This window comes from Cupressus sempervirens, chromosome 5 (genome assembly GCF_028749045.1).
Source record: "Cupressus sempervirens isolate cs-2001-9-10 chromosome 5, ASM2874904v1, whole genome shotgun sequence".
NCBI lineage: Eukaryota > Viridiplantae > Streptophyta > Pinopsida > Cupressales > Cupressaceae > Cupressus > Cupressus sempervirens.
In genome coordinates this window covers 829,930,744-830,002,832 of record NC_143122.1, presented here as the reverse complement: position 1 = coordinate 830,002,832, position 72,089 = coordinate 829,930,744, and positions in this window count along the sequence as shown.

Below are 72,089 nucleotides of genomic sequence, written 5' to 3'. Positions count from 1 at the left end.
TCCAAATGGCATGCTTAGGTTGGTTGGAAGTTTTGAATGTTATAAAAGATTTTTATTTTATGGAAGTTGTAGATCAAAAGTAGATCAATATCTCTTGCTTTCCCACTTTTCAAAGGTTCATGAGAAATAATTAAAGTGGGAAATCAAGGTGATGAAACATGTCCTAATGGGCCCATCACATTCTACAATGCATTTTTCTCCCATTCATCAAATTCTCTAGGAAATGAAATAGTTCCACCTATTTGCCATGATGTACATAAGTAGAAGGTGGACCTGCATCATAAAGAACACAAGAGAGTTAAGATCCTTAATCATAGTTGTTAGATCTTAAAGATCAATGCCTCTTGCATGGTCACATGTTCACTAGTGATTAAAGGTAACCAAGAGTTAGCATGACAAAGAAGCAAAAGCCAGTGATCACATTTGCATAGGTAGTTGAAGTCAATCTTGGGTTAAGTTAGCAAATGAGAAAGAGCATATATTTGCAACATCAAAAGATGTTAGATAAACTCCATTTTTCAAGTTGTGAAGGTGCAAGAAACAAGGTAGCAGTTAAGGTAAAAATTTATGGCATGGTCATAGGTGGTTAGAAGTAACCAAGAGTTAAGGTTACAAAGGAGTGAAAGAATGCTTTCATGACTTCACAGTGTTAAATGATGAGTTAGAGAGTAAAGTTATGATTATTTGAAAATTTAATAATTAAACTCAAAATGGTCATTGAAGCATCACATATGTTAATACTAACTTCCAAATCCAAGTTTCAAATATATGAAAGTGATCTGGGTGATTAAGTGTGAAGTTGCCACAACATTATGAGTGAAACAAAGGTTAAATATTAGACTACAACAAAGTTGCAAGGTAGTAATTTGATGGTGATCACATGATCACTAGTTGTTTCTGGTTTGAATTTTTCTGAGTTGCAAGGGTCCGTAGAGCATAAAATGATAGTTAAAGCTAATGATTACAACATTGCAAGGTGTTAACTCTATCTCTTAAAGAAGGTTGTGAACGTGTCAGAGACAATAGTAGTTTAGTCAAATAGTGATCACATGGTTGCAAGTGGTTAGAAGTAACCCAGAGCATTCAAATATTGAACATTTACATGATTCACAAGTTAAAAGGAATCTAGAGTTAAGGCTATGAAACTATAAAGAGTACATAATAGTTAAGGTCTTAGGCTATCGCATCATTGCATCAGATAAAAATATCCTATGAATGATAGTTGCAAAAAAGTGACAAGGGAAAAATAAGAGGATTATTATGTTTTAATCATGATCATTGATTTGAGATCAATGATAAGAATTTAAACCCATAGTAACTGTTGAGATATGAAATACAAGTTTTCATGCTAAGATGATTGTTATAGAACAGACAGGAATATGAATCATTTTTAAGGTTTCTAATCATTTCTTCTTTCTTTCTCTAATGCATTGGATTGCAAACGATGATTGTTGGATTTTTGAGCAATTCAAGTTCTTTGTTAATGTAATTGATGAATTTTTAACCAGACAAGAACCTTAAGAGGGGGCCTATATATGTAATTTTCTAAGTGAATAGAAAGAATTGGCAATTTTTTCCAACTTATCCCCTTGCATTTCTAGATGTTGAATGAGAATCGAAGATTTAGATGGAATGAAGGATTTGTATGATGTTTTTAGTTAGGTAATATGATGTTCTAATTCCATTTAGGAACAACATGCCTAGGTTCCTTTCATTATCTCCATGAGCTAAGATAACCTTGAATTTTAGACTATTTTCTATGGGATAGTAGGAAAAATGCATTTGGAGATGTTAATTCCTTGTCAAATTCCATTTTGGTAAAGTGTAATTAGTTAAGGTATATTCCATTTCATCTTTCATATACATCTCTATTCTCTCCCTAGATTACATTTTAGTAGGACTAATTTGCATTTAGACTAGAGTAGGACTAGTATTAGAAGGGCTTTAAGGTAACTTGTGATATCCATTCCACTAGGTGTTATAGGTTGCCCAAATCTATTTCTGCTTAGGGTGTTTATAGTTATGAGCATCCTCATTTATCCTCTTTTTCTTTTAGGTTAAGAGCATGCCCCCATCCCAATGATCTATTAAAGACACAATTCATTGAATATCTTGCATATAAGGGAGTTGTACCTTATAATTTAAAGGGTAGTGATATAACACATACAATAACCCATTTATTGGTCACATGCTTTTGTTTCCTCACATTTTGGGCATCTACAGTCAAGGTAAAGCCAAGTTAGAAAGAGGGACAAACTATTAACCGACAAAGTGATGAGGGAATATTTCCTAAATATTTGTTGAAAAGAAAATCACATGGATGTTTCAATCATATATTGAAGACTATAGTTGAGAGTGCTAATGTGAGAAGTGATGGATAATTTAAAATTCAAAAATAGATACTTGATTATAATTCTACTGAGGAAACTAATCAAAGAACTAACAAGAAGAATGTTAAGAAGGAATTATTTTGTGAAACTAAAACTCATTTGTAGATTGAATTATAAAGAGAACAACCTAGATCAAAACCTAGAGTAGAAATTAGAATTTAACAAGTGACACCTAATAGAAATATGGCAAAGAACCACCCTATTTAGAAGATTATTGGGAGTAAGGACAAAGGAGTTATGACAAGGAAAAAATTACATGAAGAACATATTACAATATATGCTCCACCAATATAACTGGGGGGGGGGGGGGGTGTGTGTGTGTGTGGGGGGGGGGGGGGGGGGGGGGTTTGAATGGGTTATCTAATTAATATCACAATTTTCAACCTTATTAAACTTTAACCATATGATCAATATAATCAGAAACCACAACAAGATACTCATGCACAATAATACTAGATATGTTAACTAGGGGAAACCTTGATCAAAGAAAAAACTCCAGTGGGGATGGTACCCACAAGATGATGTACTAATTTAAATATTCCTTGTTAGAGGATGGACCCTAGTAGGAGTCTATAAAAATATTCACTACATATCAGTCCCTATTAGTAGACTTTAAATCCTTGTTAGGAGATTCCAACACTGTTAGGACTTGTAGAAGACAGATGGACCCACTATCCAAAGATCTTGATGGGCAAGACCAATGAACCCACTATCTAAATCATCTCACTATTATTCCTTGAAAAATAATAGAAATGAATAGTATTGTTCCTTACTCTTTCTCTTTCTTTTAAATCAAACTTATGCTCCTTCTAAACTTGTAACTAGATCATAACTCTTGCATCTAATAATCCCTTGGATCACTTACTCACACTCACCAAAAACTTTGCTCCTTTTCACACTTCACATTCAATATAAAATGATTACTTCTACATTAAAAACAAGGAATACATCTTTCCTTTATACCATATCTTCAAAATAATTTCTTGAGTTGGCCTTGAGGCTTTCCTAATTAATTATATTTAAGATAATTAATTAACTCATAATTACAATAGCATTGTTGGCTCCTATTCTATACGACTTCTCACACATGAAACACTAGTGCTTGTACATTTTTCTATGTCATCATTGGACTATTTTCTATCATTATTTGACCATGCATCTCCAAATTATATCTTTGTTAGATGATATAATAAAAATATCAAAAATTGCTTCTTAGGTACTCTGTCTTTGTACTACTCTCTATAAATTAGGCATATCTTTTGTACATTTTTTACTCACACACTACAAATTTAACCTTAACATTAGGACACCATATAGAAGATGTCCATGAACATGCATCACTAGAAAATCAAAACATTGTACATAAAATTAAGACCTTTGTCTTCTACTCTATCAGTCTTTACATATGTACTTCTATGTTGTCATCAATGAAAAACATAGTCATGAATGCAACATGGCAATCATGCTAACAATCTCTCCAAGTGTTCTATCAATTCTTAGGATACTCCCCCAAAGGAATACCATCATAATTCATTCTAAAAATCACCCCCTTGGGCATTGATGACAACATAGATGAAAAACATCTAGGTTCCAAAAATACCAAACAATACCATGTTGTTGCTGCTGCTATTCTTATCTTTTCAAGTCCTTTTCATCTATCACATCTAAAAACCTCTAGAACACTACTACATCTTCATGAATCTTTCTAAATCTCCCTAATAGAGATGTGCAACTATCTCTCCCTCATTCAACTAGAGGATTTTTTTCATGTACTCTCTCCCTCATTGACATTAATGACAAAGGCCTCATTATGTCAATTTACTGCTTCAATTTATAACCAACTTGAGTGTCCCAAGACACTATTCAATACCAAATAGAAAGAGTCCTCAATAACTCTACTCATCATATATACTCCCCCATATGGGAAGCATTAGCATTCAATCTAGTCTAACAATGGTTTTGTGTGCCACTAGATTGATACACTCTCAACATCATCCACTTAGAAGTAGGTAGGGGCATAACCCCAAGCATGCCTCTTAAGTATTAAAATGTATCTTTGGGTAAGGGCTTTAGAAATATATTTTCAATCTGATCTTTAGTACTCACATATTTCAATGTAATCTATTTTTCTACTACCATATCTCTCAAGACATGATACTTAATAGATATATGCTTAGTCCTAGAATGCATCATAAGATTCTTCGACATACTTACTATACTTGTGTTACCAAAATATATGATAATAAGTTCTGTAAAATCAATCCTAATATCTTTTAGAATATATTTCATCTACATAACTTGATTATAATTATTTTTTGTTGCTATGTACTCTACCTCAACTATACTTTGTGAAAGATAATCTTGTTTCTTGCTTATCCAAGAAACCAATCTTCCTCCAAGAAAACATGCTTTACTATTAGTTCTTTTTCTATGATCCATATTGCCCTCTCAATCTACATCAATATATGCACATGGAGTAAAATTGCTTTATCTATCATACCATATTCCATAATTAGATGTTCCTTTGAAATATCTAAATATCCTCTTTATAGCTACATAATGATACTCATGAGGATCAACTTGAAATCTAGCTATAATTATTTTCTCTATCTAGTTTGGTGTTAGTCAGATACTACAAACTTCCAATCATGGATTTGTACTTCTTCTACTCAATTGTAGGTGTCGCATCCTTGCTAGATAAATTGTGACTAGTTATTATAGGTGTACCAATAGGCTTACAACTTTTCAATCCATATCTCTTAAAAAAAAATTTCAAGTACTTAGCTTGTGAAACAAAAATTCCATCACTATTTTACACAATTAGAAACCCTAAGAAAAAATTCATTTCTCCTATCATGCTCATCTCAAACTCATTCGTCATTTCTTCAAAAAACTAATACTTGCTTCATCATTACCTCCAAATATTATGTCATCAACAAATATTACTATTATCAACAAACCATTCTCAATTTCTCTTAAATACAAGTTACTATCTATCATACCTTTGACAAATCTAAATTTTGTTAAATACTTATCCAACCATGCATACTAGGTTCTATGTTCTTTCTTTAGTCCATATAGTGATTTCTTTAGTTTGCATAACATATATTTGTCTTCTATCAGAGGGAAACCTTTAGGCTTCTCAATGTATACCTCTTCTTCAAGTTCTCCATTCAAGAAGGTTGACTTAACATCCATCTGATATACTTTGAACTTATTATTCGCTACATAAGCCAAGAATATTCTTACTTCTTCAATTCTAGCTACAGAGGCATATATCTCATCATAGTATGTTCCTAATTTCTATGAATATCCTTTGCACACAAGTATAGCCTTTTTTCTTACCACTTTTTCCCACTCATTCATCTTGTTTTTGAGTACCCATTTGGTTCCTATAACATTCTTGTCTTTAGGTCTAGGAACTAATTCCCAAGTTTCAATCTTCACAATCTAATCTAGTTCTTTCTTCATTGCTTGAATCCAATGATCATATTTACATGCTTCATTTGTACTCTTAAGTTCAACTTGAGAAATCAAACATAATTCCTCATTAACTTTGTTTCTTTTCATCACACATTTGTCTTTGCCTCAAATTATATACTCTGGAGGGTGATTCTTTATCATGTTTCTATTATAGGTAGTAGTTTCTATCTCAATTCTTATCTCATCTCTTGGTTTAGATATTTATTCTCCTCTTTTCTCAACAATTTTTACATCATTTTGTGGATCATTTTTAGTCTCAAAGAAAACTTCTACATTATTGTTGGATACAATTGATTAATTATGTGTTGTCTTTGATGTTACACAAATGTTATAATCATTATTAGTTAGTATATGATGAACTCACTTAGGCAGTGAAGATAGTTCTTAGTGTCTATTGAGCATTCCTATATTTGCCTAGTTCAGAAGGCAGTGTCTACCGAGTTCACTCAAGTGCTGAAGGAAAAGTTGCAGAAAGTGAGTGTTAACTAAGCTCACTTTGGTAATGAAGGAAAGTTGGATGGAACCAATGCTAACTGAGCTCACTCAGTTGCCAAATGATTTTTGTAATATTGTAGTATTAACCAAGCATCTAATGGTTAACATTTAAGGAAATCACCTTAGAATTAGTTTCTACCTAGTAGGGTTGGCCAGCAAAGATTTTCCTATTTTATTGTATTGAGTTTAATTGATCTATCTATTGATTCCAACTGACTAAGGTGATAAATATTGATTATTGTAAGTTGTATTTGAGCTGACTTGACAAATGGAAAGTATAAGTATAAGGTTAGGTTATGACTTCAAAGTGTGCAAGCAAGTGTGCAAGTGTAAGTACAAGAGAATGTGTGAATTATGGTGATGTGATTGAAGATCTATTGGTAAGAAGAAGAAGTGAATTTGAAGGATAAGAAAAATATCCTTGTGGTGTAAAAAATCATATTTTATTAGGAAGGATCAAGTACAAGATAGAATAGAGATTTTAAATTAGTAATTAAGTTGCATTCAAATCAAGTCATTTCATTGTTACTCTCTAACCATTGTAGCAGTGATCAAATCTCTTAATGGAGTCAGCTTAACAACTATTTTCAAATCCTCTAATAAGGTGGAAATTCCATTGAATTATTCTCAAGACCTCTGACCAAGCCACTCCTAATAGGGTGATTAAATCCTTTAACAGGGTCACACCTAATAGTGTGGTTTGTAACCTTTAATAGGGTTGGCTCCTAATAGGGATCACTTTAGAAAAGTGAAAATTAGTAAATAGTTGCTATTAGTGGTTTTTCTCAAATTGGGTTTCCACGTTAAATCCTAGCGTCAAATGTGTTCATGCTATTTTCTTTATGTGTTTGAAACTAAGTTAAAGATATGGTAATCATAGATAACATCTAATGTTTTTTATGTTAATATTTTACCAAGCTAATCTAATTACTACCGAGTTACAACACTTTATGTGTTTATCAAGCTTCAATAGTATTTAGTTATTTTTTTGCATTTAGTATTGGCATCAAAAGGGATCTACTATTTATTTTTTTAGTAATTGATTCATCCCTCCCCTCTTGGTTACTCTTATATTTCTAAAAATTGGTATTAGAGCTTTTGGTGCTTGTAGAGAAGGTTTCAAGGACCTAAGCTAAAGATTAGGATGTCTTACAAAAGATAGATTCTCAAGCTAATTAGAGATAATTTTACAGCATGGCAAGGACTTATGAGATTGCATATAGCTACCATTAGTAATTTAGGTTGAAAATATCTTGATGTTGAATATAAGACTCCCACTAGAACATTATCAATTGAAGATATTGGTGAAAAGAAGAATCATAATATCATGATGATTGATATTGCATCTTCTCTTAGTTATGTTGAATTTGATGAGGTAAAAGATTTCAAAACTACTTTTGCAATGTGAAACAAATTAAAAGATATCTATGGAGGAGATGAAAATGTAGGAAGAGCTAAAGTAGAAAGCTTTAGAGAACAATTTGATCAAATGAGAATGAGAGAAGATGAAAACATTGAAAAATATGTGGAAAGAATCAAGGTCAGTGTAAGTGTAATCAAAGCATCTAGAGGAGACATCAAGGAGGAAACTATTGTAAGTAAAGTGCTCAGAACTCTTCTTCCCATTTATGCAATTAGAGTATCTACTATTTGAGAAATGAAATGTGATCCAACTAATAAGATAGGGGTAGATGCTTTGGTTGGAAGATTAATAGCTTTTGAGTTAGACAATTATGATAACTATGTTCCTACTTCAAAGAATATTGAATCTGCATTTAAAGCTAAACTCTCACTCAAAGAAAAAGGTAAAAAGTCAAAATCTAGTCAATCAAGAAGTGAAGAAGATGGATCATCAAAAGAGTTTAGATAGTGATCTTGAAGTTGTTGAATCCCTCTTTGCAAGGAAGTATTCCAAAGGAAGAGGGAAGTACAAAGGTAAAGTTCCTCTGGTCTAGTTTTCTTGTGAAGAAATTGGTCACATTGCTGCTGTAGAACAAGATTTAGTATGCAAAGAACATTAACAATAAAGTAAACATTCAAAAAATAAAACTAAATTCACATATATGTTTAGACAAAAAAAGGAAAATAAGAAGTGGAAAACCTCAAAGGAGAAAACACTCCATGCTTTTCTTGATTTTGTAGATGCGTCCTTTGATGTGGATGTATGCTCAAAGTTTCTTCAATGGTGGAGATGGGTAATGGCAATTAGTAGCTTTGTGAGCTCTCAATTTGGCATTATAAGGGTAAGATTGATGACTTTGGTTCTCAAAATAGCATGGTAACTTTAGCTCAAAGATTGTTGTTGAAATGGCTTGGGATGGGATTCAATTTATAGGCTAAGGGCTTGAGGGATGGAGGGCTAAGATGAAAGGAGAGATGAAGGCTTAAGGAGGACTAGGATGCACTCAAAGGAGAGCACATGGATTGTGCTTGTTTAGCACCAATGGGAAGGTGACACTTGTCACAAGGAGGATGAGTGTGAGAGGGTAGGGTAAAGGGTTGGTTAAAGGCATGATGAGTGGGGTTGAGTATGTAAGAGAGATGTAAGAGGAATGAGTGTGGAAGAGGGAAGAGTGTGGAAGATGGATGTAAGAGTCATGAGTGGGCTTGTAAGAGTCTTTTATGTTTTGTAAGAGCACTAATGACTTGGTGGTTGGGATTTTTGAGGGGATACTTTGGTTTGGTTTAGGAAAGTCTTAAACTTGTTTAGGGAATGTGACAAAATTAGGGGGTGGATTAGGCTTGGGTTTAGGATTAGATTAAGGATGTTAGAGATGTGCAAGTGGATGGCATTAATGAGGGTGGGTGAGTTAGTGGCTAAGCTAGGTTAGCATGGGTGGATGGGGTGGATTAGGCTAAATGAAGGATTAGGGATAAGTTAGGGATTTTTAAATTTGAGGATTTTATTTATCAAATAGATTAATTTAATAAATGGGAATTTTTGAAATTAGATAGAAGAATAGGATTTAATTGATAAATGATAGATTTTTTGATTTATCAATTAGGACTATAGATGATTAATTAAATTAATCAGCTAGGGGATGGCAAAGGATTAATTAAATAGGAATTTAATTAATGATGCCTTTAGAGATGGCTAAATTAGATTACCAAAGCAGTATAATCAAATTTAGGTGTCTACATTTGCTAGGTGTCCAAAGAAGGAAATAAAGGATGAAAAGAAAAGAAACAAGCATAAAGGCAAGAAGGACTCCAAGAACTACAAGAACTTCAAGGAAAAAGGTAAGAAATCTTGTTTCATAGCTAAACATTTTGATAACAGTGAAGATGAAATGGTTTATATTGTTGTGAAAGATGAATCCGATGATGAAGGAAATAAGATGGCACTTATCTCTCATGTTAGAAAAAATGATATATGGATTATTGACAGTGGCTGCTCACATCATATGACTAATGACAAAATAAAATTTGAGCATATAGAATATTATGATGGAGGTAGTGTAAGATTTGAAAACAATAAACCTTGTAACATAAAAGGATAGGGATGTATCTTGTTAACTAAAGAACTTGTGTGTGATAATTCTTATTGGGTTGAAGAACTAAAGAAAAATCTACTAAGTGTGGCATGGCTGAATAACATTGGATTCAATTTAAAATTCATGAATGGACAGGCCAAACTGCTGGATGGGAAAGGAAATTTGGTTGGTTCTAGCAAGTAAACAAAAGATAATCTATTTTATCTTGATCTTAGTGATTGTTCATGTTTTATTGCTCAAGTAGAAGAAAGTTGGTTATGGCACAAAAGACTATGTCATGTGAACTTTGATAATCTAGTTAAGATAAGCAAACATAAAAAAGTAAGAGGTATTCCTAGTTTGAAGAAGCCTGATATGGGTCTATGCAAGAATTGCCAAATTGGTAAGATGGGAAAGACAAGCTTCAAAAGCAAAGACTATCAGTCAAAAGAAGTCTTGGAAATTGTTCATACAAACTTATGTGAATCTATTGGAATATAAAGTTATAGTGGAGAAAAATTTTTCATTCTCTTTATTGATAACTACTCTAGAATGATGATAATAATGTATCTAAAAGAAAAATTAGAAGCCTTTCAAAAATTCAAGTGGTATAAAAGAAACTAGAAAGAAGTTGAAATGCCTAAGATCAGACAGAAGTGGTGAATTCATTTCTCATGAATTCAATAATTTTTGCATTGAAAGAAGAATCAAAAGACAAGTATTTGCTCCTAGTACACCATACTAGAATGGTAAAGTAGAAAGAAGAAATATCTCTATCATGGATTGTGCAAGAACCCTGATGATTGAAAAGAATGTCGCTCTCAAACATAGGAAGAAAGCTATCAGCACTACAATTCATACCTTGAATAGAGTACAATTGAAGAAAGATTCAAACAAGACACCTTATCAGCTATGGTATGGCTACAAATCTAATGTAAGTTACTTGAAGGTATTTAACAACAAATGTTACATATTGAAAGAATCTAAAAAAGGAAAAATTGATGTAAAAGGTGATGAAGACATATTTCTACAATACTCCTACAAAAGCATAGCATACAAAAGTTTGAATTTATCTAGTCACAAAATTATAGAAAGTGCACATGTCAGAATTGATGAATATGCAAAAAAGAGTGAAGAAGAAAGCAACAAGGAACCTTAAGACTAGAAATGATTTATCTACTATGAACCTGATACCCTTCCTAATCTATCTAAATGAAAAGTTGCTTCAACTCCAAAGTCCCCAAAAACTCTAATAGCTACTGAATCATAGACAATGCAACCCGTACCACAAGGACCTGAGTCACAAACAAAGGCTACCAAGCTAATTCAAATTGACCCTGATGGACCTGAGTCACAAATAGAAGGACCCAAGCTTGAAACTGAAATTTGAGATGAAAATGATGGAACTCATTCAAAGACCAAGGAGCCTATATTAGCAAGATATGTCAGAAGACCTCATGCACCTAATCAAATCATTGGAGATAAATTAGATCGAACAATGATAAGAAGAAAATTAAAACATAGATCTTTACTTCCTAAATTCAAACCTAGAAATGTTAAAGATGCTCTAGAAAATGAAAGTTGGATTGAAGCAATGAATGAAGAGATAGAATAGATAGAGAAGAACAAAACTTGGACTCTTGTTCCTATACCCAAGGATAAAAATGTAATTGGTACAAAATAGGTATTTAGGAATAAGTTAAATGAAGATGGAAAGGTATTAAGAAATAAAGCAAGATTGGTATGCAAAGGTTACTCTCAAGAAGAAGGTATTGACTATGGTGAAATTTTTTCTCCTATAGTAAGACTTGAAGGTGTTAGAACTTTACTAGCATATGCAATACATAGAGAATTTAAAGTATATCAAATGGATGTTAAATCTGCATTCTTGAATGGAATCCTTGATGAGGAAGTTTACATTAAGCAACTAAAAGGTTTCATAGATCCTAGCAAAGGAGACATGGTTTGAAAAATGCACAAACCTTTATATGGTCTCAAGCAAGCTCCCAGAGCTTGGTATGAAAGACTCCATAATTACTTGGTACATATTGGTTTTCAAAGGACTAATGATAGCAGTAGTTTGTATATCAAGGAAGGACCAAATAAGAAGATTTGTTAGAAAAAATATTTTTTGATGATACTTTATTTATAGGAAATGATGATTTATGCAAAGCATTCTTAGAAGAAATGAGCAAAGAATTTGATATGTCCATGTTTGGTGAAATAAAATTCTTTGTTGGATTGCAAATACAACAAAACAAGAATGGTATCTACATTACTCAATCTAAGTATATCAAGGAGATACTAAAGAAATTTGGAATAGAAGATTCAAGACTAGTTGGAACACCTATGTCTACTAGAAATAAGCTTTCCAAAAATGATGATTCCAAAGAAGTAGATAAGACTACTTACAGATCAATGATTGGAAAATTGTAGTATGTAGTTCACACAAGACCTAATATTGCTCTAACAATTGGAATAGTGGCAAGATTCTCACAAAATCCTAAAGAAAATCACATGATGACAACCAAAAGAGTCGTGAGGTATCAGAAAGGTACTAAAGACTATAGTTTATGGTATAAGCTTGGAGGCAATTTGGACTTAAAATTTTTTACTAATGATAATTAGCTAAGAAGTCTTGATGATAGAAAAAGCACTAGTGGTTGAGCATTCTTTCTTGGTAAAAGACTAGTATCTTGGACAAGAAAGAAGAAAAATTGTACTTCTTAATCCATAGCAAAGGCAAAATATGTAGTAGCAGTAGTCAATTGCTCTAACATTGTTTAGTTCAAACAAAAATTAGAAGGAATGAAGGTAGAAATCAAAGATCCAGTTGGTATATATTGTGATAACACCAGTGCAATCAACATATCAAAGAATACATTAATGCATTTCAAAACAAAGAGTATTGCTCTAAAATATCACTTCTTAAGAGAATTGGTGCAAGATAAAGAAGTCAGATTGGAATATGTGAATATAAGGGAATAGATTGTAGATATATTCACCAAGCCATTACCTAAGGATGCATTTCTATATCTAAGAGGTAAGCTAGGGGTCATTCCCCAATCTGAAATTCACTAAATGAAGTTTAGTAAATGCATCAACCAAAACCTATTGAAGATCAATTGGTCTAGAATCAGCAAGGGCATACTGTAGATGAATCAGTACTTAAGGTACATTAGAATTTATAGATTATTTTCTTTGGTATGTGTTTTCAAAGAGGGAGAAGTTTACTATCATATCTCTGAGAAATTTTTAGAACTAGAATAAAGTTAGAAACTAGAGAGAGAGAAGTCCTCTAAAAGATGAAGTATGCTAAAAGAGGGAGAATATTCTAAATGAAGTTGGTAATAGCTATTATAGATAGAATTTAGTAAAAAGGAAGATCTCATACTAATACAAGGAGTTCCCAAATTCTAAATTTCATTGTGCTATGACATGTTTTTTTGCCATCAATGCCAAAGAGGGAATTGTTGGATATAATTGATTAATCATGTGTTGTCTTTTATGTTACACAAATTTCATAATCATTATTAGTTAGTATATGTCAAGATCACTTGGGTAGTGAAGACAGTTCTTAGTGTCTACTGAGTGTTCCTATGTTTGCCTAGTTTAGAAGGTAGTGTCTATTGAGTTCACTCGAGTGTCGAAGGAAAAGTTTTAGGAAGTGAGTGTTAACCAAGCTCACATGAGTAATGAAGGAAATTTTGATGGAACCAATGCTAATCGAGCTCACTTGGTTGCCAAAGGATTTTCATATGATTATAGTGTCAACCAAGCACCTAATGGTTAAGAAAGGAAATTGCTTTAGAATTAGTTTCTACCAAGAAGGGTCAGCTAGCAAAGGATTTTCCTATTTTGTTGTATTGAGCTTAATTGATCTATCTATTGATTCTAGCCAACTAAGGTGATAAATATTTATTATTATAAGTTTTATTTGAGCTAACTTGATAAATGAAAGTATAAGTATAAGGTTAGGTTGTGACTTCAAAGTGTGCAAGCAAGTGCGCAAGTGTAAGTTCAAGAGAATGTGTGAATTATGGTGATGTGATTGAAAATCTATTGGTAAGAAAAAGAAGAAAATTTAAAGGATAGGTAGAATATCCTTATGGTACAAAAAATTCATATTTGATTAGGAAGGATCAAGTACAAGCCAGAACAAAGATCTTAAATTAGAAATTAAGTTGCATTCAAATCAAGTCATTTCATTATACCTCTCTAACCATTGTAGTAGTGATCTAAATCTCTTAACAAAATTTGCTTTAAAACTATTTGCAAATCCTCTAACCAATTCCATTGAATTGTTCTCAAGACCTCTATACAAGCCACTCATAATAGGATGGTTAAATCCTTTAACAGAGTCACACCTAACAGTGTGTTTTGTAACCTTTAACAAGGTTGGCTCCTAACAAGGCTCACTTCATAATAGTGAAAATCAGTAACTAGGTACTATCTCAAATGTGTTCATGTTATTTTCTTTATGTCTTTACAACTAAGTTAAAGTAATGGTAATCACAGATAACATCTAATGGTTTTATATTAATATTTTACTGAGCTAATCTAGTTACTACCGAGTTACAACACTATGTGTGTTTACCAAGCTTCAACAGTATTTAGTTATTTGTTTGCATTTTGTATTGACATCAAAAGGGATCTAGGATTTTTTTTTTAGTAACTGATTCACCCCTTGCCTCTCAATTACTCCTCTTATATTTCTAACACATTATGTCTAAAAATTCTAGTATTATCTTCTTCTTCATTAGAACTGTAATCTAAAATCTTTTCCTTAGTTCCAAACTTTTCATCAATCTTTACATTTGTGCATTCAACTATTGTCTTAGTTATTTGATTAAAACATTTGTATGCCTTTATTTTTAATGAATAGACAAGAAATATATATTCATTGCTTCTTAGATCAAACTTACCAATATCATCATGTCTTTTAATGTAACTCTTACTTCCTAATATTCTAAACTAATGAATTGATGGTGAATGACCAATCCATAATTCACAAGGGGTCTTTCTCATACCTTTTCTGATTTGGACTTTGTTCATAGTGTGCACTACTATATTGACTTCTTCTATTCAAAAATTTTTGGATTCATCATTCTCAAATAGCATTTCTCTTGTTGCATCTGAAACTAATATTTTTTTTTTCTTTCTACAATCCCATTCTTCTTAGGAGTCTTGGGTGAAGATTATTGTCTCTTAATTTCATTTTCTTCACAAAATATGTTAAACTCTCTAGAGGTGAACTCTCCTCCTCTATGTGATCTCAAAAAAATTATCTTAACACCAGATTCATTCTCAACTCTATTCTTAACTATCTTAAACTTCTCAAATGATTCAAACTTCTCTTTAAGAAATGATATCTTCATCAATATAGTGAAATCATCAAATAAAATCATGAAATACCTTTCACCATAGAATCCTCTTGTTTTGGTAGAACCACTCAAATCTGTGTGAACAATTTCCACCTTTTTTGTCATAGTGAACTTCCTGCTAGGAAATAATACCATCTTTTGCTTAGCCAAATTACATTCTTTGTAAACAACATTAGTAGGCTTTATTATCTCAGGTAAGTCTCTAACTAAAAAAAAACTACTAACTTTCATAATATTATCAAATTTTATATGACAAAATCTCCTATGCCATAACCAATTATTATCCACTTTTGCAACCAAAAATATCATTTTACTGAGATTTAACTAAAATATACTACCTTTGGACCTAGTTCTAGTTCTAATCATCTTACCATCTTTATCCTTGATAGTGCAAGTCTTTTCTATGAATTATAATTGATAATCTTTGTCCAAAAATTTTCCAAGACTCAAAAAATTATTATTTAATCCATCAAAAACATTAACATCATCAATGTTAGTCTTTCCATCTAAAGTAATGGATCATATTCCTATAATGTGATAGGCTACATTGTTACCAACTCTAACAATACCTCCATCATAGTTCCTAAATTTAACAAACTTATTCATATCACCAGGCATGTGATGTAAATATCCACTATTTATTATCCAATCAGATTTCTTTTCAAATTGAGCAACTAGCAGCTTTTCTTCTCTATTTTCTTTATCAAGATCATCTTCCTTAATAACTACCAATCCTAATTCATCATCAGTTTCACTCTAACCTTTTTAATTAGATTTCTCTTTTTCATTAGCATATAGACAATTCCTAGGTCTTTTAGGATTAAACTTACCCTTATACTTTTTCTCTCTTTTTAGGATATTTAGATGTATAATAACCAAACTCATTACAAGTCCAAAATTTGAAGATATTCTTACCATCTTTTTCTCTTCTCACAAGAAGGGCTATACATTCTTCAATCTTCTTATCTTCATTAGATTTGATTTTACTAACACTAGAAAAACATCCATGAGTACATGCACTTCTAGATAGACTTGGCCAAACATTTAAGGCACTAAAGGTTGTCTCCACTCTTTTCAAATCTCTAGATTTTCTTAGACCTACTTTTTCTACTTCTAATCTTCCAATATTCATTTAAGTCCTACTCTTTTCAAATCACCAAATTGTCTCAGACTTGGCCAAACATTTAAGGCACTCCTTAGTAAAGGGTATTAGTAGTTCAATCATCTAAGCTACTTGCTTGAACAATGGTGTCAAAGTCTTCAAGATCTTCCACAAAACCTCGACTTCTTCCTTGATTCCACCATATGACTTGATTCTTACAACAATCTCTGATATCCTACCAATATAGCTTCTTACACATTCATCTTCTATAACCATAGGATCTTGAAATGCACATATCCAATCCTACAATCTTACCCTTTTTGTATGTATATCACCTTCAAAATTAGATTCTAATGTTATCCAAATCTTATGAGATGTTTGAAGTGACTTTACTTGACTATATTCATTCTTTAGAAGAGTTGATAGTAAAGCTTCTCTAGCTCTCATGTTACACATTAATAGATCTATCTCTTCTTCACTACATTCTTCAATCTTCTCTTCTTTTACAATTCCTTATTCACTTTTTTTCAAAATCCAATAACCTAGACCCATATATAATAGATGAGTCTTCATCTTCTCCTTCCAACTATCATAGTTCGTCCTATCAAATCTAGAACTATCCTTTCTATAAAGATTCATTGTTGATCCCCCAAAGCTATTAATATTTTCCTTCAAGGACTTGATGCTCTTATACCAACTATTAGAATATATAGTCCATGACTATAAATGAGAGGGGGCTTGAATCAATTATCCAAATAATATAACAATTATCAACCTTATTAAATTTTAACCATATGAGAAATATAATCAAAAACCACAACAAGATACTCATGCATAATACCACCAGATATGTTAACTAGGGAAAACCTTGATCAGAGGGAAAGTATTGGTGGGGATGGTACCCACAAGATGATGTACTAATATTAATATTCCTTGTTAGAGGATGGACCCTATTAGGAGTCTATAAAAACATCCAATACATATCAATCCCTGTTAGGAGACTTTGAATCCTTGTTAGGAGATTTCAACCCTATTAGGAGTTACTTCAACCTTATTAGGAGTTGTAGAAGACAAATGGACCCACTATCCAAAGAGCTTAAGGGGCAAGACTAATGGACCCACTATTGAAAAGATAATTGTATTATTCCTTGTAGAATAATAGAAATGAATAGTACTACTCCTTTCTCTATGTCTATCCAATCAATCACACTTCTTCTCCTTCTAATCTTGTAACCAAATCACAAATATTTCATCCAATAATCCCTTGGATCTCTTACTTGCATTCACCAAACACTCTTCTCCTTTTCACATTTTGTATTCAATACAGAATTATTACTTCTAGATTACAAACAAGAAAAACATCTTTCCTTTATATTGTATCTTCAAAATAATTCCTTTAGTTGGCCCTAAGGCTTTTCCAACTAATTATAATAAGATAATTAATTAATTCATAATTACAATAGCACTATTGACTCATAGTCTATACAACTTCTCACACATGCAACACTAGGACTTGTGCATTCACTGATGTCATCATGAGATTGTCTTATGGCACAAGCTAACTATGCATCTCCATATTATATCTTTTTTAGATGATATAATAAAAACATCATAAACCACTTCTTAGGTACTCTATCTCTATACTACTCTCTGTAAATCAGCCATATCTTTCATACAGCTTCAACTTAGGTATTGTGAATTGACCTTAACATCAGGACACTATATAGGAAATGTCCATGAATGCGCATTAGTAGACAATGAAAATATTGTATGTACAACTATGATATCTTTATGTTACTCTTTCACTCTTTAGAGACTTATTGCTATTTTGTCATCAATGAAAAACATAGTCATGAATACAACATGTCAATCATGCCAACAATCTTCCCAAGTGTTCTAGCAATTCTTAAGATACTCTCCCAAAGGAATACCATCAGAATTCATGCTAACAGTGTTAGAAATAGGGATTACTAAGAGGAGGGATGAATCAGTAATCTACAAACTTTAGCCACCAACTCAAAATTATTACTTACTTTAAACCATGCATAACAAAGCAATAAAGCAATTCTAAACAATAATAGTAACAATGCATAAAGATAACTCATAACACCATATTTTTTTAACTATGAATACCCTGTCCAAGGGAGAATCTTGGTGGAGATGATACCCACTAGATAATATACTAATATATAAGTTCTTTGTTTGAGGATGGACCCTGTTTGGATTCAATGAGAAAGTTCAATATAAAGAGTCCCTATTAGGAGACTTTGAATCCCTATTAGGAGATTCCAATCCTATTAGGAGTTGTGGTATAATGCATGCAAGAAGAGCCCACTACCCAAACATGCAATTTCAACTACAAGTAGAGCTCACTACTCAAACAAGTAATTTACTATTATCTTCTTCCTTGACTAATGCCTAATCTTTAGCTCAATCTTGGATCACCAAATAGATCTTATAAAACTTTGCATGTATTACTTTCACAAAAGTTCACTCATAACAATTCATAATTCACATGTACACAATCTTACAAGATAACACAATTCTTATTCCAAAATGTCCTTCGCATAAATACCATGCCTTCACACAAATTGTTGTTGGGTCAACTAAGACCATAATTCACTTTTCCAAGTTAGAGTAAACATCCAGAATATCAGACCTAATTGGACAAGTAATTATTTTGTAAACAAAACAATTCTTTCCTTCAATTCCATTGACCCACTTCATCAAAACACAAATATCTATGTTTTGTATAGTCTGTACTAACTTTTGAAGTTATACACATCATCACCAACATGTATACTATCTCCATATAACTTCACTAGTCATAAAATAATACACTATTGTAAACTAAACTCTATACTTAGACAATTTTCTAATTACCAAACACTAATTATTTTTATTTTTGAGGTTTCTTGTGAACATGCACATCATGTGTTGCCATAAATAACAATAATTACATATCACTATTAGCAAACTGTCAACAATCTCCCCCTTTGGCATTGATGGGAACAAAATAGGGAAAATTAGCTAACTGATAAAAACTTAACAACATATAAACATTACACCTATTACAACTTGTTCAACTTTACATATGCTTCCCCTTAAAATATACTTTACAACATTATCTTCTCTATACCTGATTTACTATTTTCACATTGTATCTCTCCCCTTTTGACATGTATACAATTTTCACATGTATCTCTCCCCCTTTGATATCAATCACAAAGGTCAAAATGTTAATATTCTATCCAAAAATTGTCAAAAATGTTGTTCTTCCTTATACTAATATGATCTTCATACAATCATCAAAATTAGCCTTCAAACTATCCATACCTTTGGTCCATGTTTCCTTGGTAGACCAGCTAAGGTAAGAATTGCACATAAACCATATGATGAAATCTCAAATACATTAATATCTAAATACAAAAAGTTGGAATATATGTCCTTGGCCTTGACACATTCCTCTAGTTGCTTCTCAACAAAGGATAATTTTAGAGCAATAGATTCTCTAAAATCAAATGTCCTCTTCAAAATTTGTTCTTTCTGAAGTTCTAGTTTCATGATGTCATTATGAATACTGGCAACTTGACTTTCAAAATTATCTACTTTACAAGGTGGATGTTGGATCTGGTTGGATAAAGCATCTAGCTCACTCATCTTTAACTCTATCTATTAATGTCTTTAGTTAGCTTGTATGATAGGGTACACTTGACACATAGATTTTTTCCCTTCCTACTAGCATTTTAGGAGTTCTTTCATGCAATTATCAAGATTACCTAAATCATTCTTGATATTTTGACAGATGGTGCTAAACAAGTTAGCATCATGGGAAATTTGAGCCTTTTCCTCTATGACATTTAATAGATTTGTAACTCTTCATTAAAATATTTCAGCACTATAGGTGCTCTCTATTTAGGATCTAGTTTTGTATGCTAAATAGTCAATGTATTGTGCAATTTGTTTGTCACTTCCATTAATTTTTTCTATAAACTCTTTACTTTCCTATTTTTCTCAACTAGCTTGGTTAGGGATGAGATCAAATTAGTTTGATCATCATCATTAGTAGATAAACTGGTAAGAGAGAGTAGAGTAGATAAACTAGATTGTTTAGTATCATCTTCCCTCTATTTCTTTGTTGCTTCTTTTGTTCTTCTCTCTTATTTTTCTTTCTTTTCTTTTTCCTTTCTTTCTCTCTTCTCTTATCTTCCTCAATTTTATTTTTGCTCTCTTCTTCTACAATTCTTCTCTTTTCTTCCCCTTCCTTTCTTTTCTTATCCTCAATTTATCATTGGTGTCTAGTTTATTTGGTTTGGAACCACCAAATATATTGCTATCATCAATGTTAATGGTAACATTGGTTTTATTAATCTACATATTGTCACAACTTACTAACACTTTCAAGGTTCTAGGAGTTGCAGGAGAGGCTTCCTTTGACACTATCAACATTTGACTAATCAATGTTGCACTCTCACTTCTTAACTTATCCTTTTCACTAATCATAAATAGAAATGGTCTAAATTTGTTCCTCTATGGTGTGAGGTTATTCGATAATCCTTTTATTTCTTCTTCATCATCAGTCCTGCAAGTGGTCCTGACCATAGACTTGCAAAATTCAAGGTCTTCTTCCCTTGTGGAAGCCTTCTTCTAAGTAAGTCTCTCATAGAATTTTTGGTTTATAATGTTCTCAAGGTCCTTTGATTTTAGATTATTTGATACAATATATCTCATAGTAGATATATCTATCTAATCTTTCTCAAAATTATTGTACAAATCATAAAACTTGTTCATCTGAACAAAATTACCTTCATTTCTAATAGTTATATTGATCTTCTCAATCTTTGGCTTTTTTTTGCTTGCCTAGGTGGAGTCCCCTTTTTTGCTTACTTAGTTTCTTGTTCCTCATCATTGTCATCACTAGAATCGATTGTCAACAATTTTTTCTATCTTTTACTGGGTCTAGTGGCTTGTTGTTTGACTCTCTTTGTCTTAATAGATATTGCTTCCACCAATCTTTTAGATTTTCTTTTCTATTTACTAGGTTGAATATTAGACACTACTTCATATGGAACGCTCTATTCTAAAGATGTCATAGCAACTAATACTAACAAAGGTTGTATGCTTAGTATACCTTGCTTCATCATTTTTCTTAGAGCCTCAGATTCACTCTCTATCATTCTGGCCTCTAATAGTGCCTTCTTCATTATAGACTAAACCTTTTTGTGTGATGCCTACTCCAAGGTTGCTTGATGAGCTTTCTGTGTGATCTCATCATATGTGCCAAATCTATATTCTACTTTATCTCTATCTAAATTCAACAACAAATCAATATAACCAACTACAACATCATCATTCAATTCATATCTCAAGTGTTCAAGAAATTTTCCCCGAGGTTCCACTACTTGAATATATGTATGATTTGTATCAACCAAAATACAAATGTCTTCCATGAATCTTTCCATAATTATAGGAGTAATTCTAAATCTCTATTTCATTTCATCCTAAAATGTCCTCATTATCAAGTTGCCACTATCTAATATCTTGTCTATAGGATGCCTTTTGCATACCTCTGTAATCTTCTCCATTGTGCATTTGTCACTACTCATTATGTTTGTGATTGATAAGTATGGAAATCTTTTAAGTACATGAAAGAATATATGATTGATCAATTATTAGAATCTAAACACACCATTCCTTGTTCTCTTGACCTTTTCTAGGTTTTCTAGGAGTTGCATTCTCAATATTTCACTAAGATTCACTTGTTATTTTTCTATACATATCTTATATGTTGAATATATAAATCATACTAAAATTTCATCAATCTTAGAACTTGCACAAATAGAATAAGCAATAATTCTACTTTGAAATATTACATCATCTTGCTTGTTAGTGTTGATCACCATAGCCTTTCCATTGTATACTACTTTAGTATAGCTTTCAACTTTCTTCCTTACCAATTTCCCACCTAAAGGTACGTGCTACCTTGTTTACTTAGACCAGTTACTTCATCAATAAGGTTGACAGAAATGTCAACTACATTGTCTTGCATCCACAATTTACCATCATGTATCCTACTCAATATGATTTATGTCCATTCATCTATGTCTAACTCATAGTAGAAGTGGTAGTTAAACAAGTCTAATTCCCTTATATATTCAAATCTAAGCTTCACAATCATGTCATGACTTTAAAAATCAATTTCATATCTTTGTTCATGAATTCACCACCAATAGACTCAAACTTGCTATTCAAATAACTTCCTACATCTTGAGAATAAACTACATTGTCCAGAGTGATAGACAATGTTGAGTTAGGGTTTCCTTCATAAGGTTTTACAAAAACAATCTTTAACTTAGGTCTATCTTCATTCTCAACACTGTGTACTACTAACATATTTATGACTCTATCAATTCATATTATAGTGAACTTTTACCAAACAAATTTATGGAGAAATGATAAAATTATCTCTTTCTGAAAATAGGGTTTGCTTCAAAATCTCTCTAACAAGTCACTCCTGAATGCTCTTCACTAATGAAGTGAAAATCAATTTTGTACTTCATTTAACCCTTCAACTTTAACTTGCATTAGTTGCATACTTTGCAAATATGAAAAAGATGTCAATAATGCTCTATAATCAACTAAATACTCAAGATTATCTATCCAATCTTTAGATGTCACCCAAGGTTTACTATAGCCTCCTTTCATCATGATAAACATCCTCAAGACTTTGCATCATGAAATCCTCTACAAAAACATAATTTAAACCTTTTGTTGTAGAATCAACCTTTATTGGAATACCAATAACTTTGAATTCCTTTATAACTTATTTAGATGAGCTCCAAATTACAAGTGAGCTTATGCACCATCTAAACATAGCTAGATACATCATTTTCCAACTTGGCTACCTCTAATTTAGCTTCTAACTGAAGTTGTCAAATTTTGATGCTATGAAAAAGCTTAATTCAACTAAATTGAATCAAACTCAATAACTATCTTTGATCTTCATGTCTCATTATCATCTTACTTTTCTTTTGAGATATCTATTCCTTTTACAAATGTTTCATTAAGTTCTTCTTGAATTTCACTTACAATGTTCCTCATTGTCTCTATTAGTTTTGGAGTTCCTTTCATGGTTCCTTCTATCATTTTTGATGTTCCTTCCATCATTCCTTCTATTCCCAAAGTTTCTTCCATTTTTTCTTCTATCTCCAAAGTTTCTATCCATTCTACAGTACTTCATTATGTGTCCAAAGTTGTTTTATAGCTAACATATAGGTGCTCTACTTCTAAGATTCTACTGATCATTAGGTGCATGACAATTTCGAGCAATGTATCCTATGTTGTACACTTATACCACATGATCTTTCTTTTGTCTGCATAAGATCTTCCTTCTCTCGATGTCCTTTCATTAGATCTTCTTCTATCTACAAGATTAATATTTATAGACATTATACTATTTCTTTAATTATCATACTTAGGTTTCCTACAATCAATTGCATTATGACCCATACCATGACAATTATGACAATAAAATTACTTAGCATGATTAAATGACTTATTTGTAAAATCTCTTTTCATATGACCTATTTCATTACATAAAAATCACTTACCTCTAAATTCATACCTAGTTTCCTTAGGAGTTTCCACTTGCTTTGGTTCATCCAAGATTTCAACTTCCTTGTTTTTCTCAACTTCTTTAGGTTTCTTAGAAGATTGAATAGATTCAATCTTATCATCAAATTTTTCTTTTTCTTTTGGATATGATCTAATCTCAAGATTCTTCATAGACATGTTAATTAGATAACCAAGACTAGTCTTATCATAAGTAGGTCTTTGTATAGGCATTGAATCATCAAGCTTTTCTCTGCTAGAATAGAGCTTCTCAAGTTTTTTGCACTATATCAATTCACCTTTCATAGTAGTATTTTACTTATGGATTTTTTCATGATCTTCTTTCAATGTTTCAAATTCAGATGTTTTCTTTGCCAAACTTGCTCTCAAATCTACTTTTCCAATGTTTGAATTAGATTCAACTTTGTTAGGATCATTTCTAAAAGTCAACTTCAAATTTGTAATTTTCAACTCATGCTTCAAGATCTTATACTTTGTCTTCAACTTTGAATAGTCATCATCACTAATTTTAGATTCAGTAGATTCAAGCTTGGATTTGAGAAGTTCAATCTTTTCCTTCAACTGACCAATGTATACTTTGGAGTCTTCTTATCTTTCCTTTATCTTATCTCTTTCTTCAGTAAGGAGATCAATTTGTTCAAGATCTTTTTCAAGGTTCTTCATCAACTATTCCATATCCATAGGGATCTTACTTAAGTTGTTAAGCCTCTTCAAAGTAACTGTGCTCTAATACCAATTGTTAGAAATAGGGATTGCTGAGAGGGGGGTGAATCAATAATCTACAAACTTTAGTCACCAACTTTAAATTATTACTTACTTTCAACCATGCATAATGAATAAATAAAGTAATTTTAAATAGTAATAGTAACAATTCACAAAGATAACTCATAACACCATATTTTGTTAACTATGGAAACCCTAGCCAAGGGAAAACCATGGTAGGGATGATACCCACTAGATAATATTTTGATATATAAATTTCTTGTTAGAGGATGGACCCAATTAGGAATCAATGAGAAAATTCAATATATAGAGTCCCTGCTAGGAGATTCCAACCCTATTAGGAGTTTTGGTATAATGTATGCAAAAAGAGCCCACTGCTCAAACATGCAATTTCAACTAAAAGTAGAGCTCATTGCTCAAACAAGTAATTTACCATTATCTTCTTTGTTTACTTATCTCTAATCTTCAACTCAATCTCAGATCACCAAATAGATCATATAAAACTTTGTATATATCACTTTCACAAAAGTTTGCTCATCACAATTCACAATTCACATTTACACAATCTTACTAGATAGCACACTTCTTATCGCAAAATTTCCTTTGCATAAATACCATGCCTTCACAAAAATTGATGTTGGATCATCTAATACCATAATTCTCTTTTTCAAGTTAAAGTAAACATCTAGGATGTTGGTCCTAATTGGACAAGTAATTGTTTTGTAAACAAAACAATTCTTTTCTTCAATTATGTTATCCTTCTTCATCAAAACATGAATATTTATGTTCTATATAGTCTGTACTGACTTCCAAGGCTATAATTTCATCATTGACATGTATATTATCTCCATGTAACTTCTCTAGTCATAGAATAATAAATTTTTGTAAACCAAATTCTATACTTAGACAACTTTCTAATTACCAAACACTAGGTATCTTTATTTTTGAGGTTTCTTATGAACATGTACATCATGTGGTTCCATAAATGACAAAAATTACACATCACTATTACCTAATTGTCAACAAAGAAAACTTTGTTTAATTTCTCAGGTTGAATCTAAGAATGTTAATGAATCTTTTTAAAGATGATTATTAGATAAAAACTATGAAAGAGGGATTATATCATATTGAAAAGAAAAAGACTTGGGAATTGATTCTTAGACCTAAAGACAAGAATTTTATTACAACTAAATGGGTATGCAAAGTTTATTCATAGAAATATTGGTATGCAAATGATATTCATTGTTGGAATAAATTGATTTTGAAGAGACTTTTGCAGTTGTTGCTACACTAGTGGTCATGAGAATGTTTTTGGCATATGTAGCTATAAAGAACTTTATAGTTTATCAAATGGATGTCAAGTCAAATTTTCTAAATGGAGAACTTGGAGGGTAGGTATACATTGAAAAAATAGTGGTTTTCCTTTGAAAAATGAAAATGATATAGTTTATAGATTAAAGAAGATATTATGTGGACTAAAACAAGGACTTAGAACATGGTATCAAAGATTGGATAAACATTTGACAAGCTTGGGATTTGTGAAAGGTAATGCCAATAGTAACCTATATATGATAAAAAATGATGTTAGCTTATTTATTGTTGAAGATTTGTTGGTGATATCATTTTTGAAAGTAATGATGAAGCTAGCAAGACATTTTAGAAAAAAATGAAGAAATAATTTGAGATGAGTATGATTGGAGAACTAAAAAAATTCTTTGGATTGTAGATTATATAGAGAAAAGATGGCATTCTTATATCACAAACAAAGTATCTTAGAGATTTATTGAAAATGTTTGGCTTGGAAAGTTATAAACCTATTGGAGCACCTATGGTAACTAGGTGTAAGTTATCTATCAAAGATGAATCCCCTAGTGTTCAATAGAAGATGTATAGATCTATGATTGGTGGACTATAGTATTTGAATCATGTTAAAACAATAGTCAACCAAGATAACTTGGGGGGGGGGGGGAATTAGTTATCCAATAATTAAAACATCTATCAAACCTAAATAATCTTATCTATTCAAAAAAAGTAAAAATAAACCATAACAAGATGCACATAGATAATTACACCATATATGTTAATTAGGTAATCCTTTGATTAGAGTGAAACCCCAATGGAAATCATGCCCACAAGATGAAGTACTAATATAAATATTCCTTGTTAGAGGATGGATATTGTTAGGATTATATTACAATATTTAGTACATATGAGTCCCTATTAGGAGACCTTGAATCCTTGTTAGAAGATTCCAACCCTGTTAGGAGTTGTAGAAGATGGAAGGACCCTTTGTCCAAACAACTAGGGAAAGACCACTAAGGTCACTATCGAACTGATCTCTTAGCTATTCCTTGTAGAATTATTGTGTGTACTATACTTAAAACTTCTTTCCTTTTTCATGTCAACTAGACCAATCACTATCAAACCTAGTAGACCAAGTCACAAACCTTGGATCCAAGTATCCAACTTTAGATCACACAATAAAACCTCAGCAAAAAAGTTTCCTTCACTTCCACTCTACTTTTCTCAACTTCTCATTCTTCTCTTTGTTCTTCTTAAAATCACCTCTCTTTGATTCATATCCTCACTTATAATAAAGGAAAATTTCCTTCCTTTGTATCAAATCCATAAAAAAATTCCCTGAGTGTGCTATTACACCTTCCCAATTAATTATTATAGGACCACATTAAGATCATGTTTCACTTAGTGATAACATTAATCATTTACCTTAAAACTTGAATATCTTTCTATATACGTATCATTATTATGAGTGAACTTATTTACATCACCACCAACATGTCTTCTTCACATCTTTAACATTGGCTTCTCAAATAATAACTCTTCCAAGATATACAACAAGTTTACCAAACCATGCCTCTATAAACTCTATCTCAAAGTAATCTTTACCAAAACTTGCATAACTTCTTCCAATCTTAATATCTTGTGCTTCTAAGGTTAGCTACATATAATAGACACTTATTAGTATCTCTCTTTAATTGTTCTACTAAATATACTCAATGATCTATCTATACCAACTTGATCATTCCACTATTCTTCTATCAAATACCACAGAAAATTTTTATGTTGACATCAATGAGAAACACAGTCATGAATGTAACATATCATCATGATAACAATCTAATCATATTTCTACAATACTCCCCCATAGGAATATCATCATCATTCATGCTTCAAAAAAAGCCTCCTTTGGCATTGATGGAAACATAAATGAAAAATATAATATCAAAGTTTGGAACAAGAAGGATTTGGTCATATTTTCCAAGCCAAGGAGCAGATGTCTAATTAGCTTCACACTATTTAGGATATAATACAATAGGAAGGATACAATGATCATAACAAGAACATAGAAATGTAAATTCTCTTTAATCTTCATAACATTGTTAGTAGAGAAGAGAACTTCTAGAAACAAAGATCTAGAATTAACTGGCTTAAAGAGGGTGATCAAAATACCAGGTTTTTTCACCTTTCCACTCTTAAGCATAAAGCAAAAAATAGGATTACAGGGCCAGTCTCTTTTAACTAATGATAGTGATATTTATATTGAAGCTATTAATTTTTCCTTCTATCTTCTCTCTCTGGGATCCTATGTTATCTATGGAGGACTAGAAGGAAATTATTTCATCTCTTCCCCTTCTAATATAACCTGACCATAATTCTATGTTGCAAGTGATACCAAATTATCAAGAAGTAAAAAAAGCTCTATTTTCTCTCCTAGTTGATAAAGTCCTAGTGTTGGATGGTTTTCCTACTTTTTTCTTCCAAGATTATTGGGAGGTGGTTAAGGTGGATGTTGTTAAGGTAGTGCAAGAATATTTTGGGACCAAGAATATTTTGAAAGAGGTCCACTCTATCTTTCTTATTCTTATTCCTAAAATCCTTGGGGCAGATACTATGGACCAATTCAGGCCCATTAGTCTTTGTAATTCATTCTACAAGATCATTTTGAAAGTTCTAATGACTAGAATCCTCAAATTTCTTCCTTTGATCATTTTCTCATAGTAGACAAGCTTTGTCCCTAGCAATCAAATCCTAGATTCTATTATGATGGTCATGAAGTCATTAATTCACTAGAGGCTAGGAAAAAGGAGGGCCTTCTCAAGTTGGATCTCTCTAAAGCCTATGATCAGGTGGATTGGACATTGATTGGATCAGTTCTCCAGGCTTTTGGCTTTGATCATTAGGTATGTAAACTCATCTCCCAATTTATTTCTACCTCTTCACTTGCTATCATGATTAATGGGGGTCTAGCTGATTTCTTCAAACCATCAAGAGGCTTAAGGCAGGGAGATCCCCTATCTCCCATCTTTTTCATTATCATGGTTGTGTATAGAGAGATTGATATAGAGAAAAAGGTAGGAGGGGATCTTAAGAGGAATAAAGCCCTCTTCGGGTCATTTTTTTTCATTCACCAATAGTTTGTTGATAATATTATTATGGGAGGAGAAGCTTTAGTCCAAGCGGCTAAATTGATGAAGAGATTAGTAGTTTTTATACCAAGGGAATAGGCCAGCTAATTAACTAGGAAAAAAGCTCATTTTTCTTTATTAAAACCCCTACTGATAGGCAAAGGAATATTACTAGTATTCTTGGGTGTGGGGTGGGAAACCTTACTTTGAGCTATCTTGTACTTCTATTGGGAACTAAGCTATTAGAATCTTTTTGGAATGGGATTATTGACAGGTTTAGTAAGAAGTTGGTAGGTTGGAAAGGTACCACCCTCCACTAAGCTAGAAAATGTCTTCTAGTGAAGTCCACTCTTCAGAATCTTCCAACATATGCCTTGAGTCTCTTTGGGATCTTGAAAAAACATGCTAAAAAAATTTTTGTGTCCAATCTAGAGGAACATAAAAGATACCCTCTAGTGGCCCAAGATCATGTATGTCTTCCCAAGTGCTATGGAGGTCTAGGAATCAAAAAACTTAGGCATCTCAATAATGCACTTCTAGCAAAGAAGGTATGGCACATATTTAATATTACTTGGGAATGGAGGGACATTTTGGTGGAGAAGTATATTAGGAAGCCATCTCTAAGGTATTTTCTCAATGAGTCTAACATCTTGAATGGCTCAATTATTTGGAATGGGATCTTAAAGGCAAGAACCCTAGCTAACTCTAAGGCCAAATGGAAAGTGGGAAATGGAGAGAACATCCTCATCTGGCCTAATAATTGGCTGATTCAAGGTCCTCTAATTAATAATCCTACATATGATAATGTTAGTCTCAGATTTTTTTTGAAATGTGAGTGTCAACACACTTAACCAAATTCTCAAGATGATGTTGAGTATAGTATAGAAGCCAAGCTATAGTGTGTGCCGAGCTAGAGAATTACTTTAGGCGTCGAGTGAAGTTCAAGTGTCAAGTGATAAGTGATGTTGAGTAACTATAGGTGCCAAGCAAAGTATAGATGTTGAGTGAAATAGAATTACTATAGGAGCCAAGTGAGATAGAATTCCTATATGTGTTGAGCATCAGCAAATAGTAAGTGCTGAGTAACACAGAATCAACATATGCGTTTGTATCTTCACAAACTCAGATGTAAACCATTTTTTAGCCAACATAGGATGAATCTCAAAGAATCCTAAAGATAAGAACAAATCTTTTGCATTACCTATGTAATCAACATGCAACCAATAAGAAAAATGGAGAAGGCATGCAACCAATAGGAAAAGTACAAGAATTGAGCGAGAAATGAAGAGTAAATATTGATCATAGATATATACCTAACCCTAAGTCCTTGAAATCTTTAAAAGGAGGATGAAACTCCATTGTATGCATGGATGAGAGAAGTGTATGGGTGAATTATAGAAAATTACATAAGAGTGTAAAGACTTAGAGAAGAGTAGATCAACATTGTAGAACCTAGATGGTCAAGAACAAAGTATCAAAATTTCAAGAAGAGACACGTCGGATCAAGCAAGGATCAGAATAGACAGAGTTGAACAAGGATCTATTATCAATAATTGAGGATTGCAAGTCATTAGGTCAAGACATTCTTCCATACTTTCTAACCATTATATTATAAGAATGGAAATCCTATGTTGATAGGTTGGCTTAGCAGCTATGTTGGTTTAGTAGCCATAATGTAGATCCTTAACAGGGTAACATTCCAAGTGAATGTTTATAAATCCTTTAACTAGGTCACTTTTAACATGGTGTAAAGTCTTTAACAAGATAGGCCTTTCATAGGGCAGACCACTGGAAGTGGTCAAACTTTATAACCTTCAACAGTTACATATTACTATAGTGATACTTTATGGGTGTCATCCCCACCCCAGTTTTACCTTCTCATTTTGGAGGGTTTTTGGGTTACCAAATCTTGTGTTGTCCATTTTCATGCATGTCTTTACTTTCATGTTTCTTAGATGAATTAGTTGCATGTGAATGTTTTCAGCTAAAAGGTTTTGAAAAGGTTAAAGTTAGTTACTTCTTATTCAACCCCCCCCCCCCCCCCCCCCCCTCTTCGAAGTAAATGTTCTCACATATAAATTCAAAGATAATTGGACCAATACATGTATAAGGTGTTCAAAATTAAAGTAAGAGACTATAGAATGGATCAAGGATGGAGAAACTTTTCTTTGATTTTGAATGATCTTAGGCTAATAATGGTGATGCTCAATTCTTTGATTTTGAATAATAATAAGGATGAACTAATACAGGAGGGTAAATGGATCATACTCGGTGGCCTCAGGGTATAGCTCCCTTTGGAGCCTAAAGGAGAAACCTCTTTGGGGTAAGGCCTAGTTGCCTGGCCTTACCTCTAAACTTAACCTTTTCTTTTGGTTCATGCTTCAAGATAAAATTCTCACCCTAGATAATTTGGCAAAAAGAGGTTAGTATATCCCTAACAATTGTATTTTTTGCAAGCATCACTTGGAGATGGTTAATCACATTTTCATTGATTTTTCTTATTCCATGGAGGTCCAAGAATATCTCACCAAGAACTATGGGGTTAGTTGGTGCAAGCCAAGAAATATTTTGAAATTCTTTTGTTAGTGGGATAGCATGTACAAAGGCACAAAATCACATAGTATTAGCATGTCGACTTTTCCCCACTTTTGCTGTGGAGTTTGGAAGGAGAGAAATAATCAAATTTTTAGAGATAGGGAGGCTTCTACTTATGTGCTTGTAGCTAAAATCAACAACATTATGAGAGAAAAAAATTTATAAGGAAGGGTGGAGATCTTAATGAAGGAGGCAACAATAAGAAAAGGGAGAAGGATAGGGGAATGAAAAGATAGGAGGTGAAGTGGAAACTCCCCCTAGAAGATTGGAAAAAAGCCAACTTTAATGGAGTAGCTAAAGGTAACCCTAGACCTTTAGAATATGGTGACATCATTAGAAATAGCCATGGTGTGGGTGTTTTTGCTCTTTCCTATCCCTTGGGAATCTAGAAAAACCACTATGCAAAAGCCAGTGCTACTCTCCACACAGCTAAACTAGCTCTAGAAGTGGGAGTCAAAAACTTATTGTTGGAGGGGGACTCAAAAAATATCATCAAATGCCTAAAATGTTTTTTCCAACCTACCTAGACCATTGAAAACATTGTAGAAGAAATATGTATAACACTTGGCAAATTTGAGGGTGTTTATGTCAGCCATGAGTATTAGGAGTCTAACTCAATTGTTGATTAGTTTGCCAATGAAGTAGTCAAGAAAGGAGCATAAATGATATGGAACACTGAAGGGAATATTTAGTCAATTGCAAAAGGCCTAATTGATTAGGAGAGGATTTAGGGAGGTACGGGTATGACTCAATAATTACCAATCTCATGGTAAATTCTTGGAAGGATGGTAGGGTAAGATTTATGGGGTGTCACATCATGTTAATGTGGAGGTCATCACCCATGTCACTAAAATCCACAATGAGGGTTTAAAGTTCTACAAAGACAAAAAAAAATCTACAAATGTGGTAAAGGATTTTTCCAAGAACACAAATGAGAAGAAGGAGTTGGTGAAGAGTGAGACTTACTATGATATGAACTCGATTAAGAAGCTCTAGAGGTATGTCCCAAGGGCCATCATTATGTTTATTTCTCTATACATGAGGTTTGATAGGGTTAGAACCCATCAATTTTTTTTTCTCAATCATTTTTGTTATGGGGCTAACATTTCTTTTCATTTTTACCTATATTCTTCCATGAACAAGAATACTTTGGGGTATAAGAAAAAACCTAGTGCTAACCCTACCCTACATGAGGGTTTACTTATTTTACTCTCTAAATATTTTAAAGCTCAATCTAGGAGCAAATCACTATCTCATGATGTGGGTACTTCTAAGGAGACAAGGAGCTCCAATTTCTCCTCAGACATAGAAGAAATCTAGAGCCTAGGCTCTGAGGAGGAGGAAGAATATCATTCATTGGGGAAGAAAACTAGGGGAAGAGACAAGGATACTCCTACACCAAGTAAAGTTCCCTAAAGGAACAGCCCTAGGGGTCATGTACTCAAAAAAGATGGTTAGGGGGAAGAAGAGTACAATGAGGAAGGAGAAGATATGGACATGAATGAGAAGAATAGGGGGGTGGATATTAAGACTAGAGAGTAGCTAATTGGTAACCCCAAAAAGAAGCAAAAGAGGAATAAAGAGGAGGACATGCCTCTAGAGGGGAAAAATGATATTGGTCTAGAGACCTCTGTGCTCCCTTCCCTTCCTATTCCCCCACAAGAGAAAGAAAAGAAGAAAATGGAGGAGGGAAGAAATGAGGTTGTTATAAAAGATAGGTGTAGGGCTTGGAAAAACTTCAATGCTAGAACCTCAAAAATGGGGTTTGTGAGAGAAGTTATGAATCCCCAAATCTTTGAAGAAAAAGAGGGAAAGATCCAATTGGAGGAATCAACAGAGGTAGCATTAGTGGCCATCATATACAATGTGAGGGATGTGGGTATGAATTTACTCAACAATGAAAAAAACAACATGATTAATAACTTTTGATCTATTAAATGGCTTTTTCATGACTTGGTGGAGATAAAAGATAGAATGGGATAGATGGAAAGCTAGGGGAAGAGGAATGAGTAAGGGATCTAGATAGACCATGGAGATCAAATTAGGTTGGTTGAAAAAAGGATGTAAAATCTAGAGACTTTCAGCCACAACTTGGCTAATCAGATGCTCACTATTTTGAATTGTTTCAATGAAAATATTATCAGTCTTGGTGGTAAGCTAAAAGCTAGGGGGTTTGTCATGGAGAAGGATGCGAAGAACAAAGATGAAGATAGGATGGAAGAGGACACCATAACAGACATAATCCAAAGCCACTTGGATCAAACCTATGAGAAAAAATAGGAGCCCATGGCAAAGGAGAATCAGAGAGCCTATGAATTGACAAAGACTATCCAGGACCTCAAAAGGAAGGTGGGGGATTAAGTGAAGAATTTTCAAGTTTTGTCTTTTGCTTTTATTATCTTTATAGTTTTTTTTTCTTTTTGGATTTTTGCCTATTTTTTGTTCTGACATTTTTTTTGGTCGTTGTTCTATTGTTGGGCTTATTTTGTTAATTTGTAGGCCTTTTTTATGTAAGAACTTTTGGGTTTTAGGATCCCTATAAAACCTATTTTTCCTAATCAAAAACATAAATGAAAAACATCTAGTTCCAAGAATACCAACTGTAAAAGACTGTTAATATTTTTTTTCAAATCCTCTTCATCAATCATTCTCCCCCATTGATATACCTCAATGTATTTTCTATTTTTCCATGTTGTACTTCTCCCAAATTGTTTTTGATGCTAAACTTCTTCCTTCAGTGTACTCAAACTATTTTTCATGCTAAACTTCTCCCCCATTGACATCAGTGTCAAAGGTTTTAGCAACCATCAAACTTTGTAACAATTGATGCTTACTTAGCTCAAGTGTCCAAAGACATTATTCAAAAATAGCATCCAACAAGAGTCCTAGATGGCTCTATCCATCACAGATACTCCCCTACATAGGAAGTACTAGCATTCAGTCCAGACAAACAATGGTGCTCTATTACACTAGACTAATGCACTCTTGCATCATCTACTCTAATGTAGGAAGGGGCATAACCCTTAACATACCCCACAAACACTCAAAAGTATCTTTGGGAAGAGGCTTAGTGAAAATATCTACAATCTTCTCTTTAGTGCTCACGTACTCCAATCTAATTTCCTTTTTTGCAACTTTATCTCTCAAGATGTGATAATTGATAGAAATGTTCTTGGTCTTAGAATAAAACACTAAATTTGTAGACATATTTACTGTGCTTGTGTTTTCACAATGTATGACAATAGGTTCACTAAATTCTATCCTTATATTCTTTAGCATTTAGTTCATCCAAACAACTTGATTAAAATTGTTTATTGTTGTAACATATTCTTCTTCTAGTGTACTATGTGGGGTACAATATTGCTTCTTTCTTAACCAAGAAACCAATCTTTCACCAAGAAGGAAGGCTCCACCATTGGTGCTCTTTCTATCATCCATATTACTTGCCCAATCAACATTATAAGCACATAAAGTAAAATCATTAGACTTATCATACCACAATCTAAACTCTAGTATTCCTTTCAAGTATCTAAATATCATTTTGACTACTACATAATGTGCTTCTTTGGGATCAACTTGGAATCTTCTAGCAATTCCAATTGCATTTGCTATATCCATCCTTGTGTGAGTCAGATATTACAATCCTATGATCATTGATGTGTACTTCTTCTGCTCATAGTAGGTATCTCATCCCTTGTAGATAACTTATTTCTAGTTACCATAGGTGTTCCAATGGGCTTAAAAGTTTCCAAATCAAGCCTTCTTAGTAAATTTTTCAAATACTTAGTCTAGGAAATAAAGATTTCTTCTTCATCCTATACAATCTATAATCCTAGAAAATATTTCATTTCTCCTATCATACTAATTTCAAATTCCTTCTTCATTCATTCTACAAACTTGTCACTTTCATCATCATTTCCTCCAAATATGATATCATCAACAAAAATGTTGAAGATCATCAATCCATCATCTATTTCTTTCCATTAGAGATTGCTATATATGTCATACCTTTTCTATATCCAAGCTTTGTCAAATGCTTGTCCAACTTTGCATACCAGGTTCTGGGTGCTTGCTTCAAGCCATACAATATTTTCTTCAGTCTACATATTATGTCCTTTTCATCTATTAAAGAAAAACCTTTAGGCTTCTCTATGTACACCTCTTCTTCAAGTTCTCCATTAAAAAATGTTGACTTGATATCCATCTAATAAACTTTGAATTTCTTATATGTTGTACATATGATAAAAATAACCTTACTACTTCTATTCTAGTCAAAAGAGTATAGGTCTCATCATATTCTATTTCTTCTTTCTATAAGTAATCTTTACATACCAATCTTGCTTTTTTCCTTACAACTTCACCTTATTCATGCATCTCATTTCTAAATACCCATTTAGCTCCTATCACATTCTTGTCTATTGGTCTAGGGACTAATTCCCATGTCTCATTCTTTACTATCCAACCCAATTGCTCTTTCATACCTTGCTTCCAATAGACATCTTTACATCCTTCATCTACATCCTTAGGTTCAACTTAAGATATCAAGCATAGTTCTTCATTGATTATACTTCTTGTCATCACACCTTTATCTCTACTTCCAATGATTTACTCAAGTGGATGATTCTTTGTCATATTGTTACCCAAAGTAGGAGTTGTTATCTCAACTCTTGGCTCTACTAAAGGTTATGAACTTTGTTCCTATGTTGGCTCTTCTTCATTCTGCAAATCATTGTTAGTCTCAAGAAATACTTCATCATTCCTTGGCTTAGTAACAACATCATCATCTTAATTGTAATCAACTATTCTTTCTTGTATCCTAAATTTCTCATCAACTATTACATTTGTAGTTTCCATAATAGTCTTAGTTCTTAGATTATAACATATATAAGCCTTTCCTTTGAATGAATAACCAAGAAACATACCTTCATCAATCCTACCACCAAACTTACCAATATCATCATCTCTTTTAATATAACACTTACTGCCAAAAATTTTGAAATACTTAACTATAGGTGAGTAACCAAGCAATAGTTTATAAGGGATCTTGTTTGTTTGTTTCTTGACCTATACTTGTTCATAGTATAGATTGTTGTATTCACAACTTCTCTCCAAAAAATCTTGGATATATCATTCTTAGCTAACATAGCTCTTGTTGCTTTTATTACTGACCTGTTTCTTTTCTCTACTATAGCATTCTGTTCAGGGGTTCTCAGAGCTAATAACTATCTTTTTATTCTATTAGCCTCACAAAAGATGTTAAACTCATTTTAAGTAAACTCTCCAACTCTATATGATCTTAAACATTTAATATCCATTCCTGATTCATTCTCAACTCTATTCTTGAATATCTTGAACTTATCAAATGCCTTAGATTTCTCTTTAAGAAATGCAACCCACATCATTCTAGAAAAATCATCAACTAAATCATAAAATATGTTTTACCATAGAATCCTTTAGTCTTCATAGGACTATTGAGATCTATGTGTACAATCTCCAATTTTGCTATTGTAGCAAACTTCTTGCATGAAAAAGAAGTTCTATAATGCTTTTCCAAAAAACACTCCTTGCAAATTTTTTTAGTAGGTTTTATAACCATAGGCAAATCTCTAACTGTAAACATACTAGTGGTATCCACAATGTTGTCAAATTTTATATGCAAAAATCTCTTATGCCATGACCAACTATCATCTACCTTTGCAACCAAACATGGCATTTCAGTAGGAATCAACTAAAATACATTACCTTTAGATCTAGTTCTTGTTCCAATTACCTTTCCATCTTTGTCTCTAATCATACATTTCTTTTCTATGAACTACAACTAATAACCTTTATCTACTAGTTGTCCAACACTCAGAACATTGTGCTTCAAACCATCAACAAAATATATATCCTTATTGTTAGTTTTACCATCAAAAGTTATAGATCTAGTACCTTTAACTTGGCATGTTGCATTTTTTCCAACTCTGACAATACCTCCATCCTAACTTTTGAATTTAGAAAACTTTTTCATATCACCAGTCATATGATGTGAGCAACCACTATCAATTATCCAATTAGATTTCTTTTCAATTTTCAATACCAAAGCTACTTTCTCTAGACATTCTTCTTTAATAGCTACAAATCCAATTTCATCATCGCTAGCACTAACTACTTGTTCATCAGAATCATCTTCTTCATTTTCATATAAACATTCTCTATCTCTTCTAGTTTTTAAATTTTCTCTATACTTTTTCTCTCTTTTAGGACATTTGGATGCATAATGACCAAATTCATTACAAGTCCAACATTTAAAGATTTTCTTACAATCTTTTTCTCTTCTTGCTAGATTGGTTACTCCTTCTTCAATCTTTCTTTCCTCATTAGATCGGTTATTGCTAGAAAATTCTCCTCTAGCACTTGTGCTCCTATCAACAACTTTATCATTTGAATTGTTGACTTAAATGGTGGTGTCAAGGTCTTTAATATATTCCATATAGCCTTATCATCTTCTTTGGTTTCTTCTTAAGATTTAATACTTGTAGTAATTTATAATATTCTACCTACATATGATCTTATAGATTCATCTTCCAACATTTTAACATCTTGAAATGCAAAAATCCAATTTTGTAGCCATAATTTTTTAGAATTTTCATCACCTTCAAAACTAGTTTCCAAGTCTTTCAAAATCAAATGTGAAATAACAAGTGACTTTACCTGATTCTATTCAATTTCAAGAAGTGTAGTCAATAGTGCTTCTCTAGCTCTCATGTCACACATAAAAAGATTTCTTTCTTCCTTGGTACAAGTTTCCAAATCATTTTCAGCAATCATTTGCTATGATGTTTTTTTCAAGATCCAATATCCTGGAGCCATACACAATAGATGTGTCTTCATCTTTTCCTTCCAACTATCATAATTTTTTCCATCGAACTTTAGACTATCTTTCCTGACCATGCTTGTCATGTATCTCCCAAAGTTGGTAAACTTTATCTTCAAGGCCCTGATGCTCTAATACTAATTGTTAGAAACAATAGTCCACCAAGATAACTAGGGTGGGGGGGGGGGGGATGAATTAGTTTTCCAATAATTAAAACATTTATTAGCCTTAAACAATCTTATCCATTCAACCAAAGTAAAAAGCAACCATAACAAGATGCACATAGAGAATTATACCAAATATATTAACTAGGGAAACTTTTGATCAAAGGGAAAACCCCAATGTGAACGATGCCCATAAGATGATGTACTAATATAAATATTCCTTGTTAGAGGATGGACCCATTTAGGAGTCTATTACAACATTTAGTACATACGATTCCCTATTAGGAAAATTTGAATTCTTGTTAGAATATTCCAACCCTATTGGGAGTTGTGCCAACCCTATTAAGAGTTGTAGAAGATAGAAGGATCCACTATCTAAATAGCTTATGGGGAAAGACCACTATACTCACTATCCAACTAATCTCTCAACTATTTCTTAAAGAATACTTGTGTGTATTTTAGTTAAAACTTCTTTTCTCTATCCTATCAACTAGACCAATCACTGTCAAACCTTGTAGACTAGATCAAGAACCTTGGATCCAAGTATCTAACTTTGAATCACATAATAAAACATTAGCAATGAATTTTCTTTCACTTTTGATCTCCTATACTCAACTTCACATTTTTCTCTTTGTGTTGCTTACAATCACTTCTCTTCAATTCATATCCTCACATATGATAAAGGAAAAGGTCCTTCCTTTATATCAAATCCATAAAAAAAATCTCTAAGCTAGTTGTTACATCTTCTCAATTAATTATTATAGGATCACATTAAGATCATGTTACACTTAGCAATAACATTAATCTTTTTCCTATTAATTTCATATTAGGTTTGACTAATGAGTGTCTATACACATAAGTCATTTACTTAGTTCATGTCAAACAAGTAACATATGCCAAGCACAACTTATAAGTTAGAACATGCCAAGTAAATAGTGAGTGCCAAGTCACTCATATGCTAAGTCACTCAAGTTTTGAGAAGACTGTATGTGCTAAATGATTTAGGAGCCAAGAAAATAGTACATGTTGGGTCATTCAGATACCAAGTGACAACATTGAAGTCACAATATGTGTCGGGTGCCAGGGACTTCAGATGCTAAGAAACACAATTTTTACATAATTATTTGTATTGGCACAAACTACTATGTAAACCATTTTTAAGCCAACTTAAAGACTAAATTATGATACTTTGGTGATAAGGACAAATCTTATTTGGGAATCCCTATGTCTTACATGGACCCAATTAGGTAAAGGGAAGGTTTAACTGGCAATATAAATGAATCATAGTCATTGATTCAGACCTAACTCTAAGTCACCCAGGTCTTCCTAAAGAGGACAAACCCTAAACTTTATATGTGCGAGAGAGGCAATGAATTAATGATCAAGGAGAGTTTTGCAAGTACAAACTAGGACATTCAAGGTGACAAAGGCATTATGATCTGAATTGAATTACAAAATTAGTTAAAGAAGAATAGAGGAAGAAAACAATGAACAATAGAGAGTCATCTAATCAAGAAGAATCAAGTACATAGTAGGATAGAGGTGATCTATCATCAAGCATCAGAGTACAACCCATTGGATCAATGCTGAGACATTCTAATAGGTGCATTAGTTAAATCTCTTAACAAAGTAGTCCTAACTGGATATATTGAAATCCTCTAACAAGGTGCTTACTTAATTATGAGTTGAAGTCCTTGAACCAAGCACACTTCTAATAGGGTGTGGAAATCCTTTATTAGGGTAAGACCTAACACTCTTTGTAAGCCTTTAACAAGGTAGACCTTTCATAAGGTAGATTATGTTTCATGATCAAACACTATAACCTTTATTGGATACACTTTATTACTATAGTAGTGAAGATTTGTGGGTTTCATCCCCACCCCAATTTTACCTTCTCATTGGAGGATTTTTGGGTAATCATATCTTGTGTCATGAATGTGTGAATGCTTACTTGTTTACATACTTTAGACATATATGCTTTACATGGCATTTCAGTTTACTTATTGAATATATGAGATGAATGTGTGATGAATATTTTTATGGGTCAAATTTTAAAGCATTAATTTACCCCCATCCCTCCCACACCCCCCATCCCCCCCCACCTGCCCTATCCCCTCTTAGATTTTACCTTTCCTATTGTAATTCCAACAATTGATATCAAAGACTTGGTCTCTAAAAGTGAAGCTTTGCAGCTTTCAAAAAAGATCTTGGAAATGGAAGTCTACAAGTTGGGAAATATCATTGAGAACCAATGGATTGAAATACAATTTAGTCTACATCAGTTGAATGAAGCAAGAGATGATCTAAAGAAATTATTGAAGAGAAGGAAAGAAGTTTCTATCAAGGAAAATGACACACAGTACCAAGAGATGGACACTACTAAAATATTTGTAAATGGTAACTCCAATAAATTTGATGTAGTAGTTGTAGATCTAATGGAAAAGAATGGAACCTTAGCCGAAGAGATCAAAATTCTTGAAATAAAGCAAGAATCACAAGCCATATTACTATGTGAGGTGAGTAAACAAAAAAGGAAATTTATGGAAGACAAAGCCATGGTTGAAGATTACATACTAGAGGAGAATTCATCAAAAGTAAATATGATTGCTCACATGCAATTGGAAACAATGATCAAGTCATGATTTCTAGTCATGAAATAATTAGTAAAGGCATTGAGATAACAACATCGAAGTTGTAGAATGAATAGTTGAGCAATGAATTGAAAAGGGAAAAGGAGTTTCTTGAAAGATTCAATAAGTCAATTGAAGCTATCAAATACTTTGAACAATTGATGAGATCTCCTACATCTAATAATGATACATCTAGATTTGGATACACAAGTACTGAAGAAGGGGAATCATGCAAAAGTGCTGAAGAAAGAAGTAACAAAGGTAAGAACTCAAAATATTATTGTCATAATTGTGGTAAGAAATGGCATACTATGAATCTATGCAAGAGAAAGACTACAAATCAAAATGTTAAGCAAAAGAGCATGGGTCACTGCCATAAGTGCAAAAAAACAAGGTCATCATGCATATGAATGTAGAACCAAGACCATTCACATTCAAAGATTTAAAGGATATTGTTATAACTCTTAGAAGTATAGACATAGATATTTTGAGTGTAGATCCAAACCCAAGTGGTCATCAAATAAGAAAATGTAAAGAACAATGGAAATTCTTATAATTGGGATTATAATACAAGGTATAGTTGTCACTACTATCAAGAGTATAGACATGTTCCTCAAAATTTTATTAGATTACATTTTAGGAGTGACTACAAAAGGTGGTTGAGTCAAACCACTTATTGTAGTTGTTTGAAGACTAGTCACATCAGCCGATATTGTCCAACAAGGTCAAAGGCACCAATTTGTGAGTTTCATAAAGGAAAAGGAAAGGAAGATATTAAAAAAATTAGAAATGAGATGAAAAATACATGGAAGAGAAATGAGGATTATAGCACATCAAATGCAGATGGGATCAGGTCAAGTGATCACACCTTATCAAACTAAGCAATCAAGAGGCATATGGGACTAATGTTTAGAAAGATATATCATACATCAGTTCCAAAGGATTTAGTTCTAAAAAGATTACATATGAATAAATAAAGATGCAAAGTGTTATTAGAAACCAAGGAAAAATCTTTAAGTTTTTGTCATCTTTTTCATGTTAGTGTTGAGCATGAAAAGTTTCTTATGGTTGCCAAGTAAAATATTAGTGGATGTCAAGAAATTGAGTAGTTAAGGTTGAGCTTGTAATGGTTTTCAAGTGAATGGAAAGACATGTGGATATAGAGTAAGCTAGAAATCAATTGATGTTGAGCTTATAGGTGTGTAAGCACTTAGCATTAATTGCAATGTTTTAAGAGCTATTTGATAAAAAAAAATTCTTATTTAACATCATTTGAAATCAAGAAAGCATATAAAGAGCTCAAGGTGATATGGAGAAATTCATCTAAACATTTTCAAGAGATTTGAATGGCTATTTGATACCATTTCATTGAATTTATAAGATATTTATCATGTGTCGAGCTACATAGTTTCAAATTTCACCAACCCTAGATATATGTGATGGCATATATTTCTTCAAAAGTGAAAAATGTAGAGGGAAAAGAGGTCTTAAATTTTCAATTAATTAGCAATGATATAAAACAACCTATTTTCAAGGCTATTCTAGATATAACATATAAATAGGATCCATTCAATGTGTTGTCTATGATACCACCATGATACTTAATGATATAATATGTTAGGAATTTTTATAATTGCAAGATTAGAAGCATTGGAAATATGGAAACTAGAGAAGAATATGGAAGACTATGTGAAAATGGAGCATTAAGAGAAGAATTCAATATTTTTGAGAAGAAAGGGTTAACTTGTGCCCTATATTTTCCAAATTTCTTCAAAACTAAGTGGATTAAGATTTTCTTAAGAAAAATTCATGGCAGCTCAGTATGGTTAGAGAATTGGTCAGTTAAAATCACAAAGAAAATTGTTCATAGGATCACAGGGTATCCAACCATAGATCATCCAAAGACTATGAGAAGTGAGTCAAAAGATGTCATTGAAAAGAACATAGGAGCCATATGGAACAAAGGGGTAATGAAAATTAATATAATCACAAATACCTTGATAGCTTTTGCAATGAGGGTAATAGCTCATAAGTTATATCACTCAAGAAGATTAAACAGTGTACATTGCATTGTAGTGGACATGGGCTACAAAATTGTGATGAAAGATCATACTTATGATCTTGTTGAGTTGTAGTTGCAAGAATTGATTGAAAATTTAGCAGCAATAAGGAAAACAAAGAGTGCTCAATGTAAATTTGGATCTATTTTTGTATTTATTTTCTTATATGTGCATAATACATTTCCTACATTTGAAAAGGTTGCATGCAAGACAAATAGATCAATTTTAGTATAGATAGGAGAATTTATTTAACAATTAGGTGATAATTTTGATTCAATAATGAATAGTTATTTTGAAGATTTTAAACAATTTATGAAGAAGAGATTAAGGATACTAGTCTCACTAGTGCAAAAAAATTTTGATGATGTTTCTTTCCTAGTTGAAATTGACCATACATATGTACAAGCAAAAATTCCTAGAATGAGATGGCTAAGGCCATTAGGTTATGAGATAAATGTTGATGAGTCCTTTGCAGAAATCATAGCATTACTTGTAGAAGAAGTGGAAAAAGAAGTAAAAGCCACTAGAAATTTTGAATTGGCCAAATCAAAAATCACTATGAAGTTAGAGACTTCCTCTATAATCAAGAAGAAGAACAAATTGGGGAAGAAACTAAAAAGAAAAATTTGGTGAAGGAGCAAAGGAAGAGGAAGAAGAAGATGATGATGAAGAAGAAGAAGAAGAAACATAGGCTTAAGCACCATTAGCTATGACACAAGGTTAGGGAGAGGATTAGTAAGAGAAGGAAATAGAAATTTTAGAAGGTGCTAAGGAAGAAGAAGCCAAGGAAGCACCTATTCCTACTAAAAAGGAGAAAAGAAAAGCAAAGACACCAGTAGTGATAAAACCAAAGAAGGTTACAAAACCTAGTTAGCCCAAACCAACAACACCTACCACAAGGGCTAGTACAAGAGTCATTGTACAGAAGATTAAAGAGGTAGCCAAGCCTAAAGAGAAAGAAGGTGAACCATAGAAAAGACCAAGAAGAAAGTATGTTTCTCATGCTAAATTTGATGAGGAGAAGACTAAATCTAGTGACATTATCCAATTTCAAATGATGAATCATAGTCTCTCCTTAGATCTAGATAATTTATGTGAGAACATTAGAAACTGTTAGAAGTTGTAATCTTTCCTTGGTGTATTTATAAACCAAGGTTAGACCTTCTTTCTTTATTGTTGTAATATATTAGGATATAAGCCAAGGTATCCTAATATATTTCTTTTTTGTCCTTTTTCCACTACATCTTATTTTGTCATCTAGTGGAATATGTGAGGATAAATATGTATTGTAATTTCTAATTTTAGATTATTCCTCCTTAAGAGGAATCTCACACTTGGCATCACACACATATGAATGGTGGAATTCATAGACATGGGAGTTACATTCTAACTCCTCCCTCTCATCTCTATTTAAGAGATGACCCTCTTCTCTCATTTAACAATGAGGTTTCTTCCTCTTATCAAATATTGTATGAGCATTGCTCTCTATCTCTCTCTCTCTTCCTTCTTAGGCTTTTGATGCCTCATTCATAATATCACAAGGGTTTTTCTTTGCTTTCCCCTTTCCAAATATCTTGTCTCATGGTGTTGGAGCTTGAAGCTTTCTCTCTCCTATTTTATGGTAATATCTTTTCATGCATTTACTCACTTAGATTCTTTCCTGGCATTGTTTATTTACAGATTTCTTTTTCCATTTCTAACATGGTATCAAAGTTGTTTAATCTTTGTTTTGAGTGTTTGCATGAAGGTACGATTTGAAGGAGACTCTTGAGAGAGATTTTACTAATTTCTTCTTTAATCTTTTTAAGATGGAAGAAATTGAATTTTTTTTTAGATTTGGTTGGTTTACCGCCAAATTCGATTAACTTTTGTGTGCTCTAATTTGTGCAGGTTACTTTTTATTTTCTATTAGTTTTCATCTAACCCCCTTTGGAAGGCTTGCCGCCAAAGGGTTTTCCTATCTTTTTCAAATTCATATTCATTTCATTTTTTGAATTTAATTTTTTTTTATATCTATGAAGATATATATTTATGAAGATGAACAAAAGTGGCTTCTTTCTCCGCTGGACTGGTCGAATTTTGATTTCGGATTCCCTTCAATCTCCTGAGAAGGAGCAGCAAAACTAGTAAGAAAGCTATGGCTGCCGTAATGCTTCCTTCCGCTACAAGCCCGATCTCAAACCTCATGCAAAACTGCTTCTCCAGTCATGTCCATTGAGCTAAACTTGATAATGGGGTTTCTTGAAAGAAACGACATGGCTTTGCATCATGAATGCCGACACACACTCCGAAATGTTGATGTCCTGCATTTTGAGCTCGTAAAGCCACTGTACATAATCTGGTCTGCACATCAAATCCCAAACGACTGCCACTCCGTCGGGCTTCAAAACCCTAACAATCTCCTGCATAGCCTTTGTTCTTTTCGCGGCTGCACCAGGGGTTTTGAAGCCAAATTCCTTTTGGACAGTGTGTAGAAACAGTCCAGAAACTACAACATCGCAATAATTGTCCATGAAAGGCAAATTCCTTGCATCTTCGCTCCTGCATGTAACCTTCTCCTGAACGCCTTCAATTGTAGCCATTCTAAGAGTGGAAGACATGATTTTTTGGCCGTCTAACCATAGATCTATGCCTACAACTCGCCTGCAGCTTCCCTCCTTTTTCAGCTACATTGCCACGGCATTGAGCAAAATACCACGGCCGCATCCTATATCTAGAGCGGTTTTCACATTGGACCAGTCGTTCACCATTGACAAAATCCTCTGTGCCATTTTCTAGTGCAGAATCTCGTCGAAATACTAGATTCTCACTGCCATAATGAAATAAAAAACCGCCAGAGGCATCATGAGCGTCAGATTTCAGAAACGGCGATGCTCGGAGCCCTAAATATTGACGCTAGAACTCAGCCTCCATCAAATCTGAGAACTTCATGATGCCATGAACGGCGCTTGGATCCAACTTCTAGTGCTCCAGAGCCCTTCGAAGATTATCCTTAAACACCCCAAATCAATGGGCATGTTCCTCTGGGCCCGAGTTATTCTTCTCAAATCTTCTCACGAAGCTTGCAAAATGAAGCTCTGCATTCAACAGAGCATTCTGGGCATCAAAACCACCAAGATTCTCCCCATTTTCATTGAATTTGAGCCTCTTTCTTACAAGGCATTTAATACTGCTTAACTTGTTTGATGTCCTTGTTATATTAGTATAACTACACTATCAAAGATTTATAATATTTTTTGGTATATCTTTTTTTATGCATGGGCGGGGGTGCGATATCGGTTATGAAGTCTGTTCAAACTCTTTTAGTACTCAGTTTATGGACTATTCTAACAGTAACAGATTCATTTATTCTTTGTGCACTAATTTTGAATGACGGCTTTAAATATTGGGTGCAGATTATGCTTGGCACCCACGGGTCCTAAATGAGTGTGGAAATTAGCATATAGGATATAATTTTCTGCCACTTCCTTCCATGCTATGATTAATCTCGTCTGTCACGAATCTTTGCATGGGCTGTCAAAACTCTTTTTTTAGCATGCAAGATTCTTTTTTTGAGCTCTTGACAGAGGTATCATTTGCTTTTATTATTGCCTTTTGTCAACCTATTTTTGGCATGATATCATTCATTGTTAGACAAGTGTAATATTCTATCTCTCAAGCTTTTTTTAGAAAAGTTTTTTTAACTCTTTTTAGTATATTCTTATCTGCCAGATCTGAACTCTATCATTCTTTACTAACCTTTTTGTAGGGTTAGTTGTAACAAATTTTACATAAAAAAAGAAGGGGAAATCATTTTTTTTAGCATCAAGCTATCATTTAATAATTGTAATTGTATGATTTCATTCTATGATATTTTAAGTATATTTATTCAAGTATATATGGGTGCACACATATATACCAAGATAAATATACCAGCTATTATAATTTTCATATCCATGTTTACCCTCAATGGATTTTTATACCTGATATCTATATTTAGTTGATCTTCCTTAAATCATTTTACTTAATTGGATTATGATTAATCTTACACATTTGCCTTCATTTTGATATTTTGATGTGCCCATAGTTGCACTTTTATGCTTTTATAGCATTGTTCTATGCCCATGTTGGCACTTTATGGTTTTATACCATTGATATACATGATTTATATGATATTTTGAGTTGCAGAGGGAGCTTAATAATTTTTTCAAGGATAACTATGTAGGTCCCCTCAGTATAACTAATACATAGTTTCCTTATCTGGCCCATGGAGTATTCCTCCATCCTATATTGGTATGCACTCGTTTTATATGGAGTTTCCCTCCATTTGATCCTATCTGTTCCATTTTGATAGGATAATATTTTTATGGAGTTTCCCTCCACATTTTGTTCCTCCATGAAGAGGATGTTATTATTGGAGTTTCCCCTCCAAATTCAAATGATTTGATCCAATTTGAAGGCAATATGTTGTTATATCCTCATAATCCATTCATTTGATTATCCTAGGAAATCATGCTAATTCTAACTTGATCAGCATGGCTCTCTTTTTACTTTATTTTCATATATTAATGTGATAATGATCTGCATACTTTATTACTTAGATCATGAGTCATGCATGTTATGGATTGATCACCCATTAACTTGCAGTGGGATGATTCATTAAGTGGACTGTCTATATCCACGTGATTGATGCAATGTTGATGCACCTATCATTAGTTGACCTTGTCTGTGGTCATTTGTGCATTAGTATAATATTCTTTTCATGAGAGCATTGATCAAGCTTTTTACTCAATTTGTCCTTGTTGACAATTTTTTGAGCATATACTTTATCTTGATATCAGGTTATCTCCATTGTTTTGTGGTAACATGTTTTACTCATTATTTCTCTATGAGAATTTTATTATCCTTATTCAAAAGGATTTCGAATTTGCATATATGATGCAATTCTACTTGTGGATATTTGTCTTGTTGTTCTTTGTTTTTCAGGTGATCCATCAAGGAACCTTCTCAAAGATGTGTCTATGCTTCCACTTGATCACATTCAAAGGACTCATGTACTTCTCTTGGATCTACAAATGTTCCATATGGCTTGAAGACAATCAAATTACTTCATATTGAAGATTAAGTTGCAGATTTTTGTAAATTATGGGTTTAATACCCTTTGATGTAATTACCCCAAGTAAAGATTAAAGGGGGGTGTTAGAAGTTGTAATCTTTCCTTGGTGTATTTATAAACCAAGGTTAGACCTTATTTCTTTATTGTTGTAATATATTAGAATATAAGCCAAGGTATCCTAATATATTTCTTTTTTGTCCTTTTTCCACTACATCTTATTTTGTCATCTAGTGGAATATGTGAGGATAAATATGTATTGTAATTTCTAATTTTAGATTATTCCTCCTTAAGAGGAATCTCACACTTGGCATCACACACATATGAATGGTGGCATTAATAGACATGGGAGTTACATTCTAACTCCTCCCTCTCATCTCTATTTAAGAGATGACCCTCTTCTCTCATTTAACAATGAGGTTTCTTCCTCTTATCAAATATTGTATGAGCATTGCTCTCTATCTCTCTCTCTCTTCCTTCTTAGGCTTTTGATGCCTCATTCATAATATCACAAGGGGTTTTCTTTGCTTTCCCCTTTCCAAATATCTTGTCTCATGGTGTTGGAGCTTGATGCTTTCTCTCTCCTATTTTATGGTAATATCTTTTCATGCATTTACTCACTTAGATTCTTTCCTGGCATTGTTTATTTACAGATTTCTTTTTCCATTTCTAACAGAAACAATGTTGATTTGTTAGGTTTCTCTCACATTGCATTTGATAACCTTGGAAAGATTGAGAAGAATCAAGTAAAGGAGGAAATATATACCATGATGGATACTTTTAAGAAAGCTCCTCTAGAAATTGCCAACTCCATACCCAATAGTTTATATGATAGAGTTGACCAAAAATGGCATTATTATTTAAACATAGAAAGGAAAATTAGGGAGACATTCCTTTTCCAAGTTATGATAGAACTCAACAAGGCTGAAAATTCTAAAGCCATAAAGAAATATGCTATAAGATTTATACATAAGTATAGGGCATTCAACATGTTATAGAACAACATAGAGGATGTTGTTAAGAAGTCCAAACAAATGTGGAAGATTACATATGGACTAGCCACAGCCAAAGATGATGAACAAGAACCTATTGAGGTAGTAGATGATGAAGAGGATAAAAATGAAGAAGGCATGGTTGAGGGAGGCACTAATATTAATATTGGTTATTAGGAAACATCAGAGGAAGAGTAGCAACTAGAATAGAGTGTACAAGATAAACAAATGTCGAGTGCCAACCCTCCACAAGTGATAAGCACAAGTACTAAAACTATCAAAGTAAAGGATGTTTCTAATTCTACTAATTAGAATATCGATCTCCTAATAGAGGAAGATTTGAAAATAATACTTTTCCAATCTAAACTACAAGCCAAATTTTGTGACAACCCCATATTGGTAAGTGTTGATGAAATTCATAAGTTAGAGTCTATGACTATAGGGGAGAAAGTCAAAACATAAGAAACACCTACATTCACTCCTCAAGTCACTAGTGTACAACCTTCACAACATTTAGTTGTATATAAAAGGAAGGAGATAGTAGGATGCACTGTTAGTACACCCATGGAAAGAACTTCAATCTCAAACAATGCACAAAAACTTGAGAAAGACAAGGTTGAGATAGTTGGAGAAGATAAGGTGTAAACACCAATCAATAATGGGACACAAAGTCAAATAGGTCAGGTAGATGTACCTACACCTCCAACACAAGAACAAGGTGCAACCAAAGTCAAAGTGGCGGAAAGGACCAAGTATAAAGGGACAAATTTGACACCCAAGCCAAAGGAGATAGAAGCAATTCAAGCATTGGTAACATTGCTAGAATTAGGAACTCCTTCAAATCAAAATCTTCAGAGGCCAAGCATAGATGTAACACCATTGCAGTTCTTAGTGTTGTGTCCCAAATCATCTAAGGTATAAGAAGTAATTCATTATGGCGATGTTAGCCTAGATGAAGAAATTATTTTGCATAAGTTTGATTATGCAGCAATAACAATTGAGCAGATGGGTATACTTTAAGAGGCCCTAGAAAGAAAGAAACATCAAGAACTACTTAGAAGGTAGCATAGGTTGAAGCAATCTTTGATTGAGATCAAAGACATTTTCTTAGATGAATTTAATCTACCTACTCTAGATGAAACAAAGCTAATCATTGAATAATTGACCAACATAGTGGAAAGAGTAAGTGAGATAGACTAGGATACTAATGCCAAATTATTAGAATGGTCTAAGGAGAAGTTTCAAAATAAAGTGAATGAGAAGATATCTACTAATATAGCACTAACACAAGTTGAATCGGAAACTAAGATAGAAAGTGTGAAGAAGGTACTCAAGAAAATTTTCTCTATGTACACCAAACTATGTAATTCTACACTCTTCACACAGGAGATAAGGAATCACATCCTGAGCTTTAAAAGTCAAATGTAATCATCTGGAGCCAAATTTGCCATAACTCTAGCTCAAAGTGAGAAAAATTTTAGGACCATTTCACAAACCTAAATTCAATTAGCAACACTACAAGAAGATGAAGCCAACATAAGGGCTAAACTAATCAGCATCTAGTCTACATTAACTCCTCACATGAAGATTCTACACAAGGAGCTAGGCTATGTAGAAACACTTATGAAGAAATACCCAAATATTTCTACATTAGATATCTTAGTACACCTTGCTACTAAGTTGGCCATCCAAATTAAGTCTTTGGAGGTAGCATGTGATAATCGGGATACAACTCTTAATATTATTCTTGATGTCCATAAATTCTTTTTGGATAAATATACTATTAGTGTATAACCCATTGACATTAGTGTCAAAAAGGGGGAGTAAGAGCTAAGGGGGAGTAAGAGTAGAGCAAGAATGGGGGAGTAAGAGAAAGTGAGAAGAAAGAAGAAAACAAAGATAGAATATCAGTTGAGGCAAACCTACTCAGTAGGAAAAATCTTTTGATACAGAATACAGTACAAAATAAATCAAACAACTCAAGGGGAGTTATAAGATTTTGAGGTATAAGTCATGTTGCAAAATTTTAATACATTAAAATTTTGTATAGAAGTTGAATAAAAGTTTATGTTATTCTCATAAGAATAAGACCATTAATGTATGACCAAGTGTTTTTGATACTCATGTCAAAGGGAGAGATTGGTAATCCCATATTGGTTTTGACTAGTGAGTATTTATACACTTAATTCATTTACTTAGTTCATGTTGAACAAGTAAGATATGTCAAGCATAACATATAAGTTAGAACATGTTGAGTAAATAGTGAGTGTTGAGTCACACATATGCCAAGTCACTCAATTGCCAAGCAAGCAGTATGTGCCAAGTGATCAGTGCATGCCAAGTCATTCAAATGTCAAGTGATAGCATTGAAATCACAATATGTGTTGAGCACCAGGGACTTATGATGTTGAGTAACACAATTTTGTCATAGTTTTTTGTATTGATACAAACTACTATGTAAACTATTTTTGAGCCGACTTAAAGAATGAGTTATGATATTTTGGTGATAAGCATGAATCTTATTTGGGAATTCCTATGTATTACATGCACCCAATCAGGTAAAGGGAAGGTTTAAGCGGAAATATGGATGAATCACTACCATTGGTTCATACCTAACCCTAAGTCACCTAGGTCTTCTTAAGGAGGAAAAACCCTAAACTTTATATGTGCAAGAGAGGGAATAAATGAATGATCAATGAGAGTTTTGCAAGCACAAATTAGGACATTCATGGTGACAAAATTATGATATGAATTGAATTGTAGAAGTAGTTAAAGGAGAATAGAGGAAGAAAATAGTGAATAGTACAGAGTCATTTGATCAAGAAGGATCACGTACACAGTAGGATAGATGTGATTTTTCATCAAGCATCAGAGTTCTCACCACAAGATCATTGCTAAGCCATTCTAATAGGTGAATTCGTTAAATCTCTTGATAGAGTTGTCCTAATAGGTTGTATTGAAATACTCCAAAAAGGTGCATACTTAATTATGAGTTGAAGTCCTTTAACCAGGCACACTTCTAATAGGGTGTTGAAATTCTTTAATAGGGTAAGACTGAATAGTCTTTACAAGCCTTTAATAGGGTAGACCCTTCATGGGGTAGATCACATTTCATGATCAAACATTGTAACCTTCTTTGCCTACACTTTATTACTACGGTAGTAAATATTTTTGGGTGTCAACCCCACCTTAGTTTTTCCTTCTCATTGGAGGATTTCTTGGTAATCATATCTAGTGTCATGAATGTATGAATTCTTATTTATTTACATACTTTATATGTATATGTTTTACATGGTATTTTATTTTATTTATTGAATAATTAGATGGATGTGTGGTGAATATTTTTATGATTCAAAGTTTAAAGCATTGATTCATTCCCCACCCCCCTGAGTTTACCTTTCCTATTGTAATTCCAACATCACCTTGTAACTTGAATATCTTTCCATACACATATCATTATGAAAAGTGAACTGAACCACATCATCACCAACTAGTCTTCTTCACATCTTTAACTTTACTTTCTCAAAATAATAACTCTACTAAGTGATACAATAATTTTATTAGGACATGCCTCTATAAACTCTATCTCAGAACAATCTTTACCAAAACTTGCATAAATTCTTCCAAACTTAATATCTTGTGCTTCTGAGGTTAGCTACATTTACTAGACACTTTTTAGTATCTCTTTAACCTCTGTAATGGATGTACTCAATGATCTATCCATACCAACTTGATCTTTCCATTGTTCTTCCATTAGATACCACAGAAAACTGCTATGTTGACATCAATGACAAACATAGTAATGAATGTAACATATCATCATGATAACAATCTAATCATGTTTCCATAATACTCCCCCATAGGAATTTATCATCAGCATTCATGCTTCCAACAACTCATAAATGACCTAATATAGCTAATGCAATTGGAATTGTGACAAGATTATAGGAAGATCCTAAAGAGACATATTATGATACAATAAAAAAAAAATTAGATATTTAAAAGGGATAATTAACTATGGTTTATGGTATGATAGCTCACATGATATCACATTATGTTCATATATATTTATGTTGATTAGGAAGGAAGCATAGATGATAGAAAGAGCAGTAATGGTGGAGGATTCTTCTTAGGAGGAAGATTGGTTTTTTGGTTGAGCAAGAAATAGGATTGTATTTCAAAAATGATTTAAAAGTAGAGTATGTAGCAGAGACAAACAATAGTAATTAGATTATTTAGATGAAGGAGATGTTGAAAGGAATTGGAATAGAGTTCATTGAGCCTGCCATTATACATTGAGATAATACAAGCACTACAAGTAGGTCAAAGAATCTACTATTACATTCAAAGACAAAGCATATATCTATTAAGTATAACTTTTTGAGAGAGAGAAAGTTTCAAAAAAGACATTAGATTTGAATATATTAGCACAAAGGAACAAATAGTGGATATATTTTCAAAACTTCTAGCTAAGGATACATTTTGAGTATTTTAAAGGTGTGTTTGGGATTATGCCTCAACCTACTTTAGAATAGTTTATTTATAGATTGCATCAATCTAGCTAGAACTAGAGCACTATTTCTTTACTTGGATTGGATGCTTGATACTTCTCCTATGCGGGAGTATATGTTTTTTAGCTTATTCATGAAGGACTATGGGTATTAGTATTGAGAAGATTCTTTTGGAAATTATTGAACTTTAGAATCAACATAATGATACCTTTTTCATGGATGTCAATGGGGGAAAGATAAGTACATGGAAACATCATTGGATCTTTGAAGGAAGGATAAGTTCATTGATCGATGTCAATGGGAAAAAGACTTGGTAGAGGTATTTATGTATGGGGAAGATTAACATATTTCTTGATCATACTAGTTATTGTATGGTTGTGATTTTCACATGGAAAGCTCTTTATGCCCTATCTGGGGCTGAGATGTATGTTTACATTCATAGGTAGCATGAATGGGGGAATTAAGGAAGATGGGAAAGAAATATATTTGATATTTATGTTACTTAGCTATTTTTCATCTATGTTTCCATCAATGCCAAAGGGGGATATTATTAGCATGAATGTTGATGAATACCTATGGGGGAGATTGTTAGCACATTTGGAAGACTATTTTTTATATCTTCTTGAACTTGTATGTTGCATTCATGACTATATTTTTTATTGATGATAACATAGTTATCTTTCTATAAAGACTGGCAAAGTTATAAAGGAAGAAGAAACAAGTGATGTTCAATAATTGAAGATCAACTTATGTGGACTTAAATTTATGTTCTAAGATATATCTAAATGCTATAGTGAAGAGAGCATACAGAAATATGAAATTTGCATGGAGTTGTGAAGCTTTTTCAAAAGACTACTTTCGAATAGAGTTTCTAGAAAAGATGGTATTGTTGTTTTCATTCTATCTCCTCACAAGAATGGAATTGGATTAAGAAAATAGAGATAGAGGGTGAAGACCTAACCAATATTCCTTGCTTAAGAAGGAATAATTCAAAGATCATCATGTGAAAAGTTATGAAGATTCTGAGCTGACAACTTCCTTTTAATCTTGAAGAGGTGTAAAATTATAATGTCATGTGTATTGCAAAATCTTAAGGTGGTCCTATTATATTATTATAAATTGGTAAAGCCTAAAGTATGACTCAATACTTATTCATTAGGACTTGTTATAAAAGAAAATAAGTTTTCCTTGGGTAAATAGTGAGATATGTTGTTGTATCTTTGTAATGTGCATTGTACAAGCTTGATATGTGACTTTTGAAGAGCATAGTAGAATTTGGTGTGGTTTAGGCATGGCGAGATTACAAGGAACTATATTTTGTTGTAAATAGTGTGATAAGTTTTCCTTGGATAAATAATGTGATATGTTGTTGTATCTTTTTAATGTGCATTGTGCAAGCTTGATATGTGACTTGTGAAGGTCATAGTAGAATTTGGTGTGGTTTAGGCATGGCGAGCTTACAAGGAACTATATTTGGCAAGATAAGTTTCTAATGAGACATTTTTTACTTAAATTGTATTATTCATTGATAATATTACAAAGGCTATTTAGACAGTGGGTTCAATTTTCCTCCTTTCAACTCCTAACAAGGTTTCCACAACTTCTAATAGAGCTAGAATCTTCTAACAGGAATTCAACATCTCCTAACATGGACTCATATGCATTGATTGTATTTCATTGACTCCTAGCAGGGTCTATCCTTTCACAATAAACTTTTATATTAGTACATCATCTAGTGGGCATCATTCAAATTGAGGTTTTCCCTCTGATCAAGGGTTTTCATAGTATACCTATCTACTGTTATTGGTTCATGATTATCTTTCTATAGTTATTTCATTTTTTTTTTACATATTTCACAATTAATAAGGATATTAAGAGTATAACTCATATACCTCCCCCTAGTTATCTTGGTGCACTTTACTTTGTAATAGGGTATTAGACTGTAACTTGGTATAAATATGTTCTCCATAATTATAGCTTCTACTTTGTTTCATAGAGATCCATGAGGGATTTCCATATTCTAGAACATAATATGGCTATATTACTTACATTGTTCCCATATGAGTATTGCTAGGTCTGAAGTCCATATATATTTGAATGTTCTCTTGGGGACTTCAGGTGGCCATTCTTAAAGATGGCCAAGGAGAGGGTTTGCAAAATTCAAAAAAAGGTGAAATTTCTTAAGAACCAAGACCAAAAATAGTGTGCATAGGGGAAAGATAAGAGAAGGTGATCTATAGTTCACCTTTATCTTTATAGGGATAGCACAAAGATAAGCCAAAGAATCCAATCTTCATGAACCACTCTATTGTAAGGATTATCTTTTGGGTTTCTTCCCAAAGGAACATTCTTGTTTTGGGGAGACCAATTTTTTTCTAGCATAGGTCCAAGAAAAGAGAGGAGGATGTCCAATTCCTTTGCAGCACCAGAAAGTTGTATCCCTCCTTGGCACTATATTTTCTTGACTTACCCTTAGTCCATACTAAGGAATCTGCTTTAAGTTTAGGAAAATTCTGATGATCTTTCAAGATATTCCTTAGTTCATCTTTTTCATCAGTGGATAAGGGGATATCTTCTAAGGATCACCAATCCCATCTTAAATGGGGATTTTTGTTAGTAAAGAAGATGTAGTTGATTAGGGAGTCACTACATAGGGCCTTTAAGGAGTTAACAATATTAGGGGGAGTGATGTTTACTAAGGGGGATAGCCACCCCAAAAATCTTCTCAAGAAAGTGTTGATTTCCCATTCCCTACATCCCAAGAAAAATATTTTATAATTAGGGGTCTAAGAAAAATAGTGTACGATGGTTAATAGCAGGAATCCTTTTGAACTCCTCTCTTGAAAAGCTAATATGGGATCAACACAAAGGGTCCAAGTGATTTTGTAACCTACTATAATTTTCTTAGTTGAAGATAAATGTGAGTGTTCATGAGGAGGCCTTTACTACTTTGAACAATTTGGATAAGATGTAGAATATGCTTGCTATCCCAAAAAAATAAAACACACAAAAAAAAAAAAAATTGTATTTTTACTTTTTTATGATAAATGCAACTATATGAATTCCTAAATTAACCAAGTTTTTGTAAAAGAAAATAATGAATATGGGGTAACAAGAAGTTTAATAAAATAACATGAAATTAAAATCCTAATATGCATAAGCCATAGAAACAATGTGTCTATGAGTTAAGCCTTTGAAAAGATCGATGGGTAACCAATGAAAATAGGAGTAGTGCTTCCTTAATTCCACTAATGCAATTATCGACGGGAATTTAGTAACCATAAGATGTTTCACTTTTCATCAAATTGTAAGGCCATAGAAATTGTGCTCATGTAAGACAAAAAGCTATAGAGGAATAATATGGTGATCTCTTCTCGAACTAATTACATCAACAAAATGTGTAGACTTGTAGCAAACACCAAAATTAAAAGATTACACAACTAGAATAATATTATAAAACTATTTGCTCAATTACACTTCATGAACATAAAATCCACAAGATATAACACACTTAGGCAAGAATCATTACACTCCAAATGTGAGCACCAATAGCATATATTATTGCATCAAAATAATGGTGGCCTTGAATACATATTGCATTCCTGGATTTATAAGATATCTTCTCCTCGATTTGTGTTGAGAATGAGAGATATCTTTATGCAATCATATGCTTCTAAAACTATTTAAAAAAATCTATTTATATATAAACTAACTCTTTGACTAGTGCCTAAAAGGACTCCATGCATATTTATATCATTAAATGGATGCATGAGCCATTATATGTCTTAAAACAAAGAAAGAGAAAATAAGAAGAGGAAAGCCTTTAGATGATGTACAAGTGTCTGGAAGTGCCAAAAATAGAGGCTCTATCTTCACTAGGTGTCTGTAGGAGTTAAACTACCATCAGAATGCATTTCCAATGCATGTAAAGCTCTAAATTTAGAACTAGAATTTAACTATTAGTGCACCTCTAAATTCTTCAAATCTTTCAGCACACTACTAAAAAAGTGCACCTTGGAAGCAGTGCACCTGCACACCCGGTGCACTTACACACCTCAAAAGTAGGTTCAAAAAAATGCAAAATTTCTAGTGTCAAAACTGAAATTTTGGCTTCTAGGTTTTTTTCCCCTTTATACTAGAGCTATATCTAGGTGTAGACACCTAAATCTGATTACATCACTAGGTAGTCATATTTAGTCATCTCCTAGGACATTACTGATTAAATATTTATTATTTAATTAATTAATCATCACTACTTAGTTTATTTATTTATTTAATTAACTATAATCCAATTGATCAAATCAAATGATAACCCAAAATCAATTTATCAATTAAATCTCTATTCCTCTATTAAATTAACTAAATCTCCAAATCTATTTAATTTAATCCTGCATGCCCCATTTATTAAATAAATCATTTAATAAATTATTCAAACCGCTAAACCATCCCTAAACCCAACTTTTATTCCTAATCCAACCGATCCACCCATACTAACATCACTTAACCTCCTAACTAACCCATTCCATCAAAGCTAAGACACGTACCCCCTAATCCCCTTCCTAAGCTAAGTATAATCCCCCTCCTTAACACGTGCATAACTTTAAGTAAGGGTTAAGACTTGCTAACCCAAGCCAAAGTCAACAAGCCTCCCTTATCCTCTTCCATCCCTATCCAAGAGCATTAATGGCTCTTACATGCCATTAATGTCTCTTACATCCCTCTTTATGACTCTTACATGTCTCTTACACACTCAACCTCTATCATTACTCCCTTTGACCAACCCTTATCCCATCCCCTCACACTCATACTCCTTGTGACCAGTGTCACTCCCTATTGGCTCTAAACAAGCACAATCCATGTGCTTCTCTTTGAAAGAATCTTAGCCCTCCCTCACCATTCCTCCATCCTTGCATCTTGACCATCCATTTCACTACCCCATAGCCTATAAATAAAGCCCTTCCCTCTCACAATCCACTATCCACTTTTATGCAAACTTATAATGCTCCACTAACTACTCCATCATAGCCATTTTAACCCTTGTCCATGTACACACTTGGTAAAAACCTCCCACCCTTTGGAAACTTAAGCACAACATGAGCATACATCCGCTATCCATCAAAGAAATAGGTTCATTATCATAGGTTATGCCCAAGGAGCTTTTCATTCTTTGTTTTCCTTCCTTTTGGTGATAACCTCATCCTATCATAAGTGTTTACTTATTTGGTTATTTTGAATTCTTTTGTTAGTATTAGTATTCCTTTTACACTAACTAGATTAGGTGATACACTGAGTATTTTCCCTTGAATTTCTCAATAATCTAAGTGACTTGGGCTGCATCTAGAAAATATAAGGCTTCATGTACTTGTCCTTCATTTTCTATCTATAGTTGTCTACCTCGATATGAGTCTCTCCAAAATCTCTAATTTTTACATCTAAATCTAGCAATGCTTCTTTTGTTTTGAATGCTTGTTTGATTTCATCATCATTAGAAGCTTCTTCAAAAGTCTTCCAAACTTTCTCAACTACTACCTCTACAACTATCAATTTGTCCATTGAATCATCTTCAAAAATGTTTTAAAACATATCACTGTAATGTTTCTCTACCTCCAAAATTTTCTCTTGGGTTTGATCCTTGAGCTTATAAATCTCTGTGTGTAATGTCTCCATTACTTTATTGGCATCCACAATCTTCTCTATCCAATCATCAATCTTATCTAATTCTTTCATTATATATACATCCATTAACATCCAATAACTTTTTCCTTTAATAAACTTTAGTGCTTGTAAGGCCTTGCCCTAGGTATGTACTTTGTCCATCAAACCAAAATCTTTATTCAAAATGGCCACTAGCCTATTTGTATTATCCTACATATGGTGTAGCATCCTAAGATTTCCCTATATAATCTATACACCTTTCTCTTCAAAAATTTCTTGCCACTGCTAACTATTGGCTTCCCAATTAGATCAATAACTTGGTTCTAAGAACTCAATTCATGGATTGGACATCCAAAATGAGCAGTTATCTTTCTAATAGAGAAGGTTCATTTAAATTGTCAACCCAAGGACATATACTTGAAACAAGTCTGCAAAGTATATGCACTATAAAATTATCTAATATATTCTATCATTGCAAAATATGAACTATAAAAATGTTGGAAATAAATCTAAATACACAGTAATGGCTGCAAGAAACTACAAAAGACTGCACAGTAGTGGCTGCAAGAACTGTATATTACAAACTACAACTTTCTATCTATATCTCTATATATATCTACATCTATCTCAAATACTTGATTAAAATTTCAAATATATAAGATTATTGACTCTCTAAACACAATCTAACAAGTGTCTTCTCATTCATTTAAACAAGAAAGAGATTTATTACAAAACTAATGATTAAGTGAGTTGATTTTCAGTTCCACATTTTCAGCAGTCCACTCAAATGCATGGTTCTCCTTCATTATTATGGATTATATCAAACCCCTTTACCACATTGTGCTCCTCATTTTTCTCTTTATAGATCATTTTTAAAATATGAATTTCATTAAGATATGTGGAAGTTATAGCCATTTTATTGAAAGTGGTTTTATGTTGCCTAAAAACATGCCACCTTTTCCTTAGTCAACTTCTAATCCATGTGCTCATTAACTATTTTGAACCAACTAAAACACTCCAAAGGGTTTGTGTGCCTTATTTTCATATTTCCAAATCCATAAGCCATTCTTAATTTCATTAAGAATTGAGTGAGATATGCATATTTTACTAGAATTGACTTTTGATTTTTTCTACATTTCCTATAATTGTTGAATTGACAAGTGCCAACTTGCTGCTCCTTCTTCCCAGCTGCATGAATGACTCAAATACCTCACAAATAATATGTTAATCACCTCAAGATAATTATATTTCAATAATAACCACTTATCATAATAAATCATCACAATTTAGCATTAACTATCTATACATACAAATGCTAATCAATAAATTATTTATCATAGTTGATGCTTCATAAATCAAGTTCATGTATGTAAATGGCTTGGATATATTAAAATCATGGGTTAAAGTGTTGTAATAAAGGATATAAATATGACATTTTATAGGCTCATCACTGACAAGCTTTCAAAAATGGGTATAGTTATACTATCCACTTATCCCTTATCTCCAGTGTTGCATTCAAAGTTTCCTCAAGATTTGAAGGATCTAAAGGACCAATAACTTTGTTTGGATATCCTTTTATGATCTCTTTCTATCTCTAAAGTGTTATAAATTCTATCCCATCCTATTCTAAGTGCCTAAACACTTCTTTAATTCTTGTTGTCACCATCAACTTAGCCATATCTAATGTAGGTTTCCCAAGCATGACCTCCTTGATTTGATAATCTCTTGGAGTCAATTCTTCAACATCTACATGTAGAGGAGGGATAGCCATGTGATAAAATAAGTCTTTGTTCTAATCACTCATGATAAAAGCTAATGCATGTGCATCCTTTGGTGATGACTCGATTTTCCTAAGAACTTCAATCAATTGCATCCTATCCTCTTCCTCAGTAGTGAATTACTTCCTCTTGTTTCTTATGACTTCTTTCCCAACCATCTTGGAACATGCTCTATCATGGATTTTCCTTTTGAATATGAAGGATTTTTCTCTACTATTCTCTTCCCTTTATCACTCCTCTCCAAACTCTTCTCCTTCTGTGAATAATCCACACTAGGAATCTCTATGCCCATGGAATCCACTATTCTCACCTCTATGTCTTGGGAAGTTTGTTGAGGTTGCTCACTTATTTTTCATTCCTCTAAAAATTCATCAGTGGATACCTTTTTTGGCTCTTCCTTTTTTTCTTCTTGAACTTGTTCTTCTTTAGTGTTTGGAGGAAGAGGAGTAGTTGATCCCTTATCTACACAAAATGTGACTTGAATGGGCAATAGTGGAGCTAATTTAGGTCCTTGTGGCTTAGGTGGAAACTAACTCCAATCCTCCTATTGAGGTTTATTAGTTGGAGTATCCCTTATTTTGTCTCCCACAAATTCAGCACCAATGGGAATGAAATCAAAATTTGACATCTTGAAGACATCAGTGCCTTTGCCCTCCTGCTCATCAATCCATTGTTACAATTCAACTTCTGACATAGTGGGCTAAATAGCCTACTTAGGAATAGATGGTGGTGTAATTGTGGAACTTCTTCTCCATTCCAACTCTATGGCTCTTGCCAAGTGGGTCCTCCAATTCAATGGAATATTATCCTCTTTGTCCTCATCATCCTCTTCCTCCTTTCCTTCTAGGATAACTTCTAGGACTGATTAGAAAGGAATAACTATCCTAATCACCTTTTGTCTCCCTTTGACTAGATTATTAATATTTCTTCTCTTAGGAGTAGATGATGAGGCTTGTACCTCTTGTTGAGTTGGAGACACCTCTTGTACTTCCATTTTAGCTTCTCCTTGTCCTTACTCAATTGGTGGCACTGGGGGATTGTCTTAGGTCTGTGTAACTTCAACATTTTCTAACCCTTGTACATTTTTTCCCCTGGTTGTAGAGGTTCTTGATTTTCTTCCTCTTTTAGCTCAACTTGTTGAGGAGAAGTTATCTTCCTCTTACCTTTACCTTTCTGAGCCCTATAATATCCAACTTCTCTATCAAGCTAATGCATTATTTCTAGCCTTATTAGGGACTGAGCTATAAATGTAGGCACTATAACCTTAGCTCCTTCACCTCTTGTTGGGAAAGCTTGTGCATGGAAGTCTATCACTTGAGGAATTGGATCCAACTTCAAAGGTCTTTTGATCCAATCCTTTGTCAATTTGATGACATGCCTCGCCCTATGATTGGTGTCTGATATTTCTTCTTTATCAATCTCAGCATTTATGATAAGTTAATCATCAATCTTCTCCCTATTGAACAACATATCAAGAACATCCTCCATATCCTATTTCATAACCTTCAAAGGGATCTTTAGTTTCAAGGAAATACTTGCCAAATAAAGAGTCATCCTACAATAATCCCTTGTATGGATATCATAGGACCCTCTACTATGTTCATCTAGTGATCCTCAATTGCATCTTCATGTTGAAATGTCTTGCCATCCAAATATTGTACCCTTCTAATGTTATCAAAATAAGGGCAAGGAGGGTTATATTTCTCAAAGGGATAATGATCTCATTCAGGCTTAAAATATGGAATATCTTGTCTCCAAACCACACTAAATGGTCCTATCAAATAGGCCATACCCATGTTATTTTATGTTGTTTCCTTACTCTATCATATGTAGACAAGAGTTGTTGACTAATCTCTAGTAGAATAAGTCTGTCATTAGGACACCTAGGGAGCTTCTTGGGGTTGATAGTAGTACCTACTACCCTCAAATAGGTGAATGTTTGATACTGGATGTAGTAGGCTCCAACTTCTAAAATCTTAGTTGTTGCCTCCTCTAACATTCTCTTTGCATAATCCCTTTCAATGAATTAGATTATTATGAGTATAAATTCATCATTCACTATCCTATATTCCTTTCTATGCTCTGGAAGCTTCTTTTTCACTAGTTAAGGATATACTATATTGGGTCATGCATTTGCATCTTGCATGCTACCCTTTTTGTACAGTCCTAGATAATATCTTGTCCTTGCAGCTAATAAGTATACCAAATATGACATCATGTAAAACTTTCATTTATTCTTAACCATCACCATCTTCTCAGCCAAGTTCTTGCTAAGAATGGAACCCCAATCAATTGGCATCTTCATCATCTTGATAGTCTCAATAAAATGCACCATCCATATATTCAGGTGTCCTAATGCTAGAAATCCCATGACTTTACTCAAGAGTGTTATAGAATATCCAATATCTTTCTTCATGTATCCTCTTGTCATGTCCACTTTGCCTGCTTTATGCCCTAGAGTAATCTTCTCAATGAGGTATGAGGACTAAATAATTTCAGATGCTTCTTCAACATGTTCCCTGTAGCATCTTTCCGCTTGGTGATATGTCAATCTGATGAAATGATCTATTTTTGGAAGATGTAACACCTTCTCTATGTTCTTAGGTCAAAGATCTAGGCTGATCTCTTCAATTATACTATTCATGACCCTTTCTTTATAAATATATTTTTCCACTACTGTCATGATCAGTTGTAAAGATTGCACCGATACTAGATGTGATGTTGTGTCAACAAGTCTTGATTAGATCAAAGTGGATATCATTGGGGATATTTTGGTGGGTTTTTCACACAATGCCAAGAATGCACTTAAGTTTGTATGACCAAGCTCAGTGTCTTGGATCTCTAAATAATCATCTTGGAAACATGACTTCCCCAAAACACCTTGAAACTTGAATACCATTGATTTGGGAACCATCTTTGTAGCAAAGGAGAACAATGAAGAGACCATTGAATCTACAAAAAAGCAACATCTATTAGTCTAGAGTTGAAGAAAAATGAATTAAATCAAACCCTAATAATGACATAAAAAACCCAAAAAACCCTATTTGCTAAAAAAACATCAAAACCCTCAATTTAACTCATAAATACAAAAAAGGGCACACTTGGTGCACCTCAGAGGTGCGTTAGGTGCAGCTATCCTTGAAAAATCAAAGTGCACACTCAACACACCTCTAAGGTGCATCCAATGTAGACCTTGATTAAGGTTGAGTTATATATGGATATAGGGTGCACAACAACATGCCTAGATAGGTGTACTATTGTGCACCTAGACTTAGATTTAAGTTCTTTAACATTTTTAGATTTTTTAAGATTCATTGCATAGAAAAAATGTGCACAACTATGCACCTAGATAGGTGCATAGTTGTGCACCTTTTAGGTGTTTTAACATTCTTTCTCTTGTGTAGGTAAAGGTATTTAGGTGCAACAATGCACCTACTGGAGTTGCATTGATGTAGGTGTTAAAGTTTGAAGAAGTAAATGAAGTAGTGAGAGGGCTAGGGGTCCCAGGTTTTATAGACCTAGGACCCAGTGCACCACTTGGTGATGTGCAGATGCACAGCTATGCTACTACACATTACCATGTGGAAAATTGTTTCTTGCATCTTTGGTGCACTAGCGCACTTGTGGAGGTGTGTTGGTGCACTATTTTTCTTTGTAAAATCACTTCTCCCCCCAGAATTTTGATTTTTGGAATGTAGTATTTCTATCCAAAACCCAACCTTGACCAAAGACACTAGGCAAAACCCTAGAAAAGACTCAAACCCTAGACTAGGGATACAAAGAGCTAAAAAAAAGTAGGGGGTCCCCATTTCTAGGTGAAATAGGGTGTGCAGTGTGAAACCACAATAGGGGAGACACTATACTAGATATACTATGGGGAACATATGGGGGGATGTATTTGTGGAAAATAACTTTGGCCCATTTCTTGTGGAATTCCTTATGGAGTCTCAACACAAGTTTACCTTTGAATGCTTTGCTTTACCAAATAAGCTTCTTGGTTCCCAACACCCCATCCTTAATAGGTTTGCAAATGTTGTCCCATTTGATGAGAGAAAACCACTTCTTTTGTGAAGTTCCTTGCTAGAAGAAGGTTTTGAATTTATTTTCTAGATTATCTTTTTCTTTGCAAGTAAGATGGAGATAGGACATAAGGTACATTGGTAGTGCAGTAAGAACTAACTTGAGCATAGTTAGCCTATTAGAACTTGATAACCACCTTGTTTTCCAATTTTCCATTTTAGACTCTACTTTTTGTGACATGTGTTTTCTAGAGGTTTTTTGATGTAGTTTATTTGTCTAGAGGTATACCTAGGTTTTTGCAAGGGAAATTGCCTTTCTTGAAGTTCATGATATTGCAAATTCTATCTTCAAAAAGTGGGTCCAAGTTAATGAGGAAGATCTTTGATTTTTCTATTTTGACAATTTGGCCTAAGGATGACATATATAAGTCACAATTGGATTTTATTTCTTTCTCTTCATTGGTTGGGCATTGACTAGGAAAGATAATATCATCTTCAAACTATTGATGAGTAATGTTGGGAATCCCTTATGTTACTTTGATCCCTTGGATTTGCCTCTAGTCTTGGGAGGCCTTAGTTATCCTCCCAAAGTCTTCTTCCATGATTGCAAAGAGGAAGGGGGATATGGGGTCTCCCCATCTAAGTCCCTTAGAGATGTCAAAGAAGTCCTTTGGAGCTCTATTAATTAAAATGGAGATTTTTAGAGAGGAAATATAGCTAAATATGAGGTGAATCCATTGTCTAGAGGAGCTAGAATATTTGACACCATTAAGCTTTACGTGAATTAAATTGGATGGAGGCAAAAAAAAGTAATGGGTGTTTTCACATAGTGTACAACATCAATCTATCATCTAAATTAATCACAAACTAACAAAACAAGTACATCATTTTGTCTTTATAATAGAATTAGCATTAATTTTTGAGAAAGTTAAGCTAACCCTCAATTCGTGATTTTCTTAGCCAAAACCCAATTTTGTACTCTATTCTTCTTCTAATTTCAAGGCATAAGTCACTAATCTTGGCCTATCCTTGTTATGATAAAATATTCTATAAATGAAAATTAGAAAAAACCAAAGTCATGAATCTCCACTCTATAGTTCCAAATTACATCTTTAAAAATTATATTCCAACCTATCCATTAATTATATGATAAATGAACATCTATTTAAATATATCAGTGACACAAAAATAACATGCAATAATTTAAAGAGCTCAAATAATTATTACTATCTCTTATCAAGACATAATGTTCTTTAAGACATCGAGTGTTTGAATTTTAAATTCCCTAAGACAAAAACTACCAAATTCCCTAAAAATTATAAAAACTAGATTAGATGCAAAAACCCTAAATGACTACATAGATATAAATCTCTATAAAATAATTCCAATTACTTTGTAAACATAAGAATGTGCAAGTAAAACTTACCAATTATGCATGCTAGTGTTAGAAGTAATTTTTTCATTGACCAAGATCACATTGAATAGATTTTTCCCTCTCTTTTCTTTGACTTTCATCATTTTCTTCCGAAAAGTATCAAGAAAATGCAATACAAAAATAGTACTTTTAGCTAAACTATTTATCTAACTTGAAACTAAAGGTACATTTTCTTTTTCACTATAAGAGTTTGATGGATAGGATGAATGCTCCTCATTACAATAGTTATGTAATATATCTTTAAAATCTTACTTTTGAAGCCTACAATTTATAATACAAGAAATCTATTAACAATTTAGTCCAAAAAAACCATTGAATACCTTATAAATATTTATAGATTTTTCTCATCTACATAAGACTTCATATGAACCCATTAGCATGACTGATATAGAAAATTTTAATCCTCACATTACATTGTTGTTGAAATGTAAAGTTATTTCTAAGGTTAATAATTTTTATTGTTATGAATATATATATATATATATATATATATATATATATATATATATATATATATATATATATAATTCTTTCCAATTTCATATATGGGAGTAGGCCTTAACCATAAAAAAAAAAAGCTAAATATTATTAAAATGTATGATGCCAAAAACTTACAATTTGAAAAATTGTTGTTTTGTCATTGATGTCAAATCTATTGATAATACATATTGCTACCTATTGAGCTATCATTTTGTACGATGCTTAACGTCAGGAATCCTTTCAAACTCCTCTCTTGAAAAGCTAATCTAGGAACAACTCCAAGGTTTCGCGTGATCTTGAGACCTAATGGAATCTACTCAATTGAAGATAAATGTGTATGTGCATGAAGAGGCCTTAGCTAGTTTGAAACAATTTCAAATAAGAGATTTGATATACTATTTTGAAAAGTAATCACAAAGAGATATATTTTTGGTATTTTTTGTTTTATGATGAATGCAATTGATCAATACAACTATATGAATTCCTATTTTAACCAAGTGTTATAATATAAAATAAAAAAGATAATGTAATGAAAGATTAAAGAAAATAAGTTGAAAGGAAAATTCCTAATAGACATAAACCACAATAACAACACATCTGTTAGTTAAATCATTGAAAAGATTGGGTAAGAAACCAATGAAAATAGGAGTAATGCTTCCTCAATTTCACTAATGCAATTGTCGATGGGAACTCAATAATAATTGAAAGATCTTTCACTTCCCATCAAATTGCAAGGCCACACAAAGTGTGCTCATGTGAAACAAGAAGTTATGCAAGAACAATTGGTGATCTTTTCTTCAACTCAGAATGTAAACAAAACTCATTAGCACAAGAAAAATACCAAAAATAAAAGGTCACACAATCAAATCAACACAACAAAACTATTGGCTCCATTATTATTCATGAACATGCATTCACAAAAAAAATTATTCTAGCAAGAATAATTACACTCAGAATGAAACCACCAATAGCATATATTATCCCATCAAAATAACAGTGTAGAGTATATATTACATCCATGTATTTATAAGAAAAAATCTCCTCCTTTTTTTGTTGAGAACAAGAACTCTTAAAATGAAAACACATGCTAAAAAATAATAAAACAAATCTAATTATAAATTAATGGACTCTCTAAATAGTGCTAAGTAGGTCTCTGCCCTTGTTTATATCAATTAATGGGTGCATGAGCCTTTACATGACTTAAAATAATAAAAGAAGAAGATGATAAAAATAATGAAGCTACAAGAGGATTTGAAAGTCACTAGAAGCTCTACAAATGGAAGCTTGACCTTCTTTGAGCATTTCTAGGAATTGAATTGTCATCAAAATATGTTTTTCATGCATGGAATGCTTGAAATTGGGAACTAGCAGTTAATTATTGTGACATTATTACTTCTTCAAAGTTGTCGGTGTACCTTTGTGAATAGCGCACCTTGCACACTTATGCACCTTGATGACAAGTTCTAAAAATCAAAAATTTTCCCAAGTGTCAAAATTGAATTTTCAGCATCTAAGTTTTTTTCTTCCTTATCCCAAAGTGATCTATGGATGTTTTCTCTTGAAGTTATCTATGATCCCCTTTTCTTGGGTAGCTTGTGGAAAATCCAAAGATCCATATTATTCTTTAAATATTTATCATTAATTGCTAACCTCCATACAAGTTTCCACAAAATCCTCAAGTTTAGTGTCTAGTTCCAACAATACATCTTTAGGCCTAAATTCTTTCCTAATATCTTCATCTAATGAAGCATCCTAAAATTTCTTTAGAATTGTTGAACTATTGATTGCACTTAATTAAGCTTGGTTTCTGACTCATCTTCAAAAATGTCAAGGCAGGTTGCATTGTAATACTTCTCTACTTCTAAAATCTTCACTTGAGTCTAGTCTCCTAATCTTTGAATATCCTCATGTAGTCCCTCCATAACTTTATTACTAGTAGTTATCTTATCTATCCAATCCTCAAGCTTATCAAGATCTTTCATTGTATATACCTCCATGAGTGTACAATACCTTTGACCTTTTATTAATGTCAAAATCTATAGGTCTTTTTCCTAGGCATGTACTATTGACATAAAAGTTTGTACCATTTCTTAAAGTATGACCTTTAAGAAACCTTGTGTAATATGGAGACAATCTCCAAGCTATGGGACTTGAACTGTGAAATTGAGTCTCTTGAGAAAGCCAATCTCCTCACAATTAGGATCCACCTAACTTCTACTTGAGAGGAAAAGGGAGAAGGAGATGCATTAAATTAAATTTTTGAAAGGGAAAGTGGGGTGATGCACCTAATTGAAATGGTTACAACTTTGCCCTTATATACACAACACATCAATGAAAAGCCCAAGTACATAGATCTTAACTCTATTCTACTCCCAAAGAATCAGATGCTTGTTTGGAATTGACCAAATGTTGAAAAGGAAGGAATATTCATGGTATAACAATCATCAACAATTTGAACACAACATACAATCTTTGGAAACTATAAAGAAACATCCAAAACAAGGAAAAATACATGCACAAATAATGAATGGCAAGATGAGGTAAAGAAGATGTTGGTCATGTTTTCACCTCATGCCTATCTGAATATATCTCAAAGTGAATGTTCTAGGTTCCTTTTGTAAATATTAGGGTTTGGTGTTTTTAATTTTCTTAACCCTAGAAAAACCCTAAATTTTGTTTCACTAAAATGTTTCCCTAGAAAACTTTTGGGTTTTATGGCTTTTTATTTTAAAATTGAGTAGGAGAAATCATTTTAAAATACTCCTTTACATTTCTAGGAACCTTTTGAAAGATTATTCACATTTTTTCCTAAAGCTCCCAAAATAATATTTACCATCAGATCTCTTGAAGATTGACGATGATCACTATGTCATTATAAGAAATCACGTACCTTTTATCGCTAACGACATGACAACCAAGCAACTATTACATGTGGGACCTAGGTAATAAATAAACATCATTTCAAGGTGAATTACCCACACTGTCAAATCTCCCTATGACCAATGGTGGTCACCTTGTCAGTATAGGAAGTTTCTTGAATTGAACCGCTAGCGACATAGAGACAACCCACAAAAAGAAAAACACTATAGGACCAAACCTAAAGGTGATGCCATAAAAGTTACATGTCATTAAAATAGCTTTATTAGCATGTTAGAATTTTATGATGTTAGATGCCACTGAGGATCCACACTAAGAGAAATGCACCTATTGATCTGTGTCGTCAGATCTCTTCAAGATCAATAGTGGTTGCCTTGTTTCTATGAGAAGTTCCATGAACTTTACTACTAGCAACATACTGATCGAAGGAAAATCTTATAGGCCCAACCTATTCATAATGAGATCATCACATGATATATATTTTCTAATGCAAGGGACATCACCAATGGTTGCTATGTTTCCATGGGAAGTTGCTAGATATTTACCCTTGGCGACATAGTCAGAGCATGACACATCTCCAAAGGCACATGTGGGTCCAATGTAAATCCCTAGCAATGAAAGAAAATGCTGATGTGGAAGGATTTAATTGGGTTGGCTACCAACTTGGAGGGTTGAATTTAAGTCATTAAAGATTTTATTTTTCAATCATCAATTTTTTTCAAAAATTGACAACTTGTTTTTAAAATTGGAAGGTGGTACCACTCTTCTTTTCTCTATGATCCATTTATGAGAATTAAGGTTCCCTATGTGAAGTAAAAATTAGGGATATATTGTAGAACTCAAAAATATTCCTCATGCAAATATATTTATAATTTTATAAGAGCTAGAACCTTTTGCTTGGTAGAATTGTGAAAGAACTTTTTGTATCAGTGATTTACTATAGATTTCAAAGAAGAAATGGGAGAATCAAGTATCTTAGCCTCAATATCACCCAAAGAATCCTAGTTTTTTTTGCATTATTATCATCAAATATGCCTCCAAAGAAGGGTTATTTGGGAAAAGTAGAATATGCCAATAGGAATATACATGATGATTTTGTGGAATAATTAACTCAGTCCATGAATGAATTAGCCCAAATGAAAAAGCTAATTCTTGTGAACCCTAGACTCAAGATCACAAATGGTTTATATGATAAAGGGAATTGGATTAGGGATGCCATTACTTCTAAAATAGGGCTTTAGCTATTTAAGAAATGGTTCTCAAAAAGGAAGTTGTTTGCCCCCCATGGAAATATTTGGAATTTTGATTTTGGTAAATTAGTAGTCCCTAGGTTTTTTATGGATTCAGACCTTCCCACAGCCATAGCCCAAAATTATGACCTAGTAGCTAGGATAGTGAGGAGGGTAGATGGAGAATTCCTAATAAGAATTAATGCTAAAGAAATTTGAGAGTTTTTGGGGTTGGAGTCACTCACAAATTACAAAGATATCATTGAATTTTAGGGGTTGGAAAAGGAGTCTCTATCTAAAAAGGATCAAGTCAGTCAAGGTGCATTGAGATAATAGCTAGCCACAATTGGAAATTTGACCTTTGTTATAGCATCAATTAAAGGGCCTTACAAGAAGGAATTTTTTACTGCTAGGACCATAGACATTTACATGAATTTATTTAAGGTTTTTGGTGAGGATGAACAAAAATTTATGCCCATAAAGTTCATGTACATGATGACACAAATCTCTTCTTTTGGTGTAGATATCATCTTTGATTTTTCATCTTATTTAGTAGAGGAAATTCATGTAGGACTAGTTGGGATTGCAAAGAGCAAGGTTGTGAAAC